Here is a 71,868-nt window from a genome sequence, read left to right as displayed (position 1 = left end):
CAGCACCTGAGGGTGCCCCGAGGCCCAGGTGCGCTCAGGTGGGTTGTGCCCACCTCGGTGGCCTCCTGCACCCCCTCTTTACCCTATAAATTCACAAATATTCCAAAAACCCTTGGGGTTAACCTAGATCAGAAGTTCTGTCGCCGCAAGGCTCTGTAGCCACCGAAAACCAATCTAGACCCCGTTGTGGTACTCTGCCGGAGGTGGAAATCATCACCGGTGGCCATCTTCATCATCCCGGCGGCCACCATGATGAGGAGGGAGTAGTCCACCCTTCTCTCTCTCTCACTCTCTCTCTCTCTCGTGTTATTGAGATATCACGATCTTGATGTATCGCGGGATTTGTTAATATAGTCGGATCATATGGTGTTTTCCCCTCTCTATCTTGTTGTGATGAATTGAGTTTTTCCCTTTGAGACTTCGTTGTTATCAGATTGAATACTTTTATCGATTTGAGAACACCTGATATGTGTCTTGCAATTGAATACTCGTGATGACAATGGGGTATCGTATTGATTCACTTGATATATGTTTTGGCACTCAACTCACAGATTCCCGAGGTGACATTGGGGTAATCTATGCATAGGGGTTGATGCACATTCTTCTCTTTGTTTCTCCGGTAGAAATCTTGGGGAACTCTTTGAAGTTCTTTGTGTTGGATTGAATATTATGAATCTGAATTTGCTTTGGTGTTATTTTAGTACAAACTCTTGGTTAGATCGATCAGAAAGAATAGCTTGGTATTATTTTAGTACGAACTCTAGGATAGATTGATCAGAAAGAATAGCTTTGAGGTGGTTTCGTACCCTACAAACAATTCCGTCTTATGTTCTCCGCTAGATAGGAACTTTGGAGTGATTCTTAATTGCATGTTGAGGGACGGTTATATGATCCAATTATATTAGCACTGTTGAGAGATTGCACTAGTGAAAGTACGAACCCTAGGCCTCATTTTCCTACATTGCAATACCGTTTTTTTTGCACGTTTACTATTTGCTACCTTACTGTTTTTATTTATTCAGATTATAAAAATATATTTCTACCATCCATATTACACTTTTATCACCATCTCTTCGCCGAACTAGTGCACCTATACAATTTGCCATTGTATTGGGTGTGTTGGGGACACAAGAGATTTCTTGTATTTGGTTGCAGGGTCGTTTGAGAGAGACATCTTCATCCTACACCTCTCACGGATTGATAAACCTTGGGTCATCCACTTGAGGGAAAATTGCTACTGTCCTACAAAACTCTACGCTTGAAGGCCCAACACGTGTCTACAAGAATAAAGTTGCGTAGTAGACATCAAGCTCTTTTCTGGCGCCGTTGCCGGGGAGGTGAGTGCTTGAAGGTATATCTTTAGATCTTGCAATCGAATCTTTTAGTTTCTTGTTTTATCACTAGTTTGGTTTATAAAAGAAAATTACAAAAAAATGAAATTGAGGTTGCATAATATAATTGATCATCTTTATAATATCTTTCTTGAAAATGATGGTTCAGAAAATTGTGCTCAATTGTTAGAAGAAGAAGTCAATAAAATGTTTGGCACAAAATATTTGAATGATGAGCATGATTGCAATGTTGTTAGTATGAATTCTTTGAATATCCATGATGCTAATGATATGCAAAGCTACAAGCTTGGGGATGCTATGTTTGATGAAGATGATATTTATTGTCCCCCAGGTTTTGATGTGCAAATTTATTATGATGATTATATTGATGATAGTGGATTTGGAGAGGTCACGACTTTATTTAGTGACGAATCCACCATTTTGGATGAGGCTTCAATTGACTATGATAACAAAGTTGCTATCTATGATGATTATGGTGATGACATGTATGATATAAAGAATAATCATAACCATGAAACTTGTCATCATGATTTTAATTTTCACTCTCATGAAAGTTATTTTGTTGAGTTTGCTCCCACTACTATTGATGAGAAGAAATTTGCTTATGTGGAGAGTAATAAGTTTTCTATGCTTTTGTGTCATGAAAAGAATGCTTTATGTGATAGTTATTTTGTTGATTTTCTTCAAGATGCTACTGAAAATTATTATGAGGGAGGAACTTATGCTTGTAGGAATTGCAATAATATCAAGTTTCCTCTCTATGTGTTGAAAGTTTTGAAGTTATGCTTGTTTTGCCTTCCTATCCTAGTTGATTCCTGTTCCCATAAATTGTTTGCTCATAAAATCCCTATGCATAGGAAGTGGGTTAGACTTAAATGTGCTAGTCATATGCTTCATGATGCTCTCGTTGTGTTTCAATTCTTATCTTTTATGTGAGCATCATTGAAATCATCATGCCTAGCTGAAAGGCATTAAAGAAAAGCGCTTGTTGGGAGACAGCCCAACACTTTTACCTACTGTTTTTGTGTGTTCACATGATTAGGCTACTGTATTAATCATGTTTTATTGCTTTCGTTTCAATAAAGTTTCAAGTAAGACCTTTGGGATGGCTTACGGTGATTGTTGATTTGATCTTGCTGAAAAACAGAAACTTTTGCGCTCAGGAAAACAATTCTCATTTTTAACATAAGGGTGATAAAATTCCGATTCTTTTTGCAGAAGTTTAATAGACAAATTTCCCAAGTTTTACTATTTTTTTCAGGATTTTTGGAGTAGCATAAGTATGGTAGTTATCCAGATCATTACAGACTGTTCTGTTTTTGACAGATTCTGTTTTCAATGCATAGTTTGCTTGTTTTCTAGTTTCTATGGCTTATATTGCTCAATATAAATTGTGGAAATGATATGCTACAGTAGTCATTGTGTGGAAAAAAATTATGAATCCTGTCTTTTTACAGTACCAAAGTGAGATGGTTTGCTCTTTATCATACTAACTTATCTCACAAAATTCCGTTAAGTTTTGTGTGATTGAAGTTTTCAAGTTTGGGGTGAGATGTTGATATGAGGAGAATAAGGAGTGACAAGACCCTAAGCTTGGGGATTCCCAAGGCACCCCAAGGTAATATTTAAGGAAGATCCAAGCAACTAAGCTTGGGGATACCCTGGAAGGCATCCCCTCTTTCGTCTCCAACATTATCGGTAACCTCACTTGGATCTATGTTTTCATTCGTCACATGATATGAGTTTTACTTGGAGCGTCATTTTATTTTGTTAGGATTTGCTTGATATTATTTATAATAATGTTTTGAATCTTTTATTTCAATAAAAGTGGCACTGATAGCCTTTACTATGCTTATTTTACAAGTCAACATGTTGTTGTTTGAAAACAGAAAGTTTACTGATGTTGCAAAAATTCCCTAGAAAAGTCAGAATGTGATAAAATGTTGAAACTTTCTGCAAAATAAGATCTGATAAATTTTATACGGTGTGGTAAATTTTCATAATCTTTGGAGTTTAAGAAATATTGATACTCTTGCATTCTTTACAGACTGTACTGTTTTGGCAGATTGTTGTTATGTTTGCATTGTTTGCATATGTTTGCTTGTTTAATTATCCTATTTGAGGATAGGAGTATTAAATATGTAGAGGCATTTAGTATGCAATCTTTAATAATAATTTTAGTGATTTGCTATAATAGAGAATGATAAGGTTTTTGCATTGGTTTACACTAACTTATCTCACGAGTTATCGTTGAGTTTTCTGTGGATGAAGCTTTTGAGATTTAGGAAAACCGTGATATGAGAAGAATTAAGGAGACACAAAAGCTCAAGCTTGGGGATGCCCAAGGCACCCCAAGATAATATTTCAAGAAGTCTCAAGCATCTAAGCTTGGGGATTCCCCGGTAGGCATCCCACCTTTCTTCTTCAACAATTATCGGTTAATATCGGTTGAGCCTAAGTTTTTGCTTCTTCACATGATGTGTGCTATTCTTAGAATGTCATTTTATTTTATTTTTGCTTGCTGTTTTAATAAATTAATTAGATCTGAAAGTTTTTAAATAAAATAGAGTCCTCAAATAGTTGCCAGGGAGGCTAGCTAAGCGGCATTCACATCCCGTCAATGAAGCTCTTTTCTATGGAATTGCTCTAGTGCTTCACTTATATCTTTTTGAGCACGGTGTGCTTTAGTATTTTTGAAGAAATTCTCTCTTGCTTTACTTAAATTAATTTGATAGAAAGAAATATTATGCTCATGATCTTCATTTATATCTTTTTGGAGTAGCTTGTCATTTACTCTTGTGCTTCACTTATATCCTATGAGTAAATTGTTGAATAAATTGAATATCATGAAGTTGAAATCATATCATGCCTAGTGGTAGCTTCACATTGGGTTTAGAAAGTGAAATCTTTTGAGGCTTGACAATCACAATATTGGTCATACAAGCAATTCACGAATAATTAGTATAAGGAAGAGAACTTTCACATGCAAATACACTATCTTGGAAATCTTTTGTGATTGTGAGCCCCCATCAAAATATTATATGCCAAAATTGTTGACGTTGTACAAGGAAGACAACGTAATGATTTATGTTTGTTCATATTCACATAGAAGTTATATTGTCATAGATCCTTCAACATGTGGTGCTTGCCGCCCATCTTTGCTAGCCAAAAATTCCGCACCAAGTAGAGATACTACTTGTGCATCCAAAAACCCTTAAACCCAAATCTTATTTTCAAGAGTCCACCATACCTACCTAAGGATTGAATAAGATCCTTCAAGTAAGTTGTCATCGGTGAAATAATGCAATAAAAATTGCTTCTAAAAGTGTTAGATCATTTAGTGTAAGAGAAAATTGAGCGTTGTACGAACATGTGATGGCAAAGAATAAAAGCGACAGACTGCATAATAAAGGTTGCTATCATAAGGGGCAATATAACGTGACGTTCTTTTGCACTAAGGGGTTGAGCATACAAACAAATAAGCGCATGGCAACCTCTGCTTCCCTCTGCGAAGGGCCTATATCTTTTACTTTCATGCATTTACTTTTATGCAAAGATTCAAAGTTCTTCTCTCTATTCCTTTTTATTTTTCTCTTTTGGCAAGCATCATGTGGTGAGGAAAGATCTAGGCACATATATCCAGTTGGATATGGGTAGCATGAGTTATTATTGTTGACATCACCCTTGAGGTGAATACGTTGGGAGGCAAAACAATAAGCCCCTATCTTTCTATGTGTTCGGTTGAAACGTTTTGCTCATGTGTATGCGGTGAGTGTTAGAAATCATAGAAGACTATAAGATGGTTGAGTATGTGGAGCTCTTACTTAAACTCTGTTGAATAAGTTGAATTGCAATTGCTTGGTGACTAAGAACATAAGTTGTTGAGTTTCAAGAGAGTTCATTGTTTGAACCTTAACATGTGAATTGGTTGCTACTTTAACATGAGAAGTTTTATAAGAAAGAATTGTTGTTATGATGCTAGAAAAAGTGATTGAAATTATCATTGATCAAACTTGTGCACTTTGCTAGCATTCTACTTCATAAATTATTTCTTTTATCATTTACCTACTCGAGGACGAGTAGGAATTAAGCACGGGGATGCTGATATGTCTCCAACATATATATAATTTATGAAGTATTCATGCTAATATATTATCATTCTTGGATGTTTTGCAATCATTTTATAGCAACTTTATATCATTTTTGGGGACTAACCTATTGACCCAGTCCCAGTGCCATTTGCTATTTTTTTGCTTGTTTTTTACATTGCGGAAAATCAATATCAAAAGGAGTCCAAACACCATGAAACTTTTTGGAGAATTTTTATGGACCAAAACACCCAGGATGGGCCAGAGCAGCACCTAGGGGGTGCCCTGAGGCCCAGGTGCGCCCACGTGGGTTGTGCCCACCTCGGTGGCCTCCCGCAACCCTCTTTACCCTATAAATTCACAAATATTCCAAAAACCCTCGGGGTTAACCTAGATCAGAAGTTCCGCCGCCGCAAGGCTTTGTAGCCACCGGAAAACAATCTAGACCCCGTTTCGGCACTCTTTCGGAGAGGGAAATCATCACCGGTGGCCATCTTCATCATCCTGGTGGCCACCATGATGACGAGGGAGTAGTCCACCCTCAGGGTTGAGGGTTTGTACCAGTAGCTATGTGTTCAATCTCTCTCTCTCTCTCTCTCTCTCTCGTGTTCTTGAGATGTCACGATCTTGATGTATCGCGGGCTTTGTTAATATAGTCGGATCAATGGTGTTTCCCCTCTCTATCTTGTTGTGATGAATTGAGTTTTTCCCTTTGAGATTTCGTTGCTATCGGAATGAATACTTTTATGGATTTGAGAACACTTGATATATGTCTTGCAATTGAATACTCGTGGTGACAATGGGGTATCGTATCGATTCACTTGATATATGTTTTGTCACTCAACTCGCGGATTCCCGAGGTGACATTGGGGTAATCTATGCATAGGGGTTGATGCACATTCTTGTATTTGTTTCTCCAGTAGAAATCTTGGGGAACTCTTTGAAGTTCTTTGTGTTGGATTGAATATTATGAATCTGAATTTGCTTTGGTGTTATTTTAGTACGAACTCTTGGTTACATCGATCGAAAAGAATAGCTTTGTGTTATTTTAGTACGAACTCTAGGATAGATTGATCGGAAAGAATAGCTTTGAGGTGGTTTCATACCCTACAAACAATTCCGTCTTATGTTCTCTGCTAGATAGGAACTTTGGAGTAATTCTTCGTTGCGCGTTGAGGGACGGTTATATGATCCAATTATATTAGCACTATTGAGAGATTACACTAGTGAAAGTACGGACCCTAGGCCTCATTTTCAAGCATTGCAATACCGTTTTTGTGCCTGTTTACTATTTGCTACCTTTCTATTTTTATTTATTCAGATTATAAAAATATATTTCTACCATCCATATTACACTTTTATCACCATCTCTTCGCTAAACTAGTGCACCTATACAATTTGCCATTGTATTGGGTGCGTTGGGGACACAAGAGATTTCTTGTATTTGGTTGCAGGGTCGTTTGAGAGAGAACATCTTCATCCTACACCTCTCATGGATTGGTAAACCTTAGGTCATTCACTTGAGGAAAAATTGCTACTATCCTACCAAACTCAGCGCTTGGAGGCCCAACACGTGTCTACAAGAATAAAGTTGCGTAGTAGACATCAATAGCACACAGGGTATTCCTCTGGTATCCGAGAGATGCATAATCTCATAGTCAAAGGAATATGTATTTGACATGAAGAAAGCAATGGCAATAAAACTGAATGATCAACATGCTAAGCTAAGGGATGGATCTTGTCCATCACATCATTCTCCTAATGATGGGATCCCGTTCATCAAATGACAACACATGTCTATGGTTAGGAAACTTAACTATCTTTGGTTAACGAGCTAGTCTAGTAGGGGCTTACTAGGGACACAGTGTTTTGTCTATGTATCCACACATGTATCAAGTTTCCGGTTAATATAATTCTAGCATGAATAATAAACATTTATCATGATATAAGGAAATATAAAATAACAACTTTATAATTGCCTCTAGGGCATATTTCCTTCATGAATATGTGTTAATAAAAAACATTTGGCTCATTTAGAGTAGGTCCAAAAAAAGTTGATTACAAATGGGGTTGTTTACCCTAGCCTGGGAGCTCATTTGGAGCACATTTCTCAAATTCAAATTTCTTTGACCTCCTCTAAATCACCTCATATTTTGCACACATTATCTCCTACACAAACATAGATAGGTTGCCAAGGTTTTAATTTTTTTGCTTTTTTTTTGAATTTATACTGTCCTGTCGAATGTCAGTTCAAAATATCGGATAATGAGACATGCTGGTGGGAAAAGGCATGCATTTGACTAATAAACACGATACAAATAATTAGGATGATACTCCTTTATTACAAAAATCATTAAATCTTCATTCAAATGTTGTTTTTTGCTCTGTTATTGGAATATTTGATAAAATGATGGACTATTTGCTCTTTTTTCTTATTCTTTGCAGCATGTCTGATCAGTGAAGCAACACTGAAATAGCATGCGTGATCATTGCAACACCTAAACTTTGAAAATAAACACTGAAACAAATCATAGCAAACAAATTTAAAAACACACAAATACCCAATATAGATAGCCAGATGCATATATAGAACAGATCATGGTACCATACCATCCATAGAACATATCCAGTTCACACACAAAGTTCACCAAACAACCAAAAGTAATTAAAACACATCATCACATCAATTGGGAAGGGGAGCCAGGACTTTCGCGAGGGCAGCATGCTGCCCCCTGATCTTGTAGTCCTCGATGTGGATGGCTACATCTTCTGCATGAGCTAGAAGGTGAATGAAGCGGCCGGACTTTGTCTTTGGCTTGGTGGTGCAGTAGGGGCAGCGCCAAATGTTGGTCTTGCGCTTGTAGTAGTAATCATCTCCCTTGGCCCTGATCTTCTCCTCTTCCTTCGCTTTGAAGGACGCGAAGTTGTCGTCGTCCACATCCACATCTTCTCCAGAGACATACTGCACACACGAATGAATTACATTAATACATTATAGATTCATATACACCATGTAAAAGGAACTAAATGAACAATCTAAATTTCAAGTAGGCTTACCTCATACTCTTCGTCGTCACTATACCCTGGATCGTACGGGTCCTTGAACCCAGTAAGGTCCAGCTTCCTCTTTTTTTCCCAACCATCGTCCTCCTGAATATATAGTTACATCCATCACTAGTAAATACAGAAGCCAATTGAAAATTTAGATATGCACACATGACACATTGATCATAGGGCTAATATACTATGATCCTATTTGCATTTTCAATTGTCATGCACACACATTGAACAACAGAGCTAATATAACTAAATATTGTGGACAAATTTATATATTAATGAATCAAATAACTTCTTAATCAATGGATTCCATTTGGGCATATGACATTCAAAACCCCATTCTGTGTAGCATTCAAATAAAATCTAATAGGGACCCAATCTAATAAGCATACATGTCTATAGCATTAAAAACCTAATCTGTGTAGCATTAAAAACAAATCTATAAGCATACATTTGTGTAGCATTGAAGCACAGATATCCCTATCTCTCATGCAGATCTATCTAGCATTTTTGCAACGAATGTAATCCAAAAAACCCTAGTACAAAAACCCCCATCCCCTCCATACAAAAAACCCCGGCCCATCCATCAAACCAACTACTCTAACCATCTGTACTACCGTATGAATCACAATCTAACTGATGCAACTAACTCTACAAGCTAATATCCTAAATATTGCAACCAACAAGCAAGTGCAAATACCTCCTGCTCCTCGCCAGGCTGCGCATCGGGATGGACTGTGCTGCTCGACGCCATCACCTTCTGCTCCGGCAGCGCTGAGGCGGAGCCTGCCACCTCCTTCTCCACATCTGCAGCGGTTGCGAGTTTCCCCGCATCGCCGTGGACGCCGCCAACGTCCTTCACTTCATCCGTGGTCACCGGGCCCTGCAGCTCCACTACATCTCTGGCTGCTGCGCCGGCGTCGCCACGAGCGTCCGCCATCGGACAGATGGAGGCGTTGAAGGTGAGGAAGAGGATGCGGTGGGGGAGAGCGATACGATGCGGTGAAGGCAGTGGAGGAGAGCGAGACGACGCCGGTGGGGGGAGGAAGACGATGCGGCAGGGAGCGGATTTGGGGAAATGGTAGGGGCGATGCGCCAGGAGGTGGTTCCCCCTCTTTATACGATGGGACATTTCGGGCATGTCCCATGGACACGTGCTACCCCACGACCACGGTCAGTTGCTTGCGCCCACGTATACGAATACCACTGTACGGTCAGCATACGAAACCACTATACGGGTTTGTCCAGGGTGGCGCGGGAGCGGTTCCACTCGTCAGAGTTAACGGTCAAAGGTGGACTCAGCCCTACGCGGCCCCACTCGTTAGAGTTAACGGTCAAAGGCATTGACCCGACGACTGAAGGAAATATGCCCTAGAGGCAATAATAAAGTTGTTATTTATATTTACTTATATCATGATAAATGTTTATTATTCATCCTAGAATTGTATTAACCGGAAACTTAGTACATGTGTGAATACATAGACAAACAGAGTGTCACTAGTATGCCTCTACTTGACTAGCTCGTTGAATCAATGATGGTTATGTTTCCTAACCATAGACATGAGTTGTCATTTGATTAACGGGATCACATCATTAGAGAATGATGTGATTGACTTGACACATCCGTTAACTTAGCACGATGATAGTTTAGTTTGTTGCTATTGCTTTCTCCATAACTTATACATGTTCCTATGACTATGAGATCATGCAACTCCCGAATACCAGAGAAACACTTAGTGTGCTATCAAACGTCACAACATAACTGGGTGACTATAAAGATGCTCTACAGGTGTCTCCGATGGTGTTTGTCGAGTTGGCATAGATCGAGATTAGGATTTGTCACTCCGAGTATCAGAGAGGTATCTCTGACCCTCTCGGTAATGCACATCACTATAAGCCTTGCAAGCAATGTGACAAATGAGTTAGTTACCGGATGATGCATTATGGAACGAGTAAAGGGACTTACCAGTAACGAGATTGAACTAGGTATTGAGATACCGACGATCGAATCTCGGGCAAGTAACATACCAATGACAAAGGGAACAAACGTATGTTGTTATGCGGTTTGACCGATAAAGATCTTCGTAGAATATGTGGGAGCCAATATGAACATCCAGGTTCTGCTATTGGTTATTGACCGGAGACGTGTCTCGGTCATGTCTACATAGTTCTTGAACCCGTAGGGTCTGCACGCTTAACGTTCAGTGACAATCGGTATTATGAGTTTATGTGTTTTGATGTACCAATGGTAGTTCGGAGTCCAGGATGTGATCACGTACATGACGAGGAGTCTCGAAATGGTCGAGACATAAAGATCGATATATTGGATGACTATGTTTGGACATCGGAAAGGTTTCAGGAGAGTTCGAGCATATACCGGAGTACCAGGGGGTTACCGGAACCCCCCGGGGAGTCAATGGGCCTTAATGGGCCATAGTGGAAAGGAGGAGGAGGAGGCCAAGGTGGGCCCCCCCACGCCCAATCTGAATTGGAGGGGGGCGGCCCCCCTTTCCTCCCTCTCCCCCTTCTCCACTCCTTTATATACGGGGGGGGGGCACCCCATAGACACACAAGTTGATCATTGATCCCTTAGCCGTGTGTGGTGCCCCCCTCCATCATAATCCACCGCGGTCATATCGTCGTAGTGCTTAGGCGAAGCCTTGCGCCGGTAGCTTCATCATCACCGTCGTCACGCCGTCGTGCTGACGAAGCTCTCCCTCGACACTCAACTGGATCGAGAGTTCGTGGGATGTTACCGAGCCGAACGTGTGCAGATCGCAGAGGTGTCGTACTTTCGGTACTAAGATCGGTCGGATCGTGAAGACGTACGACTACATCAACTGTGATGTCATAACACTTCCGCTTACGGTCTACGAGGGTACGTGGACAACACTCTTCCCCTCTCGTTGCTATGCATCACCATGATAGATCTTGCGTGTGCGTAGGATTTTTTTTGAAATTACTGCGTTCCCCAACAACGGCAACGTCCGTTGTAACCTGTTCTGAGGGTTTCGGGTAAGGAAGTGGGAAAAGGTAAGCAAAAGTTAAGAGTGTAGGGATGAATGAGTACAACTAACGAACTAGAGGCACAGGAATAAAAAACCCTAAATTAAAATATAACTCCAAAACATTATAAATAACAGTAAGAAAGCATGATGCAAAATTGACGTACCAATAAGCCTTTCAATTCAAGCTCTAGCAAGGCTCTGTTTCCACAAAAAATTAGTAACTGTGAGGATATAGCCAGGCAAACGTCATCCATAGCCAGGCAAACGTCATCCATGCAAGTCTATCCAAGAGATGCATGACACTGGCACCTTGGGAGAGGAGACAAGTCATCGGTTCGTCCCCAAGCCCAAGTGTCTATCTGCACAACATAAACTCTACTCCCTTCGTTCCATATTAAGTGTTGCAATGGGGGGAATAAAGAAATTTTATACTAAATCAATGACACTTAATTTGAAATAAAGCGAGTAGGGAGGCTTCAACAGGTTAAAGCCTACCCTCCAAAAATTATTATTTTTCTCTACTACTACCCATCTACACATAGACAGCTTCACGTGCAGAAATAGAAAATTTTAATTCTGGGTGCATTCGAAACGGAGATAGCTCGCCTACCTCGCATGTTTGTCATGCACTAGTAAATGTGCACGTGCAACGCACGTTATATCTGAGGATTTTTTTCATTAGGACGCGCATACTCAATCGAAACAAACTAAATCCCCTCTTAAATCTGATCACAACTCATGTGTTGAATTGCACAAAATTCAGTACTTAATGGGTAATTGAGCGTACACAAAAGTCCAGTCACATATCTCTGGTGATGCTACTCCTTTAATTCTTCTATCGAAAAAACTACCATATGCCCTAGGATAACCACCATGTGCGCATCCATGTGACAATAACTTGTACCTTTCACCTGACATGATTCTTAGTTGGTTGTGCCTCCTCTAATTCTCTAAAAGATACAAAAAAGACAATGTCATGTATAAAGCTACAATAATCAGACAATGAAGTTGCGAACTAAAAGTTATCTAACTTGACTACAACTCAAAACTACTCCCTCCGTTCCTAAATATAAGTCTTTTTAGAAATTTCAATATGGACTATATACGGATGTATATAGACTTATTTTAGAGTGTAGATTCACTCATTTTTCTCCGTACATAGTCCATATATGAATCTCTAAAAGACTTATATTTAGGAACAGAGGGAGTAAAAATTTGCAGGTTAAGAATGATCCTTATGACATATGATGGCCGCACCTTGAAACTAATTATTTGAATTAGAACATGCATTTGGAAAACAATTAACTACTACACTGGAACATGCATTTGGAAAACAAAGAACTACTACACTGGAACATGCATTTATAAAAATACAATGATGCATCTGAAGAAAGAAATACTACAATACTGGGAATGCACTTGGAAAAATCAGTGCAACTTGCTTATCACAAGATGTGAATTTTAACAAGCAAGATATGAGCAATAGCGTGAGCCTGGTCTCGACAAGTTAGACAAAGCCACAGATGCGCTCTTCTTTCTCGGTGCCTCATTGTCGCCAACCTCTAAATGGTTGCCTTGATACTTTGGCAAAGCCACTGCAATCTATAAAATAAATCCCTTGATGGTGACATTAAAAAGTTTACTCTTTATAAGCATTGCATTTTCGACAGCCTCAAGAATAGAGAACACTACAAAGAGCTATTTTTTGTCATGGATAATCAATTACATAGGCACTAATGAACTGTTGCATGCACACAATCAGTTTCAGTGATAGTACAAAACAAAAACGAAGGTGAATAAACATGCACGTGGGTGCTTTGAAGGTAAGGGAAGCAATAGCATCACCCAATGCAGACAGTGACTTATCGATGAAGTTTGCCTCCTTAGACCTCTCTCCTTCTAATTCAGTTTTGGGCAAGCGCTCATTTCCAGCATGTTCAAATAACCATATGTGGGTTCTACTCCATTGCCCAGTAAGCAAATGCCCACTCATGATGGCGACCCTAACGAAGATGCAAGTAAAACAGAAGTTTGGAGGTCATTATCACATTGCTATATATCATTATCCCATTGCTAAAATATGCTCATTACTATGTCAAGTACGCTAAATTAAATCAAATTAGTTCAGTAACACTTCTTGATTAAATCAATCAATGTATAGAGCCAACTTTCAGTTTCTGCCATACACCTCTTGTACAGCATAAACATTTTGCTCTATGTCCAACCTTATTATAAAGTCAGGACAAATGAGAAGGAGATGTACCTATTTTATGTTTGTTCAGAGTTGTCATCAAGAAGGACCCCATTTTTTTAATACCAGCTTCCAAGATACTCGCACCAAATGTTTTTCTAGAACAGATGAGCTTCTCTTCTCTAACATCATTTACCATTCTTCGAGAGCCCTATAACTAACACAACTATTATCTGGAACAACTTCCATAGTGAAGGTTTTCTCTGTTCCAGTTTGCCCACATTGAAACCATACATCACTGACCTCACGACTGACATATTCTCAGCAAATACAACATCTGAATAAAAGATATAGAATAGAACCAATTAAATTCAACATAATCCAACAACATTAGCATATTTAAAATATATTGAGAAAAAGAATACATATGCTTATTATCGTGTTGAAAGACTGTCCAATTCATGAATTTGATACATCACAACGTTTGGAAGAAAACTTAAATGATTGCCCTATTCATAAATTTTCATGAATACAGGAGCGGTAAAATTCAATTTGCAAGAAGCTTTTCAATGCAGATTTTGATGTTCCACACACCATCTATTGTATTATTTTCTCATCCAAATTTCATACCATGCAATAAATAGGAGATAGAAGAATGTAAGGACCATTCTTAGGCCTGCCTTTGTCATTCCCTCTCTGCCACTTCCCTTCTGTTGTACTCATGCTAGTGTAATGCAACATATAAGAATAATCTGCAGGGTGGAAGAACAGAATTACTAACGGGAAATAAAGTTTGATGCAAATATTTTAAAACTGCAAACATTATACAATGGCCAAGCTCTCTAATATTTTTTAGGGAAGAAATCACTCTTTCGGTTGAGTGATGTGAGAGACGCATCAAACAAGGGTTTTACGTCAAATTTGGACTAAAAACAAGTTTTTAGATATTTATAATATTATACAGGGATCTGTGGGGATGATCCATCGTATTTCCAGCTCTGAAATGTGTCTTCCAAAAAAATCGTGCGCTAAAATGAGGGCCATTGAATCGGCATTCTCTTGTCTCCCATTCTGCCTCCAAGACTTGTGTCTTCTCCAGCAGAACCATATGCTGATCTGCATATCTACCACCGCCACATACACATACTGGACATTCAGATTAAGCTCAAGTTCCACTCATCACTCTTTTCGTAAAAGACAAAACGATCTGTTGTTCTAGGCTGCTTGCTATAGACAGAGGGGCAATATAGAACTTTGTTTAGTTTAGGCACTTGCAGATAGCATGTGAATCTAGGAAGTGTCCTTACTTTACACTACACATGTTTTTTTAGAAAAGACGCTACATTTGATTAGCAAGATGTTAAGTAAGATGAAGATCCACGCCATGGACGGGTAGATTGCTGCACTCACGAAATTTATTTTGTTACCCTCTAGCGCTTCAGCCCAAGATCAACTCAAGTTTACTCTTCGGATAGTTCAGACAACTTTCAAGTTGGTTGCTCTACCGGTGCCCGGCCAACAATAAGCCTACACATTCTAAATGTCATCGCAATCATAATGCCAACACATCTGTTTATAAATTTTGCAGTTCTATGTATAATCTGGACATACCATTTGCAGTGGTGCTGAACCTTTCCTGGCAGATTTCATAATTAGCTTCACCAATCAGGTTCTTCATATAACTGAAGAGAAAAAAGGCCAGTCACAATGTTGAATGGATAGATAGTCATCTAGTATCAATATCAACCAATTAACAGGAAAAACACACGAAGATAGTTCCAACATCCGGTATTGAACGCTGCTCCCATGACCGCAGAACGGGTAGGAAAAGACCTTGTCGAGCTTATCCATCTGACCAAGATAAGCTCCTAATGTAACACTTCACCATGATGAACAAGATTAAACAATTTGATGTGCATGTCCTATATTTTGCAGATCAAAACTAAACCCCAACAAAAGAAGATTCGGTACAAGGATTCTAGTAACATATGAACTCTCTCGTAGTATAAATCCCCAAAATTGGGTGTGTACTGGTCCTGAAAGTTAGCTAACAAATGATTGCACGTGTAGTGGAATCAGGTGTTCCAAAGAAATAGTAAGCAAACACTACAAAGCGGTCTTGATATATGAATGAAGTTTTGTACACGTTACAGTAAATTACCATATATGAATAAGATTAGTCCCAACTAATTGGACACTACTATGAGATGCTAATATCAAACAGATTGGAAGAACCAAATCACCTTCATCAGAATGGTACCCAATGGTTGAAACAACATAGCAGTGTACAACTTTTGCCTTTAGAGAAAAATTATCGAACACATACCTAGGGCGGAAGGGCTGGCTGATCCGCTCGTCGTCATCGTTGATCTGGTTGGGAAGGTCCGACGGAGCTTTGCTCCATGGCCATGGTGTCCTGTAGTGCGGAACGGAGAGAGGGAGAGATATTAGTGAGGAGATGGAGAGAGAAGGGAGGAGGAGGGCGATGAGCGCAGCTTATCGGCAGAGGAGGTCGGAGGCGGCTTGTAGTAGCGCGGGCAACGACCAGAGGCCGGGTCGACTCGCGGCAATGGGGAAGGAAGCACACGGGAGGAGGGGAAGGAAGGTGTGGTCGTTGTTGTGGATCCGTTTTTCTGGCATGATTTCGGGTGGAGTCAATCCGGAAATCTGGGACTTGCCAACGGGGTTGCGGGGATCAGGGACGCGGAGTGCTACGAGGATTGACAGACTATCGCGTTTGTTTGGCAGAACATCTGATCTGAGACGTTGATTTGGGTGACAGACTATTAATACAATATGAATGGTAGGATGTCTTTAAGTTAATTTGATCCAAGGGTTTTGGTAATCCTGTGTATAGTTTACTGTGTGGCTTTAAGGGAATTGATGGTTGCTTTTTTAATAGTAGTATAGAAGTATAGATATAGATGAAAAACTAGTCGTATTTGACCTTCCCTTGCTACTACATCAGTATACAAAAATATCTATTTCAGGCCTAAAAAATAACCGATAGAATAAAATGGCTATCTTACAGAATAAAATTTCATTTTATTTTAAAAAATCCCAAACAATTTCAATAAACAACATATATTCACGGTAGTATTTACAAAACTTTGGGCTTATTTAGACAATACGATTAGAAGGAAATGACCATCTTATTGAACAGCTCCAAAGTTTGGTGAAGAATAGAGTCTGGTTTACTAAATCAACTAGTAGAACGCCCGTGCGTTGCAACGGGCTTTTGGTAAATTTGAAGGTCTACCCACGGAGGTAAAATAACCAAGAATAATGTCGTCTCAACTAACTCACATCTTTTTCTTAACAATCAGCTAACACACATCAATAATATCGAAGCCTTCCCCACCTTCGGCCCTCAATTAATTGGACATTCACAAGAGGGCGCACCCCATACTTGGTCATCTACGGCGTTGCGGCAGCCGAACATCGAGTTGAACATGGGGGTGTAGGGAGGGAAACAAGCACGCAAGCAACAACGGCATCGCGACGGGCAGTCGTGCCACGGCCTTTACCTTTTCCTGGGCAACGACCAGAGGCCACCGTGCTCCTCTGCTCTCCCATCTCTCTTCCATGCCTGGCAGCAAGATGGGACGAGATAGACAGGAGGCAACCCCTCGAGATCTAGATCGGGTGGAGTCAGGTTTGGAAAGAAAAAACTGAATCGGGAGGATTGAGGGAAGGAGATTGAAAATGAAATGGAATATAACAAATTAAAAACTGAGAGAGACTAATTAGATGGTTTTATGTTTCATGAATGTGTCATGTCCAACAAACATGTTTATCCCAATTTCCAACCATTTCTTTCTATATGGCCACCAAGATGTTTTTGTTTACCCGAGCCACAGATTCCTTACAGCCCCACCCTCGAGCGAAAAATTATCTCTTTTTTCCTCATTTATCTTCTTTTGCCACTTGGTTTTTCATTATTCTCGTCTTACAAGAATTGACTTGCTAGCTACCCTCGTCAAACTAATATGATACACTTTTACGAATCCACCAATATGAGTTCGTTATTATTTCATTACTGAAGAGGATGGAACTCTAAAATGCTAAACAACATGCTACACCAAATAATATTAATTGATGATTTAGAATTATAAGATCTTAGGAATTTAATTATAGAACCGATAATGTGTTTGTGTTGATTATTATATTTGATCACTTTTGCAACCAAGATCTTCCTGATATAAGCACTCACATTTTAAAGCAGATGCAGAGTAGCAGAAACGACCATTCTCCCTTTTTCCTTCTTCTAGAAATCCAGCAATAGACTTATGATATACTCCCTCAATATAAGTCTTTTTAGAGATTTCCCTACGGACTATATATGGAGCAAATTGAGTGAATCTACATTCTAAAGTATGTCTATATACATTTGTATGTAGTCTATAGTGGAATCATTAAAAAGACAAATATTTAGGAACGGAGGGAGTAGACTGCCCTGTTTCCTTTAGATGTAGGGTCCTCCTTGATTATAATGTAGGGTCTCATCCAGCCATCGAAGGCCCTCCGTCGTCACTCCCTCCACATGACTACATCTTCCTCCTTGAGTTACCGCGCCTCCCGCGTCAGCCTAGGCGGCTGGGCGCCTGGCAGTTCCCGAGCGTTACTCGCCCAACCACATGATGCACGACTCCATCACCAGCATGCCCTTGCACCACCTAATGTGTCACACCCTCGATGCGACTATAGCTCCCACGTGTTGAGGCACGACTTAGAGACATAATCGCATTGAAGGCATATGTCGCAAGTTAGGCAATCTTCACAAACATCCCATGTAATGTAATAATAAAAGGGGAGATAACATAGTTGGCTTACACTCGCCACGTCAATCAAGTACATAAATAACATTACATCATCCATACACTCAAGGCCCGACTACGGCACCAAAATAAAAGAGAACCCAACATGCGACAACGGTCCCGTTCACCCCCAACTAGGCACCACTACTGATCATCGGGAAAGGAAACATGGTATCGTTGAGAGTCTTCGTCGAACTCCCACTTGAGCTCATACGCGTCTCCTGGAGCGAAATCATCAGGCCCTGCATCTGGTGTAATAGTAATCTGTGAGCCACAGGGACTCAGCAATCTCGCACCCTCGCGATCAAGACTATTTAAGCTTATAGGAATGGCAAGGTAAAATATGAGTGGAGCTGTAGCAAGCGACTAGCAAGTGTGGTGGCTAACTTATTCGCAAAAGAGAGCGAGAAGAGGAGGCAAGGCACGAGCGGGAAGCTAGAGAACAACCTGCGCAAACATTACTCCAACACCGTGTCCACTTCCCGGACTCCGCCGAGAAGAGGCCATCACGGTGACACACTCAGTTGATTCATTTTAATTAATTAAGGTTCAAGTTATCTACAACCAGACATTAACAAATTCCCATCTGCCCATAACCGCGAGCATGGCTTTCGAAAGTTCAATCCCTGCAGGGGAGTCCCAACTTAGCCCATGACAAGCTCTCACGGTCAACGAAGGAATAGACCTCCTCCCAAGATGTTCCGATCAGACTCGGTATCTCGGTAATTCAAGACACTTCGACAGGTTAAAACAAGACCAGCAACACCGCCCGAATGTGCCGACAAATCCCGATAGGAGCTGCACATATCTCGTTCTCAGGGCACACTCAGATGAGACTAGCTACGAGTAAAACCAACCCTCAAGTTTCCCCGAGGTGGCCCCGCAGGCAGCTCAGTTCGGACCAACACTCAGAGGGAGCACTGGCCCGAAGGGGGGGTTAAAATAAGATGACCCTTGGGTTCCGGTAACCCAAGGGAAAAAGAGGCTAGGTGGCGAATGGTAAAACCAAGGTTGGGCATTGCTGGAAAAGCTTTAATCAAGGCGAACTATCAAGGGGTTCCCATTATAACCCAACCGCGTAAGGAACGCAAAATCCGGGAACATAACACCGATATGACGGAAACTAGGGCGGCAAGAATGGAACAAAACACTAGGCGAGAGGCCGAGCCTTCCACCCTTTACCAAGTATATAGATGTATTAAGATAACATAGCAATATAATGATATCCCAACAAGTAAATAAAAGATGTTCCAACAAGGAACGGCCTCCAATCTTCACCTGCAACTAGCAACGCTATAAGAGGGGCTGAGCAAAGAGGTAACATAGCCAATCAACGGTTTGCTAGGACAATGGTGGGTTAGAGGTTCGACATGGCAATTTGGGAGGCTTGCAAGCAAGTGGTAGGCATCATAGCAATGGCGTAGCAAAAGAGCGAGCAAACTAGCATAGCAAAGATAGTAGTGATTTCGAGGGTATGATCATCTTGCCTGCACAGTTGTCAGAGTTGACTGGATCCTCGAAAGCAAACTCAACGGGCTCCTCGGTAGCGAACTCGTCTCCCGGCTCTACCCAAACAAGACAAACAAGCAACAAGGATACAATCAACCACGTGCAAACTCAAAAAACACGATGCAAAGATGATATGCTATGCGGGATGCGATGCGGGATGCAAAATGCAAGATATGACAGGAAATGCATGAACCTGGCCTCAACTTGGAATTCCAAGGGTGCCACTGGAAAGATGAGATGAAATCGCTTGAAAACGATATAAAGAACGCCGGAATCGGAGTTACGGTTTGGAAATGGCAAGCGATTCAAATATGACACCGGTCTGCGATTTACAGCAAGTAGGCATCTAAATGCAATGAAATGAACATGCTACAGCATCCAAACATGACAACAAAATACATGGCAGGGATGCACACAAGATGCTTAACAAAAGTCTAGCACTGAGCTACGGCCAATTCATCCATTAGGAGGTTCAAACAAGCATGGCAAAAACGCAAATGGTAAAACAGATCTCAGACTTAGTGAAATTAACACTTGTCTGGAATTTCAGATCATATAGCCCTCTTCGGAGCAACGAAACAACATGCTACAGGACCTGAACATGACAAAGAAAGACATGGCATGGAGCTACTCAACAAGCTTAACAAAAGTCCCTTAGTGACCTTGAGCCAAAAGGGATCACAAAATATACTAACAAGCACACGAACATAGCAAAAACATAATCAGTTTTCAGACTTACTGAAAACTGGGACATGCTGAAACATAACTCACGAAGGCATGTTTACGAGCTCGATGCACTCACCACGGTGCAAGTCATGGCAAGACAAGCATACACCCATAAAGAAGGCACAAAATACAAGCTAGACATGGCAAGAACAATGGCATAGCATGCACGGATCAACTACAATGACATCGGCAAAATCGCAAACAAGTTGACGATCTGCCCAGATTCGCAACGAAGCAAAAGTAGAGCTCGATTGACTCAAGCTAGGTTGCTCCACAATTGCAAACAAAGACATGGATGGATAGAGCACTACAAGATTAACAAAACTCCCTTACTGATCATCCTCAAAAGAGGCACGGATCACTAGGAAACAACATGAACATATGGCATCATGAACTAAACAATCCCAGGACTTAGTGAAATCACTGTCCCTGAAAACAGAATTAGCAAGTGCACCACTTTGCAAGCTTGCACAAGTCACCACACATATCCTAAAAATACATGGGTTGCACCTCTGATAGATGACAAAACCCTTAACAAAACATATGAAGAACTCACGGGCATAGCATGCACACATTAATCATGGCAAAAATGACAAAAGTGCTAAACGGAGTAACAGATCTGACAATTAACTCAAGTAGCCCTCTTCTAACAGCATTTCGGGCATCAAGATAAGGTCAAATGAAAATGATGCAATGGAATGAAATGATGTACTCTCTGAGGTGAACATTTTGATATGCTATATGCCCAAATCGGAGCTACGGATGCAAAGTTACAGGGCCGCGAACATGGGTATATGAGCTAAAAATCCTGAGGACTTAGACGAAAAATGACCTAGGGTTAGGATTTCAGATCTGAGATCTGCGCGGATTACGGGGCCGCCGGAGTTACTGTTCGCCGCCGGAATGTCGAGGTCGCCGGAGAGGCTCGTGGCGGCCGGAGCTGTCGGGGACGGGGCGGAGGTGGCCGGGCGGCGGGGCGGCGGCCGGCGCGCGGCAGCGGGCGGCGGGGCGGCGACCGGCGCGCGGCAGCGGAGCGGAGGACAGCGCCGGCGACGCGTGGAGGCGGTGGCGGCGCGGCGCGTGGGCGGCGGCGGCGCGTGGAGGAGCGCGGCGGCTTCGGTAGGCGGTGGCGGGGCGATGCGGGCCGGGAGGGCCGGCTGCGGGCCTCAGCGGGCCGGCTGGGGCGGCGAAGTGGGCGCGGGCGGCGGCGAGTGGCGCGGCGCCATGTGGCAGCGGCGGCGCCGTCCGGACGTGTCCGGCGGCGGCGGATCTGAGATTTTAGGGTTTCGGGGAAGGAGACTCGGGATTTGGAATGGAGGGGTCTATTTATAGGCATAGAGGGAGCTAGGAGAGTCCAAATGAGGTGCGGTTTTCGGCCATGCGATCGTGATCGAACGCTCTAGTTGATGGAGCAGAGTTAGGTGGGTTTTGGGCCAAAATGGAGGGGTGTTGGGCTGCAACACACATGAGGCCTTTTCGGTCCCTCGGTTAACCGTTGGAGCACCAAACGAAGTCCAAATGGTATGAAACTTGACAGGCGGTCTACCGGTAGTAAACCAAGGCCGCTTGGCAAGTTTCGGTCCAATCCGGAAATGTTTAATCCCCACACACGAAGGAAAGCTAGAAATGGCCACCGGAGGAGAACGAAGCGCCGGAACGCAAAACGGACAACGGGGAAAATGCTCGAATGCATGAGATGAACACGTATGCAAATGCAATGCACATGATGACATGACATGAGATGCATGACAACGACAACCACACCCGGAGACAAAAACCTGAACCCGAGGAAATAAATATAACTTAACGCCGGAAACGGCAAGAGTTGGAGTACAAATAGGAAAAGTTACATCCGGGGTGTTACAACACTCCACCACTACAAAAGGATCTCGTCCCGGGATCTAGGACTGAAAGAACGCCGGGTACTCAGAACGGAGGTGATCCTCGCGTTCCCAGGTAGCTTCACGGTCGGAATGGTGTGACCACTTGACTTTGAGAAATTTGATTGACTTGTTGCGAGTCTTGCGTTCGGTCTCTTCAAGAATAGCAACTGGGTGCTCACGATAAGAGAGATCTTCTTGGAGCTCAATGTCCTCGAAGTTGACGGTGCGGTCAGGAGTCTTGAAGCACTTTCGAAGCTGAGAGACATGGAACACGTCATGGACATTTGCAAAGTTTGAAGGAAGCTCGAGTTGATAGGCGAGGTCGCCTCTCTTGCTGACAATCTTGAAAGGTCCCACGTATCTAGGGGCAAGCTTCCCTTTGATATCAAAGCGACGAGTACCTTTCATAGGAGAGACGCGGAGGTAAACATGATCTCCGATCTCGAAAGCCAAATCACGGTGGTTACTATCGTAGTAGCTCTTCTGGCGGAATTGGGCTACTTTGAGGTTATCTCGAATGACTTTGCACATTTCTTCTGCCTCTGTGATTAAGTCATTACCCAAAAGCTGACGTTCACCGGTTTCAGACCAGTTGAGAGGTGTACGGCACTTCCTGCCATACAGAATTTCAAATGGGGCCTTGCCTGAACTTGCTTGAAAACTGTTGTTGTAGGAGAATTCAGCATAAGGAAGACAATCCTCCCACTTCATGCCGAAGTAGATCACACAAGCCCTGAGCATATCTTCAAGAATCTGGTTGACACGCTCGACTTGACCGCTTGTTTGAGGATGGAAAGCTGTACTGAAGCGGATGTTAGTGCCCATGGCCTTCTGAAAAGAATCCCAAAACTTCGAGGTAAAGATGCTATATGCCCAAATCGAAGCTACGGATGCAAAATTACGGGGCCGCGAACATGGGCATGTGAGCTAAAAATCCTGAGGACTTAGACGAAAAATGACCTAGGGTTAGGATTTCAGATCTGAGATCTGCGCAGATTACGAGGCCGCCGGAGTTACTGTTCGCCACCGGAATGTTGAGGTCGCCGGAGAGGCTCGTGGCGGCCGGAGCTGTCGGGGACGGGGCGGAGGCGGCCGGGCGGCGGCGCGGAGGACGGCGCCGGCGACGCATTGAGGCGGCGGCGGCGCAGCGCGTGGGCGGCGGCGGCGCGCGGCGGCTGCGCGTGGAGGAGGGCGGCGGCTTCGGTAGGCGGCGGCGGGGCGATGCGGGCCTCAGCGGGCCGTCTGGGGCGGTGAAGTGGGCGCAGGCGGCGGCGAGTGGCGCGGCGCCACGTGGCAGCGGCGGGGCTGGCCGGACGTGTCTGGCGCCGTCCGGACGTGTCCGGCGGTGGCGGATCTGAGATTTTAGGGTTTCGGGGAAGAAGACTCGGGATTTGGAATGGAGGGGTCTATTTATAGGCATAGAGGGAGCTAGGAGAGTCCAAATGAGGTGCGGTTTTCAGCCACGCGATCGTGATCGAACGCTCTAGGTGATGGAGCAGAGTTAGGTGGGTTTTGGGCCAAAATGGAGGGGTGTTGGGCTGCAACACACACGAGGCCTTTTCGGTCCCTCGGTTAACCGTTGGAGCACCAAACGAAGTCCAAATGGTACTAAACTTCACAGGCGGTCTACCGGTAGTAAACCAAGGCCGCTTGGCAAGTCTCGGTCCAATCCGGAAATGTTTAATCCCCACACACAAAAGAAAGCTAGAAATGGACATCGGAGGAGAACGAAGCGCCGGAACGCAAAACGGACAATGGGGAAAATGCTCGAATGCATGAGATGAACACGTATGCAAATGCAATGCACATGATGACATGACATGAGATGCATAACAACGACAACCACACCCGGAGACAAAAACCCGAACCCGAGGAAATAAATATAACTTAATGCCGGAAACGGCAAGAGTTGGAGTACAAATAAGGAAAGTTACATCCGGGGTGTTACATAATGCATGCCTCCTTTAGCGATCAACAGCGGCCACGGACGATTACAACACGCGCTCAGCCCTCGACCACTGCTGCGTGCGCTGTCGACACGCGCTCAGCCCTCGACTACTGCTGCGTGCGCTGCTCTCCCTGCAACAGTTTATCAATTTTCTAAACGGTGTATCGATTAGCTCGGGTGTTCTACTTATGGCTGAAATAAATTATCTTTTTTTACCCGATTGAAATTAAGTGAGTGCAAGACTACTTCACTATATCATACTACTAATCTATTCTAATTAGATTCAAAGATAATATAATAGCAAGACCTTAAAGTACCAAATTCTTTGAAAACACACATAAGAGAAATTTAGATAACTGTGAACTCCGAATGCCCGAACAACGAATCAAAATTTTAGAATCTGCGCAAGCATGAGCACAAAATTTTTTATGGAGCCCAGGAAAGGTTTCATGGAGAACAAATATTCTATTCTACATAATGTATCACACTCCTTGGGACTTATTTATACAGTTTTTCGCTTTGCTCTGACCTAGCATGCTAACCAGCCCCCCATATTTTCCCCCATATTTTTGTTTTAGCTCTTTATCTCTCTGTTTTTATCTATTCGATCAAAATATCTCGTCCTGCAAGTAATATAACAACTGGTGGGGTGCTACCCCCCAATTATTCTTCAATGAAAATGGCTTTATTAATTTTCTTCCAATTTTTATCGTTGACAACAACAACTAACTATCATGGATACATTTCCACTTCAAACATCAAATGGTGCATATGGTTTCTACTTCAGAAACCATATGAGCTTGTTATTATACTTCTGAAACCATATGAGCTTGTTACTATACTTCTGAAACCATATGTTATGTAGTATTTATACCTTCCAATACTCATTGCCAGTTGGAATGGTCCTTTCTTAGTTCTGTGGATACTGCAATATGCAATGCTATGTCGAACTGGACATATCCATTTAGGATTGCCCTTAGTTTATAGCACACTCTCAACATACTTGCAATAGTTATAAAGTCTCAGCCCAAAGATGGTAATGAAGTGAAAAGGAAAAAAACAGCACGCATATAATAACCCAGTTGTAGGGTCCATGCATAAAAAAATAAACATATTCATTGATAATATGAAACATAATGTATATGAAAATTAGTCACCATGTATCAGACCGCAAACACAATAGTAGTACATGGATGGTGTTAATATTACCTTTTATTAAAAGAAAGACTGCAACATGATATATAAAATGACCAAGCAGTAGAATTGATGGCCAAACTTCTCAAAATTCTAGTAAGGAAATTTTGGGCAATCCTAAAAAAATTAAACAAGGCAGCAGCTAGTCATTTGCAATGCTTGATTGTACATGATACCTTGCCCTTTTACAATGTTATTCTTATCTGAATCCACGAAGACGCTATCCGATCCTCTATAGTGGTAAACCATGTCTTCTTCTCATCATGTGCTGTCAATCCTGCAAAAGATACATATAAATATCTCTCTCTCTCTCTTACAGTGTGTGTGGTGTGTGGACCTGATATTTAAAGGTAACAAATTAGCCTTGTTCAAAAGACTATTGTTCTCTTGTTAAGTTCCTTTGCATGTACCTACTATATATAAGTTCATGCCATCAGACATGAAAAGGTTAAAGAATCCGCAATAGTACTAACACATAAACCTTCCATATGAGAGCACAAAAATAGATGCAGATTAAGAAAATTTACATTTGCAGCAAAAGCTATGAGAGCACAAAGAACATCATTCCGTCAGTACTTCTATAGTCTATTTTGCTTAAGTATTCCTTGGGTACAAAAGATATTATCAATCAGACCATCATCAGTACTTCTATAGTCTATTTTGCTTAAGCATTCCTTCCGTACAGAAATTTTTAGCAATCAGACCACATGAAAAACTTAATGATGACAAAGTAGCACACCTTGGCGGACCAAATACAACAGAGCAACTCTATGTATCTCCTCCTACAAACCAAACTAAACACCACGATGCAAGCACATGAGAAATACTTAATATAGGGAGGAATCTGTAGAGGAACCTAAATAACATCCTTAATTGCCTTAAACCCTGAACTACTGCAAAAAAATATTTATGTAACACGTCAGGTGAGAATAGTGGGAGCACCATGATTTGGTCATGATTTGGAAACTGATAGAGATGTTGTAGTCAAGTTCAATGAATGTCTGACCTGGCCGAGAGGTCCTATATATGCTCCGAGAACAAAACCTGTGTGCCAAAAATAAATACAGTAAAGATGAACACCAGTTTTTTCTGATCAAACCAGGCATAAACCTCTTGTAAAACAACCTTCTCGTTGTTTGATGTCCGCAGGAACTCGGTGACAGTGCAAGACACGCTCATAGCTATGCCATATATACCAAGCAAGCAACATGCATGGAGGAGGAGGGGGCCCGCACCAGTATCGCATAATCTTGCACGCGGCGCACTTCTTGCTGCTGGTGCTGGGGATGCCGCAGGCGTAGCACGAAATTGATCATGTTCTTCGGCTCCAGCCTAGTGAAGTCGACCGCAACTTCGGCCGCTGACTGCTAGCTCGCCTACCAGGCATGACCTGAACGCCATCTGACTCTGCTAGAGTGTTAGAGGAGGCGCCCGACCATGTCCCCAACACACCAGCAGCCTCCCCAGCTCTTGGTCATCACTCATGACCCTCCACCACCACGGCGCTCCTCTTCGTTCTCCAACCATGCCGCCAGCCCGTCACACACATCAAATGCCCCACCAACATCGCCCCTGGTCAGCCGCTCTAAATCTTGATTTTGATCTAGAAAAAGAAGGGTGAGCGAGAAACGAGAAGTGATGGCGTGGGAATCTCTGATGTCGAGGACGACACAGAGATTAGATGAGACATTCCCGCGACTTCCATCCGGCTACCTGCTGCTTGCCGCCGTCATCCCACTGCTGCGCCGCGTGTCTCTCCCACGCTGCTGCTGCTATCAGGAGGAGGGACGAGGGAGAGGAGGATTGGGGCGGCGGCGGCGGCATCACGTGTGTTTTTTCTTTCCTAACAATTGTGCATCGGGCTTGTACGAAAGGGGAGGAGGAACGGGTGGGGTAGACTGTTTTTTGAGGCCTTATTCTGGCAGGAAATCGGTAAATACCCAAAATGAGACGTGGGCTATGTTTGGAAAATATCGATCGAAGGTGGCGAGATCCTTCCTTCGATGGAACGAACGAAACCAAACGAAGGACTTAGAGATGTACCATCACCGCCGCAGACTCCTCATTTAGGAGTAGAGATAAATTACGTGATTGAATCTTTCTTCTTTTTTGTGTGGGGGAATTACGTGATTGAATCATCACTTGCCAAATCAGGAGGTGGGAAAAATGGGTGGGGCGTGCGCTGGGGGAGACCTTCGATTGATGGGGTGGGGCGTACGAAGTGAAAAAAATAATTACCATATTCAAAATTTCCTGAGTTATGTCTTTACCATACCTGGATTGATTTATTACTATAATTATCATATTTGAGATTTCTGAGTTTATAGTTTTACCATACGTGGATTAATTGTGATTGATTACCATAAATACGTTGGGTATTGCCGGCGAGACGAGAAAAGAGGAAAACCGGTGGGAGGGGAGGTGGTGGGAGGTTGGACGAAGAAAAACCAGACGAAAAAAAACCAGACGAAAGTGATGCGACTATTCAACCAACTCGTCCATTAGGAGTAGAGATTTTAAGCACTCTTTTTTTTGTGGGGAGGGGCTAATAAAATTGGGTTCCTCTGCCTCCCGCCAGCGCCGTCATTGATCCGCCTCATCAATGGGTCCGGCTCTCCTGCGGTGTTCCCAGCAGGAATTATTGTGCAGGTCCAATGAATGGATGCCACGTGTCCTTGTGGGCCCACAGCTTCAATAAATTTAGATTTATTTTGTTTGTTCTTACTCCTTCAGTCCTTTCCTGGTCACGAGAATGGTAGCTACCGTTGATCGGTTCTTTGCTGGTCGGCCGGCGACGCCGCTGGCCCGTGTACCTCCCATACAAGTATATCACGGTTGCCGGCGGCCGTCCGGCCGAGGCTTCCGCGGTGCTGCCACCCGTTGCGACGCCCCCGCCGGTGGGCGAGGCGCCTGCCATGCTGCCCCCCGGGCGAGGCCTCGTCCAGGAGCAAGAAGAGGCACAAGCAGAAGAAGGCGCCCGCCCCCTGGCCGGAGCCGCTCAGCCCGTCCGCACCGTCACGCACGACCCCACGCCCACCATCGTTGACGACGTGTATGGCCCCGCATGGCCAGCAGTACGGCTATACGGACACTGGTTGATCGTCGTACACACCGCCATTGCCGTGCTTCTGCTGTCGCTAGTGTGGTGAAAGTGAAGAGGTCCATCCATTTTTATTCATGTATCGACTCAATCATTATCCTTGTTTGCTATGATAGAGATCCACCATTTGAGTCTCGCTGAAACGAGAGATTAACACGGCGGCGCTCCACGAGAGTAAAAAATGACGGCTTCTGATCTAATTACTTTCGCTCCATTAATTTGATGGGAGTCATTCATTGACCTTACAAATCCGACATGTTATATCAGTGAGGAAATATGTGCGGCTGCATTTTGGCAATGAGTCGGACGGTGGCGGCATGCTCCGACGACGGTGATGCGCGGTGGGAGAAAGGACCGCGGGCCGCGGGCGGCACGAAGTGATAACTGATAACAGTGACCACGCACGAGCTAGGAGACGCCGGCGGCGAAGGGCTCTTTTTGTAGTGGCGAGGAAAAGAAAAAACGAGCAGCTGGACGACCTGGCAACATCGCCGGCGGGCGAGCAAAGGCCCGTCCGCTGCCGCGCGCGTAGCCAGCTTGACGAAGGACTGAAGGGGTAAGAAGAAGGGAAACAAAATAAATTCAAATTGATTGAAGCTGTTGGCCCATAAGGACACGTGGCAGACATTCATTGGACCTGCACAATAATTCCTGCTGGGAACACCGCGGGAGAGCCGGGCCCCTCATCAGTGGCCTTAGAGCCATGGGGTGCGGTGGATCCCGGCCCTTGGTGAGAGGGCTTCGTTTCTAGATGTGTTTTTGAGTTTTGTAGGATTTCTGTCCTGTTCAGGCGTTCTTCCCGCCTAGCCCCCATTCGGTGGTGCATCTAGCATTATCGGCGGGCGTGTGGAGGTGTATCTCCGACGGATCTGTTTTTGATGGATTTGCTCGAATCAGTTCGTCGTTCGCCTCCTTCGTGTGTCTTCATGTTGGATCCTTCCGATCTACAGTACTCTTCATCGGCGGCAGTTGCTGTTCTGGTGGTCCTATGGTGTCTTAGCACGACGACTTCCCGACTGTCTACTAGAACAAGTTTTGCCCGCTCCGGTGAAGGAGGGGCGATGATGGTGGGGCATCTTCGGTTCGCTTCATTGCTTCTGGTCGTCGCTAGGTGGTTTATGAATTTGGATATAATTTTTATTATTTCTGTTGTTCGTTGTATTACCATGTTTGAAGATAAATAAATTGATTGTTTTTCTGTAAAAACAAATCAATTTTAAGCCAACGCTTTATTTTCTTTCTAGATTCGCCACTGGATGGACCAAGAACGCGATGCACAATCGACTGACAGGTAGGCCCCATGACTTATAGGAAGATTAACAAAAGATAAAAAATGGAACATGCAAGCTGCGAAGTCATACCTCTCCCCTTTGGACCAGGGCCAAGCTTTGAACTGTCCGTGCATGCATGTCGCTCGTCCTATCGCGCATCTGCCTGCAGCGTGCGCCACCTCAGCTACGTACTCCCTCCCTCCCTCCCTCCCGCATGCGCAACCGCCATCTCTTCCTGACAATAAATCCTTGCTCGCTCCCTTCCCTCGGCTTCCGTTTCCTCAAAAGAGTACCCTCCAGATCCACTAGACAGAGACCCTACCCCGGGGTGGCGCCTGGCTCGGTCCGGGAGAAGAAGGCCTAGATCCACTGGCCTAGGTGGAATAATTCTGGGAGAAGAAGATGGTGACCATGAAGCTGGGTTCCAAGCCAGACATCTTCGTCCTCGAAGGCCTCACATGGTTACCCCCCTTCCTCATTTCATATACTCCTATTAGTTGATTACTCCTCTCCCTCGGTTGATTTTTCTAAGCCGCGCGCTGCACTTGGAGATGCAGGATTACTCTCAATGTTTGATCGAACATGGTTTGGTACATGTGAATCTTTCTCTAGGCACAACTGGTTCCATTTTTTATCGTGGGTTCATATCATCACGCGTATTCAGACGCCAATGAGTCCTGAACGTTCGGAATTTGCCCATGGCAAATCAAACTTCTTTTTCTTTTTGCAATTTGCATATGCGAGGGATAAAAAATTTAGTTGGTAAGCATGGCGGATATCGATTGTGCAGAAAATGTAATGCCCATTGTAAGGTAAGTTCCATTGGCGAATCAAATCCAATCTTATGCATGCGCTGAAGAAATTATCGCGCGCCACAAAACACATCACATAGGTTTATCCCATTCAGTATCGTTCACGTCGATCTAAGATCCGATCCACATATACTACTCCCTCCGTAAACTCAGAGGGAGTACTTACTTATCAGTCGCAGTTTCAAGATCACGAGCACGTACACGGATGCAAATTTGATGAGAATTCCAGATGTTTACGTGATCCATCCATCTTGACTTTTGCCCAGGAGATGCATGACCGAGCTCGAGAGCGATGTCGTCGTGGAAGTAGGAGACATGTCCTTTTATCTCCACAAGGTTAGCACGATCGAGTGTGTCGCCGTCACATTTCGCATTCACCAACTGAACTGCACAAACCGATCGATTGCGCGCGTTAATGTGACTAACTAACGGTGCATCGATCGTCATTATGAGCATGCAGTTCCCGCTGTTGAGCCGGAGCGGCGTGCTGCAGCGTCTGATCAGCGAGTACCAGCCGCCGTCGGACGGCGGCGGCATGTGCACGCTGCAGCTGGACGACATCCCGGGCGGCGCCAAGGCCTTCGAGCTGGCGGCGCGCTTCTGCTACGACGTCAAGATCGAGCTCAACGCGCTCAACGTGGTGTGCCTCCGGTGCGCCGCCGAGTACCTGGGCATGACGGACGACTACGCGGAGGGCAACCTGATCGCGCAGGCCGAGTCGTTCCTCGCCGACGTGCTCGCCAACTGGAAGGACTCCGTCAGGGCGCTGGAGACCTGCGAGGGCGTGCTCCCGGCCGCCGAGGACCTCCAAATCGTCCCCCGCTGCATCACCGCGCTCGCCTCCAAGGCCTGCGCCTCCGACGCCGCCGCCTGGTCCACCCACGGCGCCAAGGGCGCCAGCCTCGACAGGGACGCGCTCTGGAACGGCATCGGCTCGGGCGACACGCCGCGCGGCGCGGCGGCAGCGGCCGCGGCCTCGGCCATGGACTGGTGGTACGAGGACGTGTCGCTCCTGAGCCTGCCCATGTTCAAGCGGCTGATCCAGGCCATGGAGGCCAAGAGCATGCGCGCCGAGAGCATCGCCGGCGCCATCATGTTCTACGCGGGGCGGCTCCTCCCGGGCCTGAACCGCAGCGCCAGCTTCAGCAACGCCAGCTTCGGCGGCGACTACGGCGGGATCGCCGGCAGCCGTAGCGCCACCCCGCGCTCCGCCACCGCCAGCCTCTCCGGGACGTCCGACGGCGACCAGAGGTACTTCCTGGAGGAGATCATTGCGCTGCTGCCGACCAAGAAGGGCGTCACCTCCACCAAGTTCCTGCTGGGGCTGCTCCGCACGGCCATGCTCCTCCACGCCAGCCCGCTGTGCCGGGAGAACCTGGAGCGGCGCATCGGCGCGCAGCTGGAGGACGCCAGCCTCGAGGACCTGCTGGTGCCCAACCTCGGCTACACCGTGGACACGCTGTACGACATCGACTGCGTGCAGAGGATACTGGACTACTTCATGTCGTCCATGGACGGGCTGGGGACCGGGTACACGTCGCCGGCGCTGGCAGAGGACGGGAGCCAGCTGGGGCTGCCCCACGCCGCGACGCCGCCCGCCGTGGCTCCGATCGCCATGGTGGCCAAGCTCATGGACGGGTACCTCGCGGAGGTAGCGCCGGACACCAACCTGAAGCTGGCCAAGTTCCAGGCGCTCGCCGCCGTGGTGCCCGACTACGCGCGGACCGTCGACGACGGCATCTACCGCGCCATGGACATATACCTCAAGGTCACAACAACTCACAGGCACATCCCGGTTTGCTCCGTTGGCATTTCATCACTGTCTCTCTCTCTCTTACTTAACATTTGAGGCGCGTGCGTGCAGTCGCACCATTGGCTGTCGGAGTCGGAGCGGGAGCAGCTGTGCCGGCTGATGAACTGCCAGAAGCTGTCGCTGGAGGCGTGCACGCACGCGGCGCAGAACGAGCGGCTGCCGCTGCGGGTGGTGGTGCAGGTGCTCTTCTTCGAGCAGCTCCGCCTCCGCACCTCCATCGCCGGGTGGTTCTTCGTGTCGGACAACGCCGCCACGGCCACCGACGGCGCGCACCTGCACCACCCCGGCAACGCCGGCGCCATCGTCCCCAAGGGCAGTGCCGTCGTGGACAGCGGCGCGGCCGGGCAGGACGAGGAGGTGGTGATGGTGACGCCCGAGGGGAAGGGAAGCGAGACCATGAGCAACGTGAAGGCGCGGGTGTCGGAGCTGGAGAAGGAGTGCGTGAGCATGAAGCAGGAGATCCGGCGGCTCGGGAAGCCCAGGAGGTCGTGGAGCATCCTCACCAGGAAGTGCGGCTTCGGAGCCAAGGTGCAGCAGGCGCAGCCTGCCATGAGCGGCAAGTAGAGAGAGGCGCCCCGAAAAGTAGGGTATGAAATCTCAGCTCACGTCAGAGTTATAGATTCGGCTCCCATTTTCATTTGTTTAAAGGTAGTAATGGCTATATTTAACAGACTAGATATATAGTGTGATGTAATGCAATAACATGCTTCAGCTCTGCATGGGGCGAAATAAACTAGTTTTAGCACTTCACATACATTAACCATAATATAGTGACATTGCAATCAAGCTCGTCAGAATAGTGATGGTGGAAGTTGTATCTCCCAAAAGATTAAGCTACATATAAAGCACATGGATCTGGGGCCTAGAAAAGGAATGAAGCACTCCTATATATTACAAGAATGCAAGAAGATCTATAGCTACAGGTATTCTCTCTCAGCCACCCACAGATATGTATAGGGATGTACAAAGACAAGACGCCATCACCGACTGGCACATCCTATTCTCATCCATTCATCAGCGAGACCGCTCTATCAGAAGGCAGATCTCATAGCACCACGTGCTGCCTCTTGCCTCATCTGAGCAGCCTTTCCACTTCCACGGAAGTACATGTATACTTGCTGCATTCAGAGCGACCAAGTTCAGAATGATAATCTCTCTCGGGGAAGGAAACAGAAGGCACGGCAAAAGGTTATGCATAAACGCACCTGGATGACCACAATGCTGAGCAGTGCTTCAAGGCAGAACAGTCCGAATCCAACAAAGTAAAATATCTGCCAGGAGAAAATGTAGAGACAACGTAAATGACTAGTCATCTACAGGGGAGACTGGCTCAAAAAGAAAAAATCTACAGAGGAGACGCGGGTGTGGAAAATGCTTCATCAAACACCCAGAAAAGCAGTCATGCCAAATTAACTCGAGATAGACAGAAATACTTACCCCCACAATAGCGTTGCTGCCTATGACGTCAATTGCCGGCAAAAACCCACTGTAACACCAGAAACAATACGACAGGCAAAGTTAGATAATGTGAATGAGTTGTAGATAAGAGGAGAGATGATACCCACCTATCTATGATTTGAAAAGAGAGCGGATAGTCTGAAAGCTAAGTATTCTTAACATGAACAGTTTAGAGCAGCAACCGAATTGATCCAGGCAATGCTACCCTAAAAAATAGCAACACCACCTAATCAGTGCTGGAAGTGCTATACGTGACAATGTACTCAGTAGGTGGTGTTGCTATTCTTTCGGGTAGTATTACCTGCATCAATTCGGTCGTGTACCGACTGTCAATCGAAATCTTTGTAGAGACTGATCCCACCCACTAAGTAATTTCTCTCAGTTTAGTAAGTAGTAGGGTGTGTACCCTTAGTCAGCACATCCAGCATATGTAACAAAGGAGCCACAACGGCTTTGGTGGTGGTGCCTTTTATCAGTAAATACTTGTGTATGGTAAAGATACTGAAGAATAACAACACACAAAATTCTTTTACGATGCATTCAGTGTGCCCAAACTTTGCAGCTTAGCCAGAATAAGTGAATAACTACCATATTTACGCATGGCACAAACAGAAGTAATTTCAATTATACATAAGTGATGTAACACTTACGCGATAGATTTTCCTTTGAAAGGAAATGGGGGAGACACAGCTGACCAGATGCAGAATATTATATGGATCTGGAAGGGGCAAAGATAATTAGCAATGAATGGAATATTAACTCGTCGCAAAAAAAAGAATCAAATATCAACAAATGCATCACAGATGTGGAAACCATTTAGTCTAGAAGAGTAATACTAGATGGCAAGGTTGTTACCAAGTACAGCAGAAAAAACCATCCAAACTTCAGAGCGCTTTCAGTCCTGTAACATGAATTCAGTAGCATAAGGTGTAAAGATATACAAAGAAGCGACTTGTAACAATAACAAAAGCATATGCATGTACACAAACCTCATTGCATTATAAAGCGGCCGATACCATAGCACATAGGCCCCAGGGACACCAGAGATGAAGTAGATAATTGCTAGCAACCAGATGACAACACCTATCGAAAGGAACCGCCAGACTTGTTTCAGGTGCCAGGGCAGATAGCAGTTGATCCACAAGATGTAGACAGTAAGGTACTACTAAGCCATACCTGCCCCTTTAATCCATGCTGCGGTAGTTGCAATGATGTTCCAAAAGAGGCATAACGTCAATCCTGCATGGCATCAAAATTTGCAGAAATCAGCAGTCTGTGCCAATGCATGACAATCTTAGACTCGAATCTCCTAATTCTAATATCTGCTGCCCATCTGGGCCCACCATTATTTGATTACTAGCATTTTTTGGACATTTTTTCATGACCATTGGAAGTTTAAGCCCAATCCAAAAGAAGAGAAATCACCAAATTCTTATGCTTTAGTAATAATATTTAGATTAGAAGAATTATATTTTCGTAATAATTCATAGTTACAAAGTACAGATTGTCAACATAAGGGAAGTTTGTCGAAGTTTTGAAATACTAATCTTGTTTTCTCATGCCACTTCTCAGAAGACAATGGCAGATTCACACCCTAGGAGATGATATGGCAATCACATTGATCCAGGTGAAGTAAGTGCATTAGTTGGACAGTGTGAATGTGAATGTGAGTTCCCCAGTAAAAATAGTGTTTGCAATATTTGAATAGAAGTAAAGATCTACAAAATGATGGTTTAGAAGATATTTTGAGGAGAGGTGAAAGAAGAACTAACACTTACCCAACAATGAACAAAATGCAAGGTACTGCATCCTTTGTAGGTGGATTGGTATCTCATTTGAAATGTCATGATGAATGATGGGCATAAATGGTGGCCAGTTTTTCGTTTCAATGACAATACCAGCTGCAAATGAAAAGGAAGATAGTATGACACTGAGAGGCAGGGTAGTGAAATATGGAACTGTAACAACAAGAACATAATGATAAAATTAGCTGGAATAGCCTTTCACTGAATCATTCAAGGTCTTAACTGAAGTTGACCCGAACAAGTTTCCAGATAAATATCCTCATTAATCAACTTGGGCCAATATCTTACCTACTACCTCTTCCCATCAATATCATGGCTAGAAATATACAAAAGAATAACTGCATCAGCTATAGGAAGAACTATATACCTCTAGCTGCAGCTTCTTCCCTTCTTTTAAGTTCCTGGTTTCAGGAAGATATAAATATCAGATAGTACAGTTAAAGAAAGAATTACAAGTGAATGCTCATGAGCACATCTGGGCTGTTTCAATCGTGTGAAACGTTGTCGAGAAAGGTTTTACTGATTACGTAGAACCACTGCTAACTCTTGATTCAGCATATTGTACATTCATAAGAATTCTATCATCTGATTGTCTGGGTTAATGAAGAGATGATGGCTATATGAAACCTTTTCATACAATAGGCAGTTTCCACAAGCACAACCACCCTTCACCTCATAGGGCTATAAGCGTCGGCATGGAGATCCCATGGTTTTATCTCACAATGGCATGAGGCAAGCACTGTCAATGATCTGATAAATAGTTAGAGCAGTAATGACTATAAGGGAGCCTTAGGTAAATCCATGTCAATCACAGCACACCAGTTTTCATGCTGCATCATGGTTACTACTTCAACAACTCTGGACAAGGCCATATAAACTTTGTTGGCTATATCCGTGTACGTATCTAAGCACAACGATTTGTCAGTATCTGGGAAGCTTCACAAAGTTTCATCCAGGAGAACTTAAGGTTTTACTTTAGCATAGGGGATTTTGATCACTGAATGAATTACAAAAGTACGAAACAACTTCTGAATTCACAAAACAATGGTTTGAACAAAGCAATACCAATGACATACAGGATAACATGTGATGTGAGTGTAAAGCTGGAATTTCAAGTTTCAAGCAAAAGACACTTACTCTTTCCCGTTTGTTAAGCTCAGCCTCCTTCGACTGCAGTTCTTTCTCCTTTTGCTTTAAGTCCTACATTTGAAAATAATATACACACGGCATAAGCAATCAAGGACACGCTGTGAAAGAATTCCGTAATCAATTTCAAAATAAATAGTAAAGAATTGACAAGCTCAATTGAAGCACAGGCACCTTCGATGAACCAAGAGGTATGTCCACGGTAGCGCGATCATTATAGAATCCAGCAGGTTCGTGAGGAAGGGGTGGCATCCGAGAATTAGAAGCAGGGGGTACACCTCCTCCCTGCAGAACATCATACATTCGGAAAATCAGCCAAACAATAGTTAAAAGAGAAAAACTACCAGTTTATTAGAAGCTTATGAACAATCAGATATCCTTGTCAGTGAAAGTTGGCACAGCAATCCGAACTGCTGGTATAGATAACGATCCTTGTATTAAATGGAACACATTCAGCGGCAGCAGATCCATAGACACCCGCCAAACTGTGACTAGCACTGGTCACACTGAACGCCAGTACTAAAACAATATTCAGCCAGCAAAATGGTACGAGGTATTTTTCCATTTTGTCGTATGCGGCATATAATTTGGAAGAGCAAATCGCCCAATTCCAAAGCTCTGCACATCTAGTGAACCGCATCGTTGTAATTAGACAAAATTCATCCCAGTTCAAGTACCGATTTCGTGTCTAAGAATCATTTCTACCCTGAAAAACCCCAAAACAAACACGGAAGAAACCGGCAGCCGCCGCCCCTCCCGCTCGCGATCGGCCAGCACAACAGGACACGCGTATAAACGCATCCATCCATCGAATCCCTCTCTAGCCCTGAAGGCAGTGATTCGACCAGATCCACCGGAGCACCCAGACCGGCGAAACGAGGGGTTATAGGCGAAAACCCGCAACAAGCAACTCCACCGGCGATCCGGACCAAATTCGACACCGACGCGACCCAGGGAGCCGAAGACAAGGCGGACTGCGGCGCGGGCGGAGGCCCGGCGCGGGGTACCACGGCGAGGCGGCTAGAAAGTAGAAACGGAGTAGGGGACTCACCGCGAAGGGGTTGACGTCATCCTCGTCGAAGGGGTTGCGGTCGTACCTCCCCGCCATGGCCTCCTCCCTCCCTGGTAGTACTACTCCTCCTCCTCCTCCTCCTCCGGAGGCGGTGGCGGCGGTTGCGGCTGTGGTCGCGGCGGTTTCTCCGGCGAGGGAAAAGTCCAACGCGGCGGTGGCGGGCGAGGGAGCGAGCGACCAACTGCTTTGGACTTCGGCTTTTTCGACAGACGGGGGGGTTATTTACGTGACGCGGTGGGTTTGGAATGTGGATTTGTTGAGGGGGTTTATTTTATACTCCGGCCCTCCTGCCGCCGTGCAAACCTGACTGCCGATGGGTTAGCGCGTACGGGTTCAGTGGCCGACAGGTGGGGCCCGGTGGGGCAAGCGGGACTGGAAGGAAGTGGAAGACTGATTTGTTCTGACATGGCATTCAGGGACAAAAGGGAGCATTAGATGGGGCCTAGCCTAACCCAACATTGCAATGCAGGCTAACCTGGAAACGCCAAGAAATGTTTAGATTCATGTGATTATTTTTTACACAGCACATTAAATTTCTGTGATTATTTTTTACACAGCACATTAAACTTCTCTGATTATTTTTTACAGAGTTGTTGATATTCAACAACTTATTACACAGAATCCCACTTTCTTAGAGCTGAGTTTTAGGAAGGAGGGGGAAAAAACAGCGGGCAGCTGGTGGTAGACTTCACAATATTGTTTCCTTAGCAGCCAAGTATGAGTTCACATTTTTAGGACGATATTCAAACGAGCAGTCCTAGGCAACCAGCTGGTGATCTCATGCTAAACAAAGGAACGGTCAAACGGCCGTACCGTACCAACCTCTGGAGGAGAGATGGTTGTCTTCAAAACTTCTACCACACGGCTAATGGTGGAGCGAACCAGCACCACAGAAAGCGAAGACCGGACCGAACACAGGAGTAAACTAACAGGCGTTTTTTCCATCCATTCATCCATCTCCACTCCCTCGGTCGTCCGTCCGGGGCTGTCCATGCAGTAAAATGGGGGCTAATTACAGACTGATGAACAGCCAAGCTCTCTCGCTCACTCGCTCACATGTACAACAGGGGACAACAAACAATTACACCACCACCACAACAGGCTACCCCGCCCCGCCACCATATGGCACTTCCATTTTCTGTAACAAAAAGAATGGTATCTACTCTGACGGTGTGAACTTGAGCTTCCGGCTAGTTTCAGAAGACCACCAGGTCTTGCAAAGACATGTTCAGCTCTTGAGCAAGCTGCGCCGACTGGCCGCTCCGCCTGCGCCAACAAGAACAAGAGAAGAAGCAAAATTGCAGACCGTCAGATACGCTTGTTGCTCATCGTAGCGCAACGTTCGCTGGTTGCAGTGGTACACAAAAGAAGCCGAAGAGCACGCATGAAAACAACTAGTGGTGTCTGGTGAAGGGAGGGAGAGGGATTACGTCATCAACGGGTGTAGAGCTTGCACAATCTTTTGCAAATGGTTAAAACACCGGGTGCAACGCTGCAACCTGCACATGGCATCACACAAATTGGTTACTGCCCTGGTTATATATATATATATCTCTAAAGAATATAAAGGCCCCAGCTAGGGTAATATGCTACTGATGGCTGCAGTTCATTCATTTAGGGCAACAGTTTCGGTAAAGCATATGTTCGGGGCCAACTTGCCACCTCACACCGAGTTCATTGGTAGGCTTGTAGCAACACAAGTTTTTGCAGCATCCCTCTTACTCTTAGCAACACTCAGCTCCCTTCCCCGAGTGAAGTTGAGCATACCTCTGTTCAGCTTGAAGATCTACTCCAACAGGTGAACTACTTGACAATGTTGAATGAATAACCGGTCCAAAAATCTTTATAAGATCCAATAACATCTCCAAAGCAACAATAGCATGCCTGCAAATTTGAGGCAGACGTAATTAGAAGACACAATAATTACTGCTAAACTAACCATTTCCTACAGTAGGATGCCACGCCAATATAAGCATTCATTCACATATTGCAGGATAATTATATGGGTCTGAAAAATAAAGATGATCTTCTGTTTCAACAGTACAGATTTGCAAGATATAGCATTGGCATCTTCTTGGGCATGCATGGGTACATGTGCATCTGTGTTACTATCAGGTGTGCTACCTTTCAGTTTTGCTGTTCAGTAACCCGGCAAGAACAGGCAGAAGGCTTGAGAAAATATCTAGGTTGAAAAGACCAAGTTTTCCCTTGAGAGTACTAACAACATCAGCTTGAACCTGTTCGAATTCAACAATTAGTAGCTAAAAACAATGTGAAGAGCATCATGTACAACCATCATACATCTGAGGAAAAACTTACAGCAATATCAGGCAACTTTGCGACCGCAGCAATTGCTCCTTTGATGCCATTTAGGTTAAAGACATGCCGCATCATCTGAACACATTAGGGTTAGTACTAGTATTATATTGGCAACACTTTACAAGAACACGCTAGCGTTAATTTTTAGGTGACTAATCAACATCACTTTACAAGAACATGTACTCATTCCATACACAGCCTACAAGACGGGAAGGATAACAACCTACATTTATCACATGTCATTCAATCGTAGGCAGATGTTAATGTTAAGCTTTGTACTGAAGAAACTACAGAAAGTTAAGCCAATTTCCCACATCTCCAAGTACATGGATTTCGCCAGATGGGTGTGAATTCTTTTAGGGTGCATGGCATGTATTTTGATTTCTAGTAACCTGCACTGATATTGTCAACCTATGTTTCAAATTTGTTGCTTCCATATGGGTCATTTCTCAAGCCCCAAGTAAATCAAGCTAAAGTTCATAGAAGAATAACAGAAAACCTGTTGACATCCACAAGCTGCATCAACAAATAAACTTGACAGGGTTTGCAAGATTTCCCATCAACTTGTTGGGCGTAAGTTCCCTGGGCTAGTAAGAAACAGATGTTCGCAAGTAAAGAACAGAAGAATCACCTCTAGCTTTGTCAACCGAGATTTTACAACATTTATAAATTCATCATGGTTCCGCACCAAATCGATTGGAGTCGTCATCTCGTCCACTGTTGGCAAGTCCCTTTCATATGTGCGACTTGCTTCTGCCTGTCAATTACAATCACCGCAAACCAAATAAGTTGGACAGCAAAATGAATCACAAACACTAGAGAACATCAAATGATAAAAATATAACAATAGTATAGCCATATTTGTTTGACTTGTATTCTGTACAAAGTTTCTGAAAATACTATAGCTGCAGCCTTCCAGCCACATACTAGCATATTGTAACTCCAGAACACATTAAGTCAGTGACTGCCCCCATATATCTTATATCTGGTTTCTGAACAAATTTCATCATTACTTGTATCTCCAAATGACTAGTAGGGGTTCTGGATTTTACATTATCATAACATGCACAGACAAAGTATGAATGAGTTACTAATTGAGAACCAAATAAGATTATAGTAGGGATTTGATACAGTAACTATGTAAGGAGTTCTTAAACATTAAGCATTTCTTAATACCATTATACTGATGATTCTTAAACATTAAGCATTTCTTAATATCACTATACTGATGATTCATAAGGATAAAATCATATTGAAAGTTAACTACAGTAAAAACATGAAAGCATACCGAACTGGTGGGAGGGCTATCAGCTTTCATTGTATGATCACCACTAGAGCCAGTTGGCGATGAACAATCAATGCTAGAACTCTCTCTCTTTTCAAATCTCTCAACAAGAGACTTAGTTTTTCCTAACGGCACAGCAACTGCAAAAGGAGTTGACAATATCATTAGAAAATTATATTTACGCCAAGTAACCTCAAGCTTCAGCATGGATACAAGATTGCTCTAGATAACATCAGTTAACACACACACACACACACACACACACCTCCTCTAACATATTTGACCCTGGCTGTTCCTGTCGTCGAGCACGGTGATTCATATGCTGCTGTAAAAAGAGCTATAATGTTAAATTCCCAAAATGAACAAAAGCGCAGCGCTTGAATGCTTAAGAACAAAGAAAGAGCAATACCCTTGTCATCATTTGACTGCACCGGATGATCAAATGATACTATTCTGTCCATCTTTTCTGCTATTTGTCTAATTTCTCCTTTATCAGTACTGTCAGATTCTTCTTTCTTGTCATTTGGAGTTAGTCCAAAGGAGAACTTTAACCCAGACAAACCCTCCGAGCAAACATCAGGCTCAGCGAGCATGGATTTTACTGAGCTGACACTATCACTAGTACCGCCACTAGGTAAACGTTTTCTCAAGTGCACTGGACTGTAAAAATCATCTGGGACTGCAGTTCTGCCTCCAATTCCTCTATGAATACTGCCTGCTGATTTGTCCTCCAAAATGTCTCTAGGAACAACAACAGGCACAGAAACAGCCTGTGATGTAGTGTAAATATCTTTTACAGCTACCGACTCTGTAGGCGGAGCTTTTTTAGTGATCGAAGAATTAATAGCCATCCCTGTACGAGATAATAATTGGATGTCCCGCTGTCCGAAACTGCGTTCTGCTGTTTTTAAATTTGTGGAAGGACTATCGACGGGCTTCATACGTCGTACTGGAGTAGATGGTTTGACAGATGAATCAGGTCTTCGAGGAATGCTGCTGCTCCTATCTTTCTTTATTTTGTCTGTACTTCCTGGAGTTAAATGTAAGGCCCGAACTCTGCTTTCAGCTGATATCAATAAGACATATTGTCACTATTCAGTGTGGAATACTTAGATAAAGTTAGTCATTTCAGTGCAAACTTAAAAATATATTGATAATTTAAAGCCATACCAATTCCTGACTCCTGGACTTTGTACATGTTTTTTGGATGTGATGTTGCTACAGCACGAATGGGCTTCGTAGTGCTACCATTCGGTTTCACAGGATTATCATCCACAGAATCCACAAGCTCAGCAAAAAAATTTGCTTTCGGCAAAACACCAAGAGCATAGGGTTCAATGAGCTGGGTCAAAAGATAAAAGTTAGGACATACAAACAAAGGTACATATTACATGCAAAGAATGACACTCACTGATATATCAGCAACCCAAACACCAACACGGCGTTCATGGTACGAGCATCCCAACAGTTTTCCTTCGTAAATACTAAGGTCAGCTAAATTGTTCCATCGCATGTCAACAGCATCATGGCATCTTACTGGTTCCCAAGAGAATACCTGAAGATGTCCATGTAGTCAGCAAATGCCATGCAAGCAATATCAATAGAACACATGAAAATCAGACCTACCTTTAAGCTTTGCTCTAATCCGCAGAAAAGGGTTTTTCCATCTGGGTGAAAGACCATAGAACGTACACCAGTATCCTGGAATAAAAGATGCTTGTAAAGTAAATAAATCTATCATAACAGGAAGGTGAATGTGCGCTCACCATGCACGTTTTAATACAGGAACAAAAACAAATGCAGAAGAGCAGTAAGCAACTTCAGTATATATATAAAAGCATCACTGAAAATAACTCAAACAATCAATCACAGAGAAATGTGAGAAGGGGCATCATCAACCTTTTCAAGTACTTAAAATGGAATACAATATATTTTCCTCAAACTTGTTTCAAGGAATTCCTATGGTGCCAATTTGAAAAGAAAAAAAGAAATAGATGCAGAAATATCAGCCGCAGTGAGCAACTACTGTATTTGGATACCATGCATATTGCATACAACGTAATTGAGGATTCGTAGCTTATGCCTTTATGGTTTAACAATTGACAATGTTCGACTTGCACAAAAATGAAATGGTATAAGAAAATCACTTGCAAGTACCTCGGGTCCGGCAGAACCTATCAATTCAAAAGTCTCAAGATCCCAAAACTTCACAGTTCGATCAGCTGAGCCTGGAAAATAACAGTAAACAGACTGAGAATATACTTCAGCTTTCTAAAACAGTAAAACTTCAGTAGTTATAGTTAGTCTAACAACACACATTTTTCCAAGCCAAAAAGATGTTTCTAACTATATTACACAATTAAAATGGGATTCCTCGGACAATTAGAACTTGTTCTTAGATCATACTAAACAATAAACAATTCTTGATGATTTATGTTGCATTACAAAAACAAAATATGCTCTCTCAAAAATCTTAACACTTCTAACATTTGGAAGGAAAAGTCAGTACCTGTTGCAAGCAAAAATTCTTGAGGATGAAAATCAATGCATCGGATTTGTCCACTGTGGAACTTGAAATCATGTAAGAGCTTTCCAGCTGTCAGATCCCACACCTTCACAATGTTATCTTCTCCACCGGTGACGATCCATCGCCCATCAGGTGTAAATCGGATTGATTTAATTGCTCCTCTGTGACCCTTGTATGTATGAAGGCATCCTTTTTTCTTTATATCCCAGATCTTGAGATCTGTATCTGAAGAACCAGATGCAAAAAATTCGCCGAATGGATGGAATTCAACAGCAGTGCAACTTGACCTATGCCCAGTGAGAGACCGCACAACTGCATTTCAATTCAAAACAACAACCAGACATCTACTTTCAGCAAAAGCATAGTTTACAGTCTACCAAGACAAGCACTAATGTTATGAAAACACCCTCCCAAAAGACCTTATGCTTTCAGCTGCTATTGAGAACATTAGCTCAGCTGAGAAATTCATAGTGTACTCATGTTTCGTATGATCACCAAAGACATTTGACAAAGATTTCAACGATTCTTGCGTCTATATTACTACATATAAAGTCAAGGCACTCAGCAATTCAAACTCACCCACTCTGAAATATATAAATTTTGTGATGAACACACAAGATACCATATAATGCAATTTCCATGCTCAAAAGCTGGTTACAATGAACAGACAATTTAAAGGAAAAAGAAAGACAGTAGATATAACCCTCTTCTGGGGGCTTTATATAAGCACTAACCACACCTTTAGCTTCTTCCAAGTCCCAGAGCTTGATGGAGCCATTTGATGAGCCAGCAAGCACAAGCACCTCTGCTGTATCAAACTCTACAGCCTCAACCGAGCTTGTGTGGCCCGACAAGCTCTGTGCAAACAACAGACGCCCATTGAAGAACACAACATGAGTCAAATTATCAAATAGCCAAAGAGAACTGTAGTATCATGCTCATAATGTCATAGGGCACAAACCAGGAGAGGAGTCTGCTTGCCAATTGCCCACAGGTTGACGTTGCGGTCACTGCCACCAGTAATGAACACACGGCTCGACTTCTTGCCGATGGCCAAGGACCTCACTTCAGCATCGTGCGCCACAAACTCCTCTAGTTTCAGATTACTGGTTAAGGAGGAGTCAAGTTTGAGAACCACAGATTTTCAAAGCCTTATATTGACTTTCCTGCATATAAAAGTATTAGTTGGCAAGTTGTGCATACTAAATCATCCTTTGACATGACATATAAGTGCCTTATGTTTAGTGAACGTGCAGGTAAGCAGTAAGAACAACCCAATCAACTATACATTACTCATATGTGTTGTTAGGTAAGCTGAAAGGCAAATCACCCCCAACCATTTTTCTAGTTGACATAATTATGCTGTAGTTTGGAAAGTGAGGTGATATGCATGGTAAGGACAAGTGCAGATAAAGCATGTTGCACCGAAAGAAAAAAGACGTTTGTGACTTGATTCCTTACCACAAAATTTCGTCTCGAGGAACTATTGAAGTATGGGTTTGAACTGTTCGTTGGTCCTTCAACAATAACTTGGATGTCTTTGATTCCAAGAACTTTAATATGAATTTTGGAGGATTATGCTCCTAAAGAATTTATTCTACAGGGCTTACATAACAACTTTTCCTATGGACCACTACGCAGCCCCAGAGGAAAATTTCCATTGAGCCCAACCACATGGGGAATTTTCCTTTGTGTCTATGACAACTATGAAAAATACACCATCCACATTACTGTTTTTTGACTAAATCATCCTAAGCATGTCAGCATTTGGTCTTTACTCCTATTATTGCTTTTTGTGGGGGAGCATTTGGGATTTCCCATTAGTAATAGCTGCTTGAAAGACAAAATATAAGGGAGCGTTTGGATCGCTTGCCAGCTTACCTCGCTAGGCAAGGCAATCCTTGCCGACGGAGGCGAGCCGATTTGGCTAGCTCGGTCAACCGAAGAAAAAGCTGGAAACCGCAGGATACGAGGCAGGCTCGCTCGGGAACCAAATCCCTCGCTTCCTTGCTGAGCCAGGCTAAGCCAACGCTTGCCGGATAACCAAACACTCCCTTGATTACCAGGCATTGCCAGCCTAAATTGTGGCAAAAGGGGGGAAGCTACAACGCTCAAGGTTTAGCTTAGTAGTTGCTTCAAGAAATGGGGGTGTTCCTGTAACACCCCTTTCTAATCAACGGATTTGGCAGCTCTCCTGCCAACATTCCAAAGAGAAATGGCAGAGCCTTCGTTGACGTAGCTTGCCAAGAAAGGGGAAACAAAAGGGGGTAAATCTTTTCTCGCGAATCTATCCCCCCCCCCCCCCCCCCCCCCGTTGCTTCGACAAACCGCGAACCAGAAGAGAACACACGAATTTGCGGGGGGAATATCAATCTCCGTCCGCCGGCCCGCAAATGCCCACCCGGATTACTCGAAGAGACAGTTGCCTCTTGCGGCCCCCGTGAGCGAAATCGAACCAAGAACAGGAGTCGTGAACCAAGAGCAGCTCTCGGAGCGTAAGCAGACAAAAAAAAAGGATACGGAACTTGTAGCCGCGCTTCTCGGGGTCCATCCCCCCTCCGCCTCTCCCCCGCTCCGGGCCGCCGGCCCCCGGGCGCTGGCCCTGGGGTCGCCGTGCAGTGGACGACGACGAGTAGAGGACGAGTGGAGCAGGGGCGGGAGCGGGGTTGAGAATTTCGGATCCGAGTGGTATGTGGAGGGGGCGAGCGAGACGAGAGCCGCTTCGCCTTTCTCTCCCCGCTCTCTCTCTCTCCCTTGCTCGCAGTCGCAGCAGTGAGAAGGATGGGTGTGGAGCGGCGTGGGTGGGTGGGAGAGTGGAGTTTTTGTCGTCCTTTCTCTCTCCTGGGTCCTCCTGCCCCTTCCCCTTGGCTTCGCTTTTGGTCTCGTTTCTTTTCTTTTTTGTACCAAAGCGCAATAAAGGAAAGAGGTTCCTCTTCTCGCGTTCGTTGCTGTTGGAAGGGAACGGAAGAGAGACGGCCCAAAAGTTGAAACGAATAAAAACCTCTCTTGCACGGCCTTGCTGTGGAAAGGGATAATCTCCTGACCTTTTATGTTAGCGCATTATTCAATATACTAACTCCGATCCCGAACTAAAACACGACACTTATTTTGAATCACATGGGTAAGAAATACTGACTGGATCGTCTTCAACTCGCGCTTGTTTAGATGAGACCTCTCTGATGTTTTTTCTATTATTCGATGAACTGTTGATCATGTGTGGTATGGTACGTTGCGAAATGCAACATGGAGATCGGTTGACGGTTGCGGCGATAGTATCCTTCGATCGGGTGTTGGCTTCGGTGACATTGGCATGCCAAGATAGTTGTCGCCGATATGTCCTTAAAGAGAGGACCTGAATGGTAGAAGGGTTGCATGGAATGTCATGCCCAAAGAGGATGAAGTTGTGATGGTAAAATGAGATTGGGAGAGAGAAAGAGAGAGATGGCGAAAAATATGTCTCACTCATATGTACTCATATGCACCTTGCACCATACAAGTCTAACGGGTAACGGGTGCTCTCCGTGACTCCAAGTTAGTAACGCCTCAAGCCGATAGTGTTCGGCATTATCCCTTAGGTATTAACATCCAAACAATTAGATAATGGCCTGGATCGTGGTCAAGTTGAGAAACTGGAGTATATGGGTAGCAAATGTCCATTATCCCGGTAGGTGTTGTCGAAAAAGAAAGAAGCATCCCCCACATGACAAAGATGTTAAGAGTGTCTCCAACGGGCACCGCTACTTGGCCTGATTGGACAATACGAACAAAACGGGCCTTTAACATGCTCTCCTACTTCGATCCAGCCAGTCTACCCCCCCCTCCCCCTCCCCCTCCCCCAATACGATGTCAAACAAACGGGAGGGGTACGTTTCATCTTGATTATTCGACATGTCGACCTGACAGCCCGACGCTATCCACAAACCTTCTTGTACCCCCTATCTATCTATCTATCTATCTGTTGGGGAACGTAGTAATTTCAAAAAAATTCCTACGCACACGCAAGATCATGGTGATGCATAGCAACGAGAGGGGAGAGTGTGATCTACGTACCCTTGTAGACCGACAGCGGAAGCGTTATGACAACGCGGTTGATGTAGTCGTACGTCTTCACGGCCCGACCGATCAAGCACCGAAACTACGGCACCTCTGAGTTCTAGCACACGTTCAGCTCGATGACGATCCCCGGACTCCGATCCAGCAAAGTGTCGGGGAAGAGTTCCGTCAGCACGATGGCGTGGTGACGATCTTGATGTTCTACTGTCGCAGGGCTTCGCCTAAGCACCACTACAATATTATCGAGGACTATGGTGCAAGGGGGCACCGCACACGGCTAAGAGAACGATCTTAGAGATCAACTTGTGTGTCTGGAGGTGCCCCCCTTGCCCCTATATAAAGGAGCAAGGGGGGAGGAGGCCGGCCCTAGGAGGGGCGTGCCAGGGGAGTAGGATTCCTACTCCTAGTTGGAGTAGGTTTCCTCCTTTCCTAGTCCAACTAGGAGAAGGGGGGAAAGGGGGGAAGAGGGGAGGGAGAGAGGGGCCGCGCCCCAAACCCCTTGTCCAATTCAGACTGGGCTTGGGAGGGGCGCGCGCCACCTCCTGGTCCTTCCCACTAAGGCCCATTAAGGCCCATTGCTCCTTCCTCGTATTCTCGTAACTCCCCGGTACCTCCGAAAATACCTGAATCACTCGGAACCTTTCCGATGTCCGAATATAGTCGTCCAATATTTTGATCTTTACGTCTCGACCATTTCGAGACTCCTCGTCATGTCCCTGATCTCATCCTGGACTCCGAACTCCTTCGGTACATCAAAACTTATAAACTCATAATATAACTATCATCGAAACCTTAAGCGTGCGGACCCTACGGGTTCGAGAACAATGTAGACATGACCGAGACATGTCTCCGGTCAATAACCAATAGCGGAACCTGGATGCTCATATTGGCTCCCACATATTCTATGAAGATCTTTATCGGTCAGATCGCATAACAACATACGGTGTTCCCTTTGTCATCGGTATGTTACTTGCCCGAGATTCGATCGTCGGTATTTTAATACCTAGTTCAATCTCGTTACCGGCAAGTCTCTTTACTCGTTCCGTAATACATCATCTCACAACTAACTCATTAGTTGCAATGCTTGCAAGGCTTATGTGATGTGCATTACCGAGAGGGCCCAGAGATATCTCTCCGACAATCGGAGTGACAAATCCTAATCTCGAAATACGCCAACCCAACATGTACCTTTGGAGACACCTGTAGAGCTCCTTTATAATCACCCAGTTACGTTGTGACGTTTGGTAGCACACAAAGTGTTCCTCCGACAAACGGGAGTTGCATAATCTCATAGTCATAGGAACATGTATAAGTCATGAAGAAAGCAATAGCAACATACTAAACGATCGAGTACTAAGCTAACGGAATGGGTCATGTCAATCACATCATTTTTCTAATGATGTGATCCCGTTAATCAAATAACAACTCTTTTGTTCATGGTTAGGAAACATAACCATCTTCGATTAACGAGCTAGTCAAGTAGAGGCATACTAGTGACACTCTGTTTGTCTATGTATTCACACATGTATTATGTTTCTGGTTAATACAATTCTAGCATGAATAATAAACATTTATCATGATATAAGGAAATAAATAATAACTTTATTATTGCCTCTAGGGCATATTTCCTTCACTATCTATCTATCCCCCTCTCTCTCCATCCTATTCGACCACCTCCCACCCAAATGTTGTCACCGCAGTCCATTGGAGATGTCACGGGGACAACGATGACGACTCGGATGGGTCCTCCTTTGACGACAACGCCAGCAACGTCCGCCTAACCTCCTTTGAGTTTCACCTCCCTTTTAGCAGCGCCCTCTAGGGTTTTAGTGTGTTTAAGCTACCTATTATGTTACATATACATAGGATGCATGAAACTCCACCTGGATACTTTTGAATGTCTATGCTTAAATGTTCAAAATTGACAACAAGAAAACCAGTCGTTGCAACCATTTATCTACAAACAAGAAGGGGATGTCATTGGGTAGTACTTTGTCTGGAGACAAGTAGAAATTTTCCCCGCACATGTCTGGACATGTCCACGGACAAGTAGGAGGTGTTTCCATGGACATCGTCAGAGATGACCCAAAATGATGCAATGGAGATCAAGGTTACTTAAGAGGGTGCATGAAGTAGGGGGTGTTTCAATGAACATCGTCAGAGATGACCCATAATGATGCAATGGAGATCAAGGTTACCTAAGAGGGTGGGTGGGGTAGGGGGTTTGCAGCACACAAGGACGGGCACGTAACCCATTATTTCTTTTGGCTTTCAATTTTCAATCTTTCATATACTTGGAACCAAAAGTTTAAATTAAGTTTCATTTGCATATTCATGTTTCTTGTAGGGCTATTAGATGAGATCCATTTTGAAAACGTTTCGACGAGGTTTTAAAATTTAGTTTCAACTTCTAAAACTTGATACAATCGAGCGATAGAATCGTAGGTTTTAGAACCTATGACTGACAAAATCATAAGTTTCAAAAACTAAAACTTTAAAATTTGTTGTGTCCTCGTGTGGGATTCAATGACTTTGCGGATCATAAAGCAATCGGATGACCAACACGGCTGGGCAGGTGCATGCCCCTGCAACTTTGTAGGGTGGATGATACAACACAATGCATGGCTCTATTAGAAACGGATACCGGGCAAATTAAACTACAATATGACGATTATCAGTTGTGATTGTAAATTAATTACATATTGTCTAATTATAGCAAGGGGACGACAATATGAACATGGCCTTTGGTTGGAAGGTCATAAAAGTTTTCTTTTCGAGAAGAAATAAAAGCTCTCTTGAAGTGTAGGCGATCGAGAACCAACCACATTCTTTTGTGGCAAAAAAAAGACAACCAAACACATCCAAGCAAACGACGAGGAGCCGTCAGTTTCAGCAGATGCGCGCATCTCCACCCGCCGAATCTCCCGCACAAAATTGCTCTGCTAGAGAGTTGGCGTGAGCTGGCTAAACCGCACGCGCACAACGGTCCACAGCGACGCTTCACAGGCGCTGCCCCAGCCATGGACAAAAGCACGGACGTGAAGCTTTCGGCGTGTTTTGTAGGGAGAGGGAGGCCGTCTGGTGAGACGTCGCTCGGGAGCAGGGGCCGGCAGAGGCCACTTCCCCGTGTCCGCGTGTGTTTTCCAGCACCTCCGTCCCGCCTTCCGCCCGCGAACAAACCGGCCGGACGGTGGCTCACGAGGTGGCACGGCCATAGTACTTGTTGGCTTTGCAGAAACATGCGTGAGCTGGGACGTGCGCTGCGGATGACGAGGTGCATGCACATGCAGTGCTGGTTGTCGTGTGCGAGGAAGATGGGCGGCGTGTGCAGATGCCGGGCCCCTTCGGCGGAGGGCTTCCACTACACCATGGCATGTGGCGACACCTATGCTTTGCCGGGCTCCGGCCAATGGGTCGCACGGGATTAGCACAGGTGTCAATGATTGCGCTTAGGCTGGCGGTTATTAACAAAGACGGATTGTCTCTCTAAGAAAGAGCTGAACTGGAATGTGGTTCATGCACGTCTGTTTAGCACGTTTAGCACGTCAATCTGAACATGATGTGTCCACTCGATCTCTTGAAGGTGTTCATGAGAGTAAACTGTGAGTTGATGAATGCATGTGCGTATACATAAACGTTTGTGTCTGTAGCGTGTTAAAAAAATGACAACTAGAGTATGGTTCCAGATTGGGCATACTTTGCAGTTTACCACCCGTGCTACCATAGCAATGCTGCTCTCTGATTCAGCTTGTTTCTGAAGGAATTTTCATTTAATAATTAATAGTCTCAGACGTGAAATGGAGGTGACGGTGAGATTTCTTCACTCCTTACCAAACCATGGGTGATGATCTACCCTACGAAACACAACACTCTCTATTTTAACAAAACACGCCACTCGATTTGGAAATACAAGTCAAATATCATCTGCTAATACCAGCACTGTTCCATTATATGCGGAAAAGAAAAAGGAAAAAAATATCGTTCATGGCCTGAACTCGAATGATTGGCCAAGCACCTGAAGAAATTTCAAGATGTTTTTGGTTGTTGAGTCGCGGGCCAGCAGTTCAGGGCCGGACGCTGCATTCAACGTGAACGGGCCGGACAAAATAGAAACCCAAGTAGTAGTATGGTTGGTAGAGAGGCCGTCGGGGTATTAATCGCCGCCCAACTCCTTTTCGGGCCGTACTGGGCTGCATCATGTATCTGTGCGACTGTGTGCGTGCTCTCTCATCACTCTTCACTTGAAGCGAATCCACTGCTAAAAAAAACTTGAAGCAAATCCTTTCCCTCAAAAAAAAAAAAAACTTGAAGCGCATCCGTGCAGAAAAATAGCAGATGCACCGCACCGGATCTGCCTCCGGCCTCGTGTAGAAGAACGATCCGGATGGACCGAAGTGTCTGCAGGTGCAGGCCTGTGGTGCCCGTGAAAGCGCACGCGTGCACTGATCCTCCGCCGTAGCGATTCGCTCTGGGAGCAGGTCGGGACGGACTCTGCGGCAGGAAACTTTTTTCGAGAGTACAGGAAACTGAGAATGCATTATCCCGCCGCGGCCTGCAACTCATAGCGCTCCACCGTCCACTGAGGCAACATGCTACAGTTCACAATGAATGGATGACCGAACAGTACCGCAAAGGGTTGTCCAAGCAGAAGCAGATTGATGCAACTGCTACCAGTACACTGCTGAACTGCACGGAAACTCTTCACAAACGTACTGGCACATGGCCGGTGGCCAGAGCGCGAGGATACGCTGCATCATGTCGACGTAAAAGCAGCAGTTACATGAACGCTCCGCTGTGCATGAGGGAGCTCGTATGGGAACTATGGGGCTGTTGTCACACCTAACCTTGATAAGTTTGATCAAGTTAGATAGGTGTTTGGTTCTAACAACACCTAAGATAAGATTTTTTTTTTATAAACAGTGAACCCTACATGTCATAGACATGAAAAATATAATAGTCAAAGCCAAAAGTGTGGCTAAATAGCCGACGATGCGTGTCGCAGACGTGGGCTCCGGGGTCCGGGCTTGGATTCTCACTGCACGCCGTAGTAGTAGTATATTGCGTGCTTGCACGAGCACGACACATCTATTAATACTTTAACAGCGTAGGCGCGTGGGCGTATGCGTAGCTGCAGCCCGCACACGGTCTCTCTCTGCGGCAAGGATACTTTAGCGTGTTGCGTCAATCGCACTACCAGCGACTACGACGGGGCAAGGCGACCTGACGCTGCATTTGTTTACGTGAAATTACTATGCATATACGATAGAATCTCATGCGATTTTTGTACGGTATGATACAGTAAATCTCATCCGATTTGTTTGCGCCACACACGCGTGTGAACCCACTGTATAGCATCCTAGGAATGGGGCCAGTACGGTCACGTCCAGTCCTCCTGTGTTTCCCCGTCAACTGCACATACTTCCAGGGTCTTGAGTAGTCAGCGAGAGGCCGGAGACCGGGCAGGGAAGACACTGGGCGTCCACACAATGACACGAAACGCGTCGAGGTGCACCTCGGTGCGAGGTGCAAAAACGTCATATATTTGGGACGGAGATAGTAATAATCATGTTTCAGAGTAATTGAAAGTCAAATTATGCCCAACCAACAATTTAACAATTCAAACATACTCCAGAGTAGTTCATAATCCGGACAAGGGTCCTTATGGTCTGACTTGTCTTCATGAATTTGGTGGCACTCGTGATCTTCGGCCGAATTATTTTTGTTGAGGCTGTCTTTGCTATGTAACAGTGCGGAGGTTGATGATCGTTACGTGTTGCGTATAGTTGTTGGACTAATCATGTATTTATAGGGTTGCATACTTTGGGAATAGTTCACATGTGATTGGATTGTACCGCTTTTTGTTTGATTTTATGTTAATTAACTGATGATTTTCTTATGCTTAATTAATCATTGAGACGATTTTTTTACCTCTGTTTCAAAAATAATAATCCGGGCAAGGCCAATGAACCATGCCCGTCACCATTTGCAAAGCGTGCATTGATGCCGCAACGCATACGGCAAACCCACGCCACCAACATTGTCATCCAAGTCGTTGGACTTGACCAACATGACCTTGGACATCATGCACATCTCTCAAGTGCAAGCCTCTTCTTCTTAGAGCATCTACAACCGGATCTCTTAAACCTGCTTTATACGTTCGGGCGGACCGCTCGGTCACTGTCCGATTACGATTGTTTGATTCAGACGGTCCTTCAAAAGGCCCTCAAACGCCTGGGCTAACTGGCACCCTCATATCCAACGCAAATATGAGGCGGATATGGGGCGCCCACCACGTCGGACCCGGACCACGCTGACCCACCCGATCCCACATAAAATCCCCCCATCCGCTCGCCGGACCAAACCCTAGCCACTTCACTCTCCTCCCCTCCATTCGTCGCCGTCACCCAAGCTCGTCTCTGGCTCCTTCCGGTTGTCTCCGGCATGGCGGGCACCGGATCCGGGTCCTTCACCTCCAGATCTATCGACCCCGAACTCATCCCACGCGGCCCCGAGGACGAGATGGCCGTCCGGCTTGCGCTCCGCCGCACCCGGGAGGAGACCCGTGCACGGTTGTGCTCGAAGTCCATCCGCCGGGAATCCATTGCGTCCGCCCAAATGGCGCATGGACCCGGCGCTACACCGGCCATAGCTACCTCATCGGAGGCCGTGGGTCCATCCGGCGTCCGAACGCATTGGCGGACGCGCAACCCCTCCGATGGCGCGCCGATATTCGGGACGCACTATCGCCCCACGAGGTCATGGCACGGCGTGCCCACTGTGCAAGGCACCGGGTGCGGGAGGCGGCGACAGCCCTCGCAGCGGCGGACGTCGGCGAGGCAGAGTCGCATTCTCCGGCGCCCCGTATGGCGCATCCGTTCAGGCGCCGCAACCGCATCGTCGTGGACGTCGGTGGCTCATCCCCGGACGGATCCGTCATCGATCTGACGTCCACGGGCACCGTTCGGGTTCCGGGCTCCAACCAGGAAGAGTAGGGTATCGGAGACGACGACGCCTTGAGTCCCGTGGGCCGGCTCATGTCCCATGCCCTACCCTACCTTACCGGTGACCGGACCAACACTCTGAGGAGCGCAGCCAGTCACCGGACATGGCTAGGGCGGAGCCGAGCAAGCGGGGAGCGAAACTGGACGAGCTCCGCTTAGATTAGGTTTCACGTTGCATGTAATAATATGGATTTGAGGTTTCTAATTTGAGGTATCCGGATGTGGAATGCGTTTTTTAAGGGGTGACCGGTCACTATCCGCGGAAGCGCCCAGGCGCGTCCGCTGGCGTTTGAGGGGTCGGATTTGCCAAGTCTAATTGTAGATGCTCTTAGCTTGAACTTCTTTTCCCATGTCTTCATGAATTACTTAATCCTCTTCTCCTTGGTTTGAAACTTTTTTGCTCACATCTCCATGTTTAAGTTAAACCTTTGAATTCATTTATTTACCTTGTGCACTTTGTTGGATTCATGGGTGATTCTGTTGAAAAAAAGGAGAACAAAAAAATGCTTAAGGAGGTTTCCCGGAGGCTATTTCGCGTAGCAAATGAGGTCCACATAAGAGAGTATATGGATGGAATCCTTCTACTCAAAGACTTTGTTTGGTTCTGCCTGAGTAGTGGTGATCCCTTGTTGCGTCCAGCTTTAGTCATGTTCTTGTTTTGGTTCATGTACAACAACCTGGAATGTTAAGTATGTTTCTCTCCCTGTAATGGGTGGTTAAGCATCCTTCAGATGTGGTTATATGTCTAGTGACGGTGTCCTGGACTAGGGGGTACTAACCTAGTTGGCCCGTGCTCCGCGGATTGGGCTGATGGGCCCTCATTCTTATCAAGATTGTAGGATCGAAAGTATGTCTAGAGGGGGGGGGGTGATTAGACTACTTGACCAAATAAAAACTTAACATTTTCCCAATTTTAGTTCTTGGCAGATTTTAGCTAATTTAGGACAAGTTAAGCAATCATCACATAATTCAAGCAAGCATGCAAATAGTATATAGGCAGCGGAAAGTAAAGCATGCAACTTGCAAGAATGTAAAGGGAAGGGTTTGGAGAATTCAAACGCAATTGGAGACACGGATGTTTTTCCCGTGGTTCGGATAGGTGGTGCTATCCTACATCCACGTTGATGGAGACTTCAACCCACGAAGGGTAACGGTTGCGCGAGTCCACACAGGGCTCCACCCAAGGGTAACGGTTGCGCGAGTCCACACAGGGCTCCACCCACGAAGGGTCCACGAAGAAGCAACCACCCACAAAGGGTCCACGAAGAAGCAACCTTGTCTATCCCACCATGGCCATCGCCCACACAGGACTTGCCTCACTAGCGGTAGATCTTCACGAAGTAGGCGATCTCCTTGCCCTTACAAACTCCTTGGTTCAACTCCACAATCTTGTCGGAGGCTCCCAAGTGACACCTAGCCAATCTAGGAGACACCACTCTCCAAGAAGTAACAAATGGTGTGTAGGTAATGAACTCCTTGCTCTTGTGCTTCAAATGATAGTCTCCCCAACACTCAACTCTCTCTCATAGGATTTGGATTTGGTGGAAAGAAGATTTGAGTGGAAAGCAACTTGGAGAGGCTAGAGATCAAGATTCATATGGTAGGAATGGAATATCTTGGTCTCAACACATGAGTAGGTGGTTCTCTCTCAGAACATATGAGTTGGAATGGTGTGTGTGTTCTGATGGCTCTCTCCTCGAATGAAGAGGAGGTGGAGGGGTATATATAGCCTCCACACAAAATCCAACCGTTACACAGTTTTCCAATCTCGGTGGGACCGAATCAATAAACTCGGTCGGACCGAAAATGTAAACCTAGTGACCGTTAGAGATTTTCGGTGGGACTGACATGCAACTCGGTAGGACCGATATGGTTAGGGTTTGGGCATAACGTAATCTCGGTGAGACCGATTACACAAACTCGGTGAGACCGAATTTGGTAATTAGCTAACCAGAGAGTTGGTCAGGCAAACTCGGTGGGACCGATTTGCTCTTTCGGTGAGACCGAAAAGTTACAAAGGGGAAACACTGAATTTACATTGCAATCTCGGTGGGACCGATTCGCTCTTTCGGTGAGACCAAAAAGTTACGAAAGGGAAACAGAGAGTTTGCAACCCCATCTCGGTGAGACCGAGATCCCTATCGGTAGACCGAATTGCTAGGGTTTGGCAGTGGCTAATGACAAGTGAAACTCGGTGGCGCCGGATAGGAAGAATCGGTAGGACCGAGTTTGGCTTAGGGTTTAGGTCATATGTGGATATGGGAAAGTAGTTGAGGATTTTTGGAGAATATCACTAAGCACATGAAGCAAGAGGCTCATTAAGCAACACCTCATCCCTCCTTGATAGTATTGGCTTTTCCTAAGGACTCAATGTGATCTTGGATCACTAAAATATAAAATGAAGAGTCTTGAGCTTTTGAGCTTGAGCCAATCCTTTTTCCTTAGCATTTTGAGGGTTCCACTTTCACATCCATGCCATGCCAATCATTGAGCTTTCCTGAAATAATCATCTTGGAATAGCATTAGCTCAATGAGCTATATGTTGTTATGAATTACCAAAACCACCTAGGGATAGTTGCACTTTCAATCTCCCCCTTTTTGGTAATTGATGACAACATATAGATCAAAGCTTCGACAAATGATAATAAGCATGAAATATATCGTCGCTTTGAGAAGTATGTGATAGGTAAGAGCTCCCCCTAAATTTGTGCATATTTAAAATTTGCTTTGGACTGCAAATGCACAAAGAGTTAGAGTCATGGGTTACTCTTTCATGTCACATACATCTTGGTGGAGCGCTTAAAATGATAAGAATGAAATACATGCACTCATCACCAATAGTGAATGATCACACAAGATAGATAGGATAATAGCAATAAGCAAGCATTAAGTGTAGCTTATGATCAAACACATGATCATCAATGTCTCACAAGCATAGTATATTAAGCACTCAAAAGCAAACAAGTTCAAAAAAACCAAAAAAAACACCGAATAAAGCAAGAGAGAAAAAGGCAACACACTCTCTCTCGAAGCCTATGATCTATACATCTTCTCCCCCTTTGGCAACAAGTTACCAAAAAGTTCCTAGAAAATGCATAGTGCTAGATCGACGCTCAGGCTTGATCTTCTGGTGGAGGTGGAGTCCGGATCACTCCAAGGACGAAGGCTTCGGTAGATGCTGAAGTAGACGCTGGAGTTGGAGCTGAAGTAGATGCTGGAGCTGGTGGAACTGAGGCTGTGGCTGGTGCTGAGGTGGTGGCTCTTGTGTCAGCAACTGGCACGGCAGACGACCTCGGACCTCTTGGCACTCTGGCAAAGGCATGAGTGGTAGTCCTGCCTCTCCTCTCCTGCATGTCCTCCTGGAGCTGCTCCACTACAGACTGAATTTCCGTTACTTTGACATCCAAGTCATAGAACTTCTGTTCCATGATTCTCTCTAGACTCTGCTGATTCTGAGTGAGGGTGGCCAGACTTTGCTCAATCCTCAGCATGGATGCAATCAAATAACCAAGCTGCTCTTGTTTAGTCTTCAAGAAATACTCAGATGCCTCCTCTTGGGTAGGCATCTTGACAGCTTTCTCCTTCCTCGCCTTCTCCTTCTTTGCGTATGCTTGGGCAGATGATGGCTCGTTCTCAGTCATGACAACTTGATTGTCCTCAAAATCTGGACGGATGGGCAAATGTTCCTTGTCCAATAGATATATGCCCGTGCCCATCTTGGAGTTGATGAGCTCCTGAATTTGAGGGGCATATCCGCAACTCCTCTTCTGATCTGCTGCAGTCCTCTTGATTGTTTCCACTATGAGGCTCATCACCTTGAACTTCTGAGGCACATCAAACACATGTAGCAAGTTGATAGCATGGCCTCTGATCATCTTGTGATCTCCAGACTTGGGCAGTAAGGTGTGCCTTAGTATCCAATTGATCGTAGGCAGACCTGACAGAAGATAATGCACTGAGCCAAACTTGAAAGTATCAAGTGCTTCATTTGGGATCTCCTTGTACATATTGGACATTGAGTTGTGGTCCATCTTCTTCTTGGCATATATGTCCATGTCATCATCATGCTCCTCTGGGGCATTAATCAACTTTGCCCATTCCTCAACAGTGGATTGGTACCTCGTACCCTCAGACATCCATGTGATCCTCCCATCTGGATAAAAGTGTGCCGTGGAGTAGAATTGCATGATCAGTTCCTTGTTCCACTTTGTGAGCTTCTGCCCAACAAAGTCAGCAACTCCACAAGCATTAAAGCTATCATATACTCCTGGGTAGTGTTCCTCCTTCTCCCTCATGTAGGTCCAGTCGACCCATCTCATGTCACAGACAATTGGCTTCTTATCTAGCAAAACAATCTCATAGAAATCCTGCTGCTCCTTGGTGTGAAACCTGTAGTCAACTGCTGCCCTTCTCCTTGAAGCATATGGGTCTGCTTCTCTCCACTTCCTCAGCCCTGAATCTCTCATGAGCTTCATGTCCTCAGCCACAGGATGAGCATCATTGTGGTCTGGGATCTTGGGCTTTAGCTTTCTCAGAATTTGCTCTTCATCCTCTTCTTCAGCAGCAGTCTTAGGCACTGGGGCCTTGTTCTTCTCAACTGCAGGAATGCTTCTTGTGTTCCTCTTTGGCTTTGGCTTTGGAGCTGGCTTGGCCTTGGAAGCAGCTCCCCCTGATTTTATGTCATCTCCCATTAGCTTGGGTGCCTTGGGTGCTGGTGCAGCTACCTCTTCTTCTTCTTCCTCTTCCATGATGGAAGCTTTGACAAGCACTCTAGCCACAGTCTTCTTCACCCTTTCCTTTCTTTTCTTGCCCTCAGCTGCAACTAGCTCTATGGGCTTCTCAGTTGACATTCTGGCCTTTGACATTGGCTGCCTGCCTGCTGGCCTTTTGATTTTCAGCCCTGGCTTTGTGCCTTGAGCTGGCTCAACTCTCTTGGAAGTGGCCTCTTCCTCTGCCACATAGTCCTCATCTTCAGAATCTGAAGTCCTCTTCTTCCTCTGTCTCGTGGCAGCCTTTGGCAAATTGCTAGGAGTGCTCATGCTGCCTTCATCAGAAGAGCTGGAGGGACTAGTGCCCTCACTCATGTGCACCTGCTGCTCTGACATATTTTGGCTATCACTTTGATCAGACATGCTGCAACTGACTGCTGACCCTGTGAATAGTTTATAGAAGAGATAGAGTGGATGAGCATCACAAAATGCAGAGATTTTTGCAAAAGAATGATCCAAAAACTTAGTTTTAGTTTCCCACTAAAATCATCTTGGATCTACAGATTTTTAAACTCGGTGATACCGAAGCAGTTTTGGCACCTGAACTGGTGAACTCGGTTGGACCGAGTCACAGTTCGGTGGCACCGAGACTGCTAGGGTTTCACTGAGTTCCAAAATCGGTCACACCGATAAGTAATTCTCGGTCAGACCGAGTCTCACTTGTGCAATGGCATAAGCCAAATCGGTGGGACCGAGTTTTTCAACTTGGTGGGTCCGAGATGGTTTCGGCGGAAACCTAACCCTAAAATTTTCGAATCAAAGCTAATCTACGGGCGCATTGACTGGATAGGAGTGTTTCAATCGTGGCAAGAATCATGAAGAACACAATGTGCTAGGTATTGGACGGAGGAATAGCACAAAGATCAAGTCCATACCCTAGTTCGGCGGGGACTTGCTACGGCGGCAACGACGGGGCAGAATTCCTGTTGACGGCGACGGAGACCAGCTACTGGAGGCGGTTCGCGGCGAGAAGACGATCCGGAGACCACGTTGGCAGAGCAGGCTATCGTGCGGGCGAAGGGGTTCGGAGAAATTTCCAAATTTTGCCCGTGACTATATATAGCCCGACCCTGTCGGTGTGACCGAGTGGAACAACTCGGTGGCACCGAGATTCATAACTGCGTACAGTTACTGAAACTCGGTGTGATCGAGAAGTTCAAATTGGTTGCACCGAGATCGAAAACCTAGATCAACTTAGTGATCTCGGTAGGACCGAAAGTGGGGTATCGGTCAGACTGAGAATCATAAAGAGGTTTTGGAAGTGTAAGTCTATGATGAATCGGGGACTCCGAGCGCTCCTCACACAGAGTGGTTCGAATCTGACTTGATCAATTTTTGTGATGCAGCATGAATAGAGTTTGAGACGAGAAAAGCATAGATAGCTAGAGGAGGTTCTTAGGCATTCTTGTCCATCCACTTGGCAAAAGAAGATAAAACCAAACAATCAAAACAACAAGTGGATGTCCTCGAATGAGTAAAATATGCAACCAGCATGCTCACACAATAAGATGGCAAATGAAATATGTGGCAAGGCATGCACAACCAATTCTAGCATCTATCAAGCAATTTGCGATGACTAGGTCATCTATATATGAGTATATTGACTTAGGAGTCAAGTGAGAACACTTGATCATAGGTCATACTCATCGTTTAAGCTCAAGTGGGGTTACCACTTTTACATAAAGCATTGTTGTGTTCACATCTTTAGAGTTGCTTTAGCTCAGTCTTAGAGTAAAGCTCCCCCTAGATGTGATATCCCCCCTAAGAGGGATGAACTAACCTTGGGTTTTGTCGATGATGACTTCATGTAGATATTGAAGATGTGGATGCTCAATGTTGATGTAGATATCTTGGAGCTATCCATTTGAGTGAATTGCACTTTCAATACCTACATGGGTTAGTCCCACAAGGAACAAACAAGGATATCCATAGACATAGAGTGATGCACACAAAGATGATGTCCATGAAAACTTTTAGATTACCTTGTCCCTTGTCTTACCAACAAGAGGGTTTGTGACTCCTTGAACTAGTGCAAGATGTGGAAGTTGATTGCACTTGTTCTTGCCAAAATGATAAGAGTGAAGTATGTTGGCGGAGTCACCCTCAAGAACTCTCTAGTTCTTCTTCTTTTGGATCCACACCATCTTGATGGGAATCCTTGGAGTTGTAGTCGTACTTGATGAAGTGGAACTTGAAGTAGTCTTGGGAATCCACTTGACTAAGGTCTTTGGAGCTTCTTCAAATGCATCAATTTCCTCTTGAAGCTTGTCCTTGCCTTTTTGCTTGTAGTCTTGTGGTGGAAGATCATCTTGAGCTTGTGTCCCCTTGAAAGAAGTATCATACTTCTCTTGTTGAGGAATACATTTTGTCTTGGGGTATTGATCTTCTTCCCACTCAACTCCATTGGCATTGAACTTTCGTTCAAAACCAACACCTTGATTCTTCCGGTGCATTCCTTGCTTGCGCACAATTTCCTCGAGTTGCTTACTCCCGGGAAGGCTTTTGTACACTCCTTTCTCTATAATTCCCTTCAATAAGCTATTTTCTTGCTCAAGTGTAACTTGGCTAAGAGAATCATTAGTGGAATCAAGAGAGCTACTAGAAGCAACAATATGGGATTTAGCATGATCATTCTTACTGCTAGAGGAAGAATCTTTCTTGTTCTTGTTACTAGTCTTGACTTGAGGCATGTAAGTGGATAAGAGTAAACGCTTGGCAATGTAAGAAGAACTTTTCTTGCGGAGATCATCATTGATTGCTTTTAAGAACTCATGCTCTTGCTCAAGATTGAGCTTTTCAAAGCATAATTTCTCATGAGCTCTTAAAAGTTCTCGATGATCTTCGAAGATGGTTTCATGAGCTAACTTAAGAGTGTTTAGTTCTTTAGTTAGGGCCCCAATCTTCTCCTTATCATTGTCATTCGTTTTATCTTGATTAGCATGTTTAATTGACATTTCATCATAGTATTCATCACTAGAGTTGTCAACAAGCAAATCATCACCTAATAAGTCATCTTCATCACTATTGAAATCAACATACTCGGGGTGTGTTACCTTAGGACCTTTGGCCATGAAGCATCTTCCAATTCCTTCATTTGGTGAGTCAAATATGTCGTAGGAGTTGGTTGACACAAGTGCTAGACCGGCAACACCTTCATCTTGAGTATCTTCGGAGTCGGAGTGATAACTTCTCTCGGAGTGGCTGTCGGAGTCGGAGCCGGATACCCATTCACCAACATGAGCTTGATGTCTTTGTCTTGTGTAGCTTCTTGATGATTTTTCCTTCCTTTCCGAATCCTTGCTTCTCCGTGAGTATCTTCGATCATAACGACCATCTCTACTCCTTCTCTCTCTTGGTGGTGATTCTTTGCTTCTTCTTTTTGGAGAATCTTCTCTTCTCTTATAGGGAGCCGCACACTCATTGGAATAGTGTTCGGGTCTTCCACAATTTTAGCAGGTTCGCTCTCGACTAGAAGATCTTTTGTCATTGTAGGACCTTGACTTGGAGCTTCTATCTTTGCTTCTACTCTTGTAGAACTTGTTGAAGTTCTTCACCATTAAGCTCAATTCTTCATTGAAGTCTTGTTTCTCACTTGATGATGTAGGGGCTTCACATGAGGCTTTATAGGCACCACTTGATTTGTTGTGAAGTTCCTCTTTATCCTTAAGTGACATCTCATGAGCAACAATTCTTCCAATCACCTCCGTTGGCTTGAGATCTTTGTAATTGGGCATCATTTGGATCAATGTGCACATGGTATCATATTTTCCATCCAAGGCTCTTAGAATCTTTTTGATGATGAATTTATTGGTCATCTCTTCACTTCCTAAGCCGGCAATCTCATTTGTGATGAGAGCAAGCCTAGAGTACATTTCGGCGACACCTTCACCATCCTTCATCTTGAACTTGTCAAGTTGGCTTTGAAGAACATCCAACTTGGATTCCTTGACAGAGTCGGTACCTTCGTGCATATCAATCAAAGTGTCCCAAATTTCCTTCGCATTCTCAAGACGGCTGATTTTGTTGAATTCTTCGGGGCACAATCCGTTGAAGAGAATATCACAAGCTTGAGCATTGTATTGCAACATCTTCAACTCATCCGCGGTAGCTTCACGGTTCGGTTCTCTCCCATCAAAGAAGTCACCTTGCAAATCAACACACACAATAGCCCAAACGGCGGGGTTATGTCCAAGAATATGCATTTTCATTTTATGCTTCCAACTAGCAAAATTAGTACCATCAAAGTAAGGACCTCTACGGTGATAATTTCCCTCGCTAGACGCCATACTCTCCTAGGTTGTGAAACCAAGGCTATGACCACCAAAAGCTATGGAGATCAAAGCAAATGGAGACCAAAGCTCTGATACCACTTGTAGGATCGAAAGTATGTCTAGAGGGGGGGTGATTAGACTACTTGACCAAATAAAAACTTAACCTTTTCCCAATTTTAGTTCTTGGCAGATTTTAGCTAATTTAGGACAAGTCAAGCAATCATCACATAATTCAAGCAAGCATGCAAAGAGTATATAGGCAGCGGAAAGTAAAGCATGCAACTTGCAAGAATGCAAAGGGAAGGGTTTGGAGAATTCAAACGCAATTGGAGACACGGATGTTTTTCCCGTGGTTCGGATAGGTGGTGCTATCCTACATCCACGTTGATGGAGACTTCAACCCACGAAGGGTAACGGTTGTGCGAGTCCACACAGGGCTCCACCCAAGGGTAACGGTTGCGCGAGTCCACACAGGGCTCCACCCACGAAGGGTCCACGAAGAAGCAACCACCCACAAAGGGTCCATGAAGAAGCAACCTTGTCTATCCCACCATGGCCATCGCCCACACAGGACTTGCCTCACTAGCGGTAGATCTTCACAAAGTAGGCGATCTCCTTGCCCATACAAACTCCTTGGTTCAACTCCACAATCTTGTCGGAGGCTCCCAAGTGACACCTAGCCAATCTAGGAGACACCACTCTCCAAGAAGTAACAAATGGTGTGTAGGTAATGAACTCCTTGCTCTTGTGCTTCAAATGATAGTCTCCCCAACACTCAACTCTCTCTCATAGGATTTGGATTTGGTGGAAAGAAGATTTGAGTGGAAAGCAACTTGGAGAGGCTAGAGATCAAGATTCATATGGTAGGAATGGAATATCTTGGTCTCAACACATGAGTAGGTGGTTCTCTCTCAGAACATATGAGTTGGAATGGTGTGTGTGTTCTGATGGCTCTCTCGTCGAATGAGGAGGAGGTGGAGGGGTATATATAGCCTCCACACAAAATCCAACCATTACACAGTTTTCCAATCTCGGTGGGACCGAATCAATAAACTCGGTCGGACCGAAAATGTAAACCTAGTGACCGTTAGAGATTTTCGGTGGGACTGACATGCAACTCGGTAGGACCGATATGGTTAGGGTTTGGGCATAACGTAATCTCGGTGAGACCGATTACACAAACTCGGTGAGACCGAATTTGGTAATTAGCTAACCAGAGAGTTGGTCAGGCAAACTCGGTGGGACCGATTTGCTCTTTCGGTGAGACCGAAAAGTTACAAAGGGGAAACACTGAGTTTACATTGCAATCTCGGTGGGACCGATTCGCTCTTTCGGTGAGACCGAAAAGTTACGAAAGGGAAACAGAGAGTTTGCAATCCCATCTCGGTGAGACCGAGATCCTTATCAGTAGAACCGAATTGCTAGGGTTTGGTAGTGGCTAATGACAAGTGAAACTCGGTGGCGCCGGATAGGAAGAATCGGTAGGACCGAGTTTGGCTTAGGGTTTAGGTCAAATGTGGATATGGGAAAGTAGTTGAGGGTTTTTGGAGCATATCACTAAGCACATGAAGCAAGAGGCTCATTAAGCAACACCTCATCCCTCCTTGATAGTATTGGCTTTTCCTAAAGACTCAATGTGATCTTGGATCACTAAAATATAAAATGAAGAGTCTTGAGCTTTTGAGCTTGAGCCAATCATTTGTCCTTAGCATTTTGAGGGTTCCACTTTCACATCCATGCCATGCCAATCATTGAGCTTTCCTGAAATAATCATCTTGGATAGCATTAGTTCAATGAGCTATATGTTGTTATGAATTACCAAAACCACCTAGGGATAGTTGCACTTTCAAAGATGTACTACGGTGGCTGCACGATGGGGCATGATCAGGACTGCATCTGCTGAAGACTTGTCGTATACTCCAAGACTTCTCCTACCACCTCCACGCCAAGATACCAACCTTTTAACCCTAGATACCCTACCTGGCATGTATATAAGCCAAGGGGTTTAGCCCCCAGAGGGGAGATCAACGCAATATCATTTACCTAGCCCAAGAGTTAGACTACATCTGATGATCTCGAGGTAGATCAACCATGTACCGATACATCCATATATCAATATAAACAAGAGTAGGACATAGGGTTTTACCTGCATCGAGAGAGCCCAAACCTGGGTAAACATCGTCTCCTTGTTCATCTGACCATCTGTCTGAGATGGACAGCTCGGGACCCCCTACAGTGAGGTCTACAGGTTTTCACATCGACACTGATGCTTTCATTGAGAGTTCCGCTATGAGATCGACAGAAGGACCGATGGCTCACCTGCAGATCAACTGCGGCAACGGCCACGGGAACGTCTACTCCCCTGGCCTACTTTTTGTGTTCAGTGGCATGATGTTCTACGCCGACTCGACTGGCAATCTGGCCTCAAGGACATCGGATCAGACTCCCTAGCGTCACCTGAGAATCTTGACGTAATGGCTCGGGGCAATCTCCCCGTGACCACCGGTCTGAGCTCGGACTCGACCCCTATCTCAGAAATTACATCAGACTTAGAGCCGACCTCGGGGCAGGATCTAGGACCACCCTCGGATCCTCCCCGTGCCGAAAATGTCTCGATCTATGTGCCAGACATACTTTAAGTCAGCCCCGCTTATAGCCAGGACATGAATCCCGAAGAATTATCTCACCTAAATGAGATGCTTGATCGTATCCAAAGTATGTCAATCTCGGATGGCAGGACTTTGGTTTATAACAAGATCGGACTTAAAGCCGACGATAGGGAAATTTACATCCCACCCACCGCCCACGTAGTCGCTGATAACCCACAAGTATAAGGGATCGCAACCGTTTTCGAGGGTAGAGTATTCAACCCAAATTTATTGATTCGACACAAGGGGAGCCAAAAAATATTCGTGAGTATTAGCAACTAAGTTGTCAATTCAACCACACCTAAAAGACTTAATATCTGCAGCAAAGTATTTAGTAGTAAAGTAATATGGAAGTAACGGTAATGGTGGCAAAAGTAACAGTAGCAGTTTTGTAGTGATTGTAACAAGAGTAGCAACGAAAGTAACTTGGCCAAGATCAATATGTGAAAAGCTCGTAGGCATTGGATCGGCAATGATAATTGTGTTGGATGATATTCATCATGTAGCAGTCATAACCTAGGGTGACATAGAACTATCTCCAATTCATCGATATAATGTAGGCATGTATTCCGTATATAGTCATACGTGCTTATGGAAAAGAACTTGCATGACATCTTTTGTCCTACCCTCCCATGGCAGCGGGGTTCTAATGGGAACTAAGGGATATTAAGGTCTCCTTTTAATAGATATCCGGAACAAAGCATTAGCACTTAGTGAATACATGAACTCCTCAAACTACGGTAATCACCGGATCCCAATTATTGTCACCTTGGGGTATGCGGATCATAATTCATAATAGGTGTCTACAACTTGCAAGATAGGATCAAGAACACAAATATATTCATGAAAACATAATAGGTTCAGATCTGAAATCATGGCACTCGGGCCCTAGTGACAAGCATTAAGCATAACAAAGTCATAGCAAAATCAATCTCAGAACATAGTGGATACTAGGGATCAAACCCTAAGAAAACTAACTTGATTACATGATAAATCTCATCCAACCCATCACTGTCCAGCAAGCCTACGATGGAATTACTCACGCACGGTGATGAGTGTCGGTGTCAAAACCAGTGGATCTCGGGTAGGGGTCCCGAACTGTGCGTGTAAGGCGGATGGTAACAGGAGGCGGGACACACAATGTTTACCCAGGTTCGGGCCCTCTCGATGGAGGTAATACCCTACTTCCTGCTTGATTGATCTTGATGATACGAGTATTACAAGAGTTGATCTACCATGAGATCGTAGAGGCTAAACCCTACAAGCTAGCCTATGATTATGGTTGTTTTTTTGTCCTATGGACCAAACCCTCCGGTTTATATAGACAGCAGAGGGGGCTAGGGTTACACAGAGTCGGTTACAATGGAGGAGATCTACATATCCGAATTGCCAAGCTTGCCTTCCACGCAAAGGAGAGTCCCACCCGGACATAGGACAAAGTCTTCAATCTTGTATCTTCATAGTCCAACAGTCCGGCCAAAGGATATAGTCCGGCTGTCCGAGGACCCCCTAATCCAAGACTCCCTCAGTAGCCCCTGAACCAGGCTTCAATGACGATGAGTCCGACGCGCAGATTGTCTTCGGCATTGCAAGGCGGGTTCCTTCTCCGAATACTCCATAGAAGATTTTGAACACAAGGATCGTGTTCGGCTCTGCAAAACAAATTCCACATACCATTGTAGAGAGCATATTATTCCACAAATCTAATCTGCTATCAACTTTTTATAATGTGAAGTCCTGCCGTGGCCCGGTCATTACGAACCGTTTTTCCCTGCCTGCCATTGCATGTGTTGCGAGGCGGTCTTATTGGCACGTCTTGTCGAAGCAGAGATCGTGTTCCCCTTATCACGAGAGTCTCATCAATACGGGTGTGGGTATCCCAATCGTGCTTGTTAATATGACTCCTCAATTTTAGGCAAGTTCCAAACGGCCACGCGGAGGACGCTTGATATTCGCCCTCTTTATAAAGGGGCCAAGGCCTATCCTTTTCTTCTCGCGCTCGATCCTTCCCTTCCCCTACCCTGAGTTCCAACACCCAAGGCTCAGGCTAAGCACTTCAGACCTTCAACCATGTCCGGATCCAACCTTCAAGGCCGGTGGATGGCTTCCTCTATCACAGAGGAGGACATCAAGAAGCTAAGGGAAGCCAGGTATCTGACCACCGAAATCTCGCACAGGCTGCCTGCTAAAGGGCAGGTCATCCCTACTCCCGAACCCAACGAGAGTGTCGTATTTGTTTCCCACCTCCTCTGAGGGCTAGGATTTAGTCTTGATCCCTTTGTTAGAGGGCTTATGTTCTATTACGGGCTCGACTTCCACGATCTAGCTCCAGATTCCATCCTTCACATCTCGTCGTTTATCGTCGTGTGTGAGGCCTTCCTCCGCATCACCCCACACTTCGGATTATGGCTCAAGACCTTCAATGTGAAGCCGAAGATGATCGATGGGCGACACGCAAAATGTGGAGGTGCTATAATAAGCAAAGGCGTCGATGCTCCATGGCCAAAGGGCTCCTTCCTGGAGATGTCCAACCTATGGTAGCGGGAGTGGTTTTACATCACAGCTCCCCGAAGTACTAAGTGGGTAGCCGCCCCCGCCTTCCGTTTGCCCCCCCGCCACAACTGGCGTCATGGGTCAACAAGGGGCTGGACTGGGGGTCAGTTAATGACATGCCGACATTGCAAAGTCGCATTTGAGATCTCCTCAAGAGAGATGTCAGTCTTGTCAAGGTAATGCAAGTTATGCTAGTTCGTCGGGTCCTGCCATGCCAACGTCGATCTCTCCGTATGTGGGAGTTCAACCCGGAAGGACCGCGAACTATTCAGCAATTCTTCGGCGTGACACTCGAAGAGATGTATGGATTGTTCTTCGGATCACGAATAAAGTGTCCGGACACCATCGAGGATGCGGGTCTAAACTGCAATCGTCCAGATACCCACGTAAGTAATTCTGTGGCCGAACACACCGTCTTTTCATATAACATCATTCTGAAAAATTGCTCTTGGCCAGGACTGGATAAGAAAAGCGAAGATGATCAGGTGTTCGGCCCCCCTTCCCGAAGGCTCACCAGATCCTGTACTAGCCCGGATGCTTGAGCACGCACCTTATCAAGTGCCATCAGGGGAAGATAAAGGGAGGAATAAAGAAGCTGAAAGCGGGCCTCATGCATTACTCATCCAAACCAGGAGAATTAGTGTCTCCGCGAAGGAGGATAATCGGGGAGAAGAATCTGAAATTCCCTCTCCCCAAGGAAGGAAAAGGAGCACCTCTGAAGACTTGGAAACAAGGGTTTCCAAACGAGGGAAGAAACCTTCGCCAGGGGGCCCTGCCCCGGAGGGCATCCTTACCACACAGTGCCCGCAAGGGGATCAGCCCTCCACCGAGTTGTAAGTGAACAAGAGTACTTTTGGTAAATATATTCTATTTTATCTCCGAGGACAATAACCGAGACATATGTCTTGTAGTAAGGATCGTAGCCCTTCTCGACAGAGTTCGTCTTTGGGGGATCTTCTTTCGGAGATGATGGGGAGCGAAACGCCTCCCCTTATCTCCCCGCCTCCTGGGGCGGATGACCCTGAGGTGTCATCACAAAGGATTTCTCCTGATCCGCCAAGGCCAGAAGGTAACCCTTCGGCCACCCGCAGTCCGGAGTATTCGGCTCCTAAGGGGAGCAACAGAAAGAGTCTAGGATTGTCCGGTGCACAACCGGACGTACTGATGGGTCTTTTGGAGCAATCAGCTATCTCATAGGAGCATCGTACTTTAATGGGTACGGTGGTTGAGAGGATCTCATCCGCCAAAAGTGGGTTGCATGAAGCTTTTACGAGCCTGCTAAGAGGTTTTGAGGTATGCAAAGTAATATATAAATTTTTTTGATGGTACCGCACACGCTAGGTGTGCTCTATACAGATAGTAGCCACTGAGACTCTGGTTGCTGTCCAGGGGCGGCAAACAGAGGATTGTAGTCCCAGGTAATGAGCGCGCTGCTTTCATGTGCAGGCGGCTAACAGTCCGGTGGCTGGCCGGACTGCTGAATTTGCCGGATTGAGCCGGCAACTCGACGCGGCAGATGCCGACATTGCGCTTGTGAACAAGCGGCTTGACGAGGCACATGGTATGTATTTTCGGGCGGTCAACAAATATTAAGAGGAGCATGATGCTAGTATCTATAATATGCTATGACTGTAGATGGAGCTACCACCGTGGAGACCTTTCGGGCGGAACTTGCCCAAGCCAAGGAACAAGCCAGGAGAAGTAATGCAGCCGCCCTAAAGGCGGCCGAAGACTTAAGGGCCGAACAGGCTGCTCATCGCAAGAGCGAAGATAAAATAGTCAAGATGGTTGTTGAGCTAAAAGATGTCGCCGGCCGATATGAGCTTCTTGAAAAGGAAAGCCAAGCGAGAGCGGCTGACCTAAAGAAAGCCGTGGAAGCAGCCAAGGAAACCCATTCTAAAATCAGAGCAGCGAAGGAGGAGCTCTGCCAAGCCGGAGATATCACGACTGGGAAGCCCTTTTTGTTGCGGACGAAGTTTGGAGATCCGAAGTATGCCCCTCTGGATCAATTATGGAGTGCTGCAGACGCGTATTTGGACTTGGCAATGAGTGCTGCTGATGCGACTGCGTTTTTCGAAGATCAAAAAGATCATGAAGTGGAAAAGTTGTTCTGGTCGCAGTTCGGTGCTCCAACGCGTCCGCTGCTGTTAAATGAGCAAATGGCCGAGTGGGCTGAGCTCCATAGGTTGTCC

At 45.1% G+C, this 71,868-nt stretch overlaps 3 protein-coding genes and 1 long non-coding RNA gene across 6 annotated transcripts; 1 reads left to right on the top strand and 3 right to left on the bottom strand.

Annotated features, from left to right (window-relative positions):
* Positions 1–14,326: 14,326 nt before the first annotated feature.
* On the bottom strand, positions 14,327–16,104 carry LOC123058655 (uncharacterized). Its single transcript, XR_006427266.1, has 3 exons — positions 16,023–16,104; positions 15,308–15,378; positions 14,327–14,448 (listed from the first exon to the last, which is right to left on the bottom strand). It is a non-coding gene; the product is annotated as an uncharacterized lncRNA (long non-coding RNA).
* Positions 16,105–30,374: 14,270 nt separating this feature from the next.
* Positions 30,375–33,519, top strand: LOC123062246 (BTB/POZ domain-containing protein At5g03250). The gene is made up of 4 exons (XM_044485691.1): positions 30,375–30,605; positions 31,223–31,292; positions 31,417–32,724; positions 32,821–33,519. Exons 1-4 carry the CDS (start codon positions 30,547–30,549, stop codon positions 33,331–33,333), a joined length of 1,950 nt encoding a protein of 649 aa, XP_044341626.1. The 5' UTR covers positions 30,375–30,546; the 3' UTR covers positions 33,334–33,519.
* Positions 33,499–38,527, bottom strand: LOC123062247 (secretory carrier-associated membrane protein 2). Its single transcript, XM_044485692.1, has 12 exons — positions 38,230–38,527; positions 37,353–37,463; positions 37,170–37,232; positions 36,400–36,433; positions 36,006–36,128; positions 35,404–35,466; positions 35,217–35,310; positions 35,083–35,128; positions 34,878–34,945; positions 34,207–34,255; positions 33,975–34,040; positions 33,499–33,887 (listed from the first exon to the last, which is right to left on the bottom strand). The coding sequence occupies exons 1-12, from the start codon at positions 38,284–38,286 to the stop codon at positions 33,801–33,803; spliced, it is 861 nt and encodes a 286-aa protein (XP_044341627.1). The 5' UTR covers positions 38,287–38,527; the 3' UTR covers positions 33,499–33,800.
* Positions 38,528–39,171: 644 nt separating this feature from the next.
* LOC123062245 (katanin p80 WD40 repeat-containing subunit B1 homolog KTN80.1) lies at positions 39,172–47,201 on the bottom strand. 3 transcript variants are annotated; one of them, XM_044485688.1, is made up of 17 exons: positions 46,902–47,201; positions 45,343–45,473; positions 45,121–45,238; positions 44,364–44,693; positions 44,012–44,082; positions 43,481–43,555; positions 43,266–43,409; positions 43,025–43,196; positions 42,264–42,920; positions 42,120–42,179; positions 41,858–41,994; positions 41,201–41,326; positions 40,570–40,644; positions 40,375–40,487; positions 40,018–40,134; positions 39,681–39,749; positions 39,172–39,516 (listed from the first exon to the last, which is right to left on the bottom strand). In XM_044485688.1, exons 1-17 carry the CDS (start codon positions 46,930–46,932, stop codon positions 39,447–39,449), a joined length of 2,496 nt encoding a protein of 831 aa, XP_044341623.1. In that variant the 5' UTR covers positions 46,933–47,201; the 3' UTR covers positions 39,172–39,446. The 3 variants fall into 3 exon arrangements, with proteins under 3 accessions (XP_044341623.1, XP_044341625.1, XP_044341622.1); XM_044485690.1 differs by having other exon boundaries at positions 42,120–42,176; XM_044485687.1 differs by having other exon boundaries at positions 42,120–42,920.
* Between the last annotated feature and the right edge of the window lie 24,667 nt (positions 47,202–71,868).

This window comes from Triticum aestivum, chromosome 3A, assembly GCF_018294505.1.
Source record: "Triticum aestivum cultivar Chinese Spring chromosome 3A, IWGSC CS RefSeq v2.1, whole genome shotgun sequence".
NCBI lineage: Eukaryota > Viridiplantae > Streptophyta > Magnoliopsida > Poales > Poaceae > Triticum > Triticum aestivum.
The sequence above is the reverse complement of the archived record's forward strand: the minus strand, read 5'-3'. Positions and strand labels throughout refer to the sequence as shown.

Coding starts and splice junctions, on each gene's coding strand:
- LOC123062246 (XM_044485691.1), top strand. CDS start 30,547: ATGGTGACCATGAAGCTGGGTTCCAAGCCAGACATCTTCGTCCTCGAA. Junction 31,293..31,416: donor TGTCCTTTTATCTCCACAAG/GTTAGCACGATC, acceptor ATGAGCATGCAG/TTCCCGCTGTTGAGCCGGAG. Junction 32,725..32,820: donor CCATGGACATATACCTCAAG/GTCACAACAACT, acceptor GCGTGCGTGCAG/TCGCACCATTGGCTGTCGGA.
- LOC123062247 (XM_044485692.1), bottom strand. CDS start 38,286: ATGGCGGGGAGGTACGACCGCAACCCCTTCGACGAGGATGACGTCAAC. Junction 35,311..35,403: donor AGCATGGATTAAAGGGGCAG/GTATGGCTTAGT, acceptor TCCTTTCGATAG/GTGTTGTCATCTGGTTGCTA. Junction 34,946..35,082: donor GGTTTTTTCTGCTGTACTTG/GTAACAACCTTG, acceptor TGCCCCTTCCAG/ATCCATATAATATTCTGCAT.
- LOC123062245 (XM_044485687.1), bottom strand. CDS start 46,932: ATGGACCCCGAGAAGCGCGGCTACAAGTTCC. Junction 43,197..43,265: donor TTTGGGTTGCTGATATATCA/GTGAGTGTCATT, acceptor CTTTTGACCCAG/CTCATTGAACCCTATGCTCT. Junction 40,135..40,374: donor CTGAACAGCAAAACTGAAAG/GTAGCACACCTG, acceptor TCAAATTTGCAG/GCATGCTATTGTTGCTTTGG.